A 72,089-nucleotide genomic window follows, 5' to 3' on the forward strand; every position below is an offset into this window, starting at 1 on the left:
TACTTACTTCCTCCTATGCTTAGATAGGCGACGGGTCCGAAGAGGTCCATATGCAGCAGCTCCAGGGGTCTTGATGTAGTCATCACGTTCTTGATGTGATGAGTACTTCCCACTTGTTTACCTGCTTGACAAGCTGCACAAGGTCTATCTTTTTCGAAATGCACATTTGTTAGTCCTAACACATGTTCTCCCTTTAGAAGTTTGTGAAGGTTCTTCATCCCCACATGTGCTAGACGGCGATGCCATAGTCAGCCCATGCTAGTCTTAGCAATTAAGCATGCATCTAGACCGGCCTCTTCCTTTGCAAAATCAACTAAATAGAGTTTGCCGTCTAGTACACCCTTAAAAGCTAATGAACCATCACTCCTTCTAAAGACAGACACATCTACATTTGTGAATAAGCAATTATATCCCATATTACATAATTGACTAACCGACAAAAGATTATAACCTAGCGACTCTACTAAAAATACATTGGAGATAGAGTGCTCATTTGAGATGGCAATCTTGCCTAAGCCTTTAACCTTGCCTTGATTCCCATCACCAAATATGATTGAATCTTGAGAATCTTTATTCTTGACGTAGGAGGTGAACATCTTCTTCTCCCCCGTCATGTGGTTTGTGCATCCGCTGTCGATAATCCAGCTTGATCCCCCGGATGCATAAACCTGCAAGGCAAATTAGGCTTGGGTTTTAGGTACCCAACTCTTGTTGGGTCCTACAAGGTTAGTGACAATAGTCTTAGGAACCCAAATGCAAGTTTTGTCTCCTTTGCATTTTGCCCCTAATTTCCTAGCAACCACTTTCTTATCCTTTCTACAAATAGCAAAGGAAGCATTGCAAGCATGATAAATTGTAGAAGGTTCATTACTTGTTTTCCTATGTACATGAACAACATTTCTTCTAGACATAACATTTTTCTTAGCCAAATTTCTATCATGCATAATGGAAGAACTTGAAGCAAACATGGCATTTGAATCATAAGCATTACAACTCCTATTATAATGAGCATTTCTAGAATATCTCTTATCACCATAAATGAAAGCATGATTCTTTTGACTACTATTAGTCATAGGAGCCTTCCCTTTCTCCTTGGCGGGAATGGGAGCCTTATGACTTGTTAAGTTCTTGGCTTCTCTCTTAAAGCCAAGCCCATCCTTAATTGAGGGGTGTCTACCAATGGTGTAGGCATCCCTTGCAAATTTTAGTTTATCAAATTCATTTTTGCTAGTTTTAAGTTGGGCATTAAGACTAGCCACTTCATCATTAAACTTTGCAATAGAAACTAGGTGTTCACTACAAGCATCAATATTAAGATCTTTACACCTATTGCAAATCACAACATGTTCTACCCAAGAGTTAGATCTATTTGCTACTTCTAGTTTAGCATTTAAATCATCATTAACACTTTTTAAACTAGAAATGGTCTCATGGCAAGTAGATAGTTCACAAGAAAGCATTTCATTCCTTTTAACTTCTAAAGCAAGAGATTTTTGTGCCTCTACAAATTTATCATGTTCTTCATACAAAAGATCCTCTTGCTTTTCTAACAATCTATTCTTATCATTCAAAGCATCAATCAACTCATTGATCTTATCAATCTTAGTTCTATCTAAGCCTTTGAATAAACTAGCATAGTCTACTTCATCATCGCTAGATTCGTCATCACTTGAAGAGGCATATGTAGTAGCATTTCGAGTACTTACCTTCTTCTCCTTTGCCATGAGGCAGGAGTGATGCTCGTTGGGGAAGAGAGACGATTTGTTGAAGGCGGTGGCGGCGAGTCCTTCGTCGTTGGAGTCGGACGAAGAGCAATCCGAATCCCACTCCTTTCCAAGGTGTGCCTCGCCTTTAGCCTTCTTGTAAACCTTCTTGTTCTCTCTTTTCCCATTCTTTCCTTGTTCCTGGTCACTATCATTATCGGGACAATTAGAAATAAAGTGACCAATCTTACCACACTTGAAGCAGGAGCGCTTTCCCTTCGTCTTGCTCTTTTTGGGATGCTCCTTGCGACCCTTTAGCGCCGTCTTGAAGCGCTTGATGATGAGGGCCATTTCTTCCTCATTGAGCCCCGCCGCCTCAACTTGTGCCACCTTGCTAGGTAGCGTCTCCTTGCTATTTGTCGCCTTGAGAGCAATGGCTTGAGGCTCATGAATTGGACCATTCAATGCCTCATCGACGTATCTTGCCTCCTTGATCATCATCCGCCCGCTTACGAACTTTCCAAGTATTTCTTCGGGCGACATCTTGGTGTACCTAGGATTTTCATGAATATTGTTTACAAGATGTGGATCAAGGACAGTGAAAGACCTTAGCATTAGGCGGACGACGTTGTGGTCCGTCCATCGCGTGCTTCCATAGCTCCTTATTTTGTTAACGAGGGTCTTGAGCCTATTGTATGTTTGGGTTGGCTCCTCCCCCCTGATCATTGCGAACCTTCCTAGTTCGCCTTCCACCAACTCCATCTTGGTGAGCATGGTGACGTCGTTCCCCTCATGTTAGATCTTGAGGGTGTCCCAAATCTGCTTGGCGTTGTCCAAGCCGCTCACCTTATGGTACTCATCCCTGCACAATGAGGCTAACAACACAGTAGTAGCTTGTGCTTTTTTATAAATTTGTTCATTGATGAACATGGGACTATCCGTACTATCAAAGTGCATTCCATTTTCTACTATCTCCCATATACTTGGATGGAGAGAGAACAAGTGGCTACGCATTTTGTGACTCCAAAATCCATAGTCCTCTCCATCAAAGTGAGGGGGTTTACCGAGGGGAATGGAAAGCAAATGAGCATTGGAATTTTGTGGAATACGAGAATAATCAAAGGAAAAGTTCGAGTTAACCGTCTTCTTTTTCTCGTAGTCGTTGTCGTCGTTGTCCTTTTGGGAAGAAGAGGACTCGTCGCTGTCGTTGTAGTAGACGATCTTCTTGATGCGCCTCTTCTTCTTCCCGTCCTTCTTCTTATGACTTTAGCCCGAGTCAGTAGGCTTGTCGTCTTTTGGCTCATTGATGAAGGACTCCTTCTCCTTGTCGTTGATCACTATCCCCTTTCCCTTAGGATCCATCCCTTCGGGCGATTAGTCCCTTTCTTGAAGAGAACGGCTCTGATACCAATTGAGAGTACCTAGAGGGGGGTGAATATGTGATCCTGTAAAAACTTGAAACTTAATGCCACAAAACTTGATTAGGAGTTAGCACAATAAAGCCAAGTGGCTAGAGAGGAGTTCTTGCAAAACACAATAACCACAAGGAGATCAACACAGAGAGGCACAGTGGTTTATCCCGTGGTTCGGCCAAGTCCAACACTTTCCTACTCCACGTTGTGGCGTCCCGACGGACGAGGGTTGCACTCAACCCCTCTCAAGCGGTCCAAAGACCCACTTTAATACCACGATGTTTTGCTTTGTTTCACTATATCCCGCTTGCGAGGAATCTCCACAACTTGGAGCCTCTCGCCCTTACAATTTGATTAACACAAAGAATCACGGAAGTAAGGATGGGATGAGCAACACACACAAGACACAAAATCAGAGCAACAATACGCACACAAGTCACAACTTGAGCTCTCAACACAACTCAAAGAGTTCTCTACTCAAATGGAGCTCTAATTGCTATCACAAAGAATCGAATGCGCGGAAATAAGGTCTTGGTGCTTAGGAATGCTCAAGGAATGCTTGGTGTACTCCTCCATGCGCCTATGGTCCCCTTTTATAGCCCCAAGGCAGCTAGGAGCCGTTGAGAGCATTCCAGGAAGGCAATTCTTGCCTTCTGTCGCCTGGCGCACCAGATAGTCCGGTGCACCACCGGACACTGTCCGGTGCGGATTTCTTTCCTGTTTTGGCGCAACCGACCGTTGGCGATTTGGAGTCGTTGGCGCACCGGACAGTCCGGTGCCCCCTTCTGACCGTTGGCTCGGCCACGCGTCACACGCGGATTCCTCGGTCGACCGTTGGTCCAGCTGACCGTTGGCTCACCGGACAGTCCGGTGCACCACCGGACACTGTCCGGTGAATTATAGTCGTACGCCGTCGATGAATTCCCGAGAGCGGCCTTTTCACCAGAGCTAGCCTAGCGCACCGGACACTGTCCGGTGCACCACCGGACAGTCCGGTGCACCCAGACTGAGCAGAGTCTTGGCTGCTCGTGCCAAGACTTATCCAAATGTATTTTCTCTGATTCTAGCACTTAGACAAACATGTTAGTACACAAAAACCAATGTACTAAGTCTAGAATCATACCTTTGTATTGATTTGTACTTTGTCCACCATTTGGCATAGTTTAACACTTAAGCACTTGTGTTGGACACTAAATCACCAAAATAATTAGAAATGGCCCAAGGGCACATTTCCCTTTCAGCGATGCCAGAGCCAGCCCATGTTAGTCTTAGCAATTAAGCAAGTGTCGAGTTCAGCTCTATCAAAATCTACTAGGTATAGCTGACCCTCTAGCACTCCCTTAAATGCTACTGAATCATCGCTTCTTCTAAAGACAGTAACAATTACATCCGTAAAAAGACAATTGTAGCCCATTTTACATAATTGCGAAACTGAAAGCAAGTTATAATCTAAAGAATCTACAAGAAAAACATTGGAAATGGAATGGTCAGGTGATATAGCAATTTTACCCAATCCTTTGACCAAACCTTGATTCCCATCCCTGAATGTGATAGCTTGTTGGGGATCTTGGTTTTTCTCATAGGAGGAGAACATCTTCTTCTCCCCTGTCATGTGGTTTGTGCACCCGCTATCGATGATCCAACTTGAGCCCCCAGATGCATAAACCTATAAAACAAGTTTAGTTCTTGATTTTAGGTACCCAAACGGTTTTGGGTCCTTTGACATAAGATACAAGAACTTTGGGTACCCAAACACAAGTCTTTGACCCTTGTGCTTGCCCCCAACATACTTGGCAACTACTTTGTCGGATTTGTTAGTTAAAACATAAGATGCATCAAAAGTTTTAAATGAAATGTTAGAATCATTTGATGCAATAGGAGTTTTCTTCTTAGGAAATTTTGCATGGGTTGATTGCCTAGAACTAGATGTCTCACCCTTATACATAAAAGCATGATTAGGGCCAGAGTGAGACTTCCTAGAGTGAATTCTCCTAATTTTGTGCTCGGGATAACCGGCAGGGTACAAAATATAACCCTCGTTATCCTGAGGCATGGGAGCCTTGCCCTTAACAAAGTTAGACAATCTTTTAGGAGGGGCATTAAGTTTGACATTGTCTCCCTTTTGGAAGCCAATGCCATCCTTGATGCCAGGTAGGGCTAGACAAAATGCTCGTGGCTCGCTGGCTCGCTCTTTTCATGGTCAGCTCGGATCGGCTCGTTTGAATTTTGTCACGAGCTGAGCTGACATCCTAGCTCGGTTCGTTAACGAGCCAGCTCGCGAGCTAAACGAGCTACCATATTCCAGTAAAACGAAACTATATACATATTATTTACAGAATAATTGATGAACATGTTATATATATGTGGGGTGTTTATGGCCTATGAATTAAACTAATGATTAATGAACTATGCCTATGTGTTAATTTGGTCTATGCAAATAAAATTATGGGTTAAACTGATGAACATATATGTGAATTGTGAATTAATGAGTGATGAATTGTGCTAATTTTGTGTTATATTGACGTGGTTTGTGAAACTGAGTATAATTACTATTTTCTATTGTTAAATTAGTTTGAAATTAACTAAAAAATAATTATTATATACATTTTATTTTTTTCTGCTCTGGCTCACGAGCTAAACGAGCCAGCTCGAGCTCGTAAACGAGCCGAGCCGAGCTGACTCTATGGCTCGTTACCTTAACGAGCCGAGCCGAGCTGGCTCGTTATCCACCCCTAATGCCAGGGCGTCTCCCACTATAAAGCATGCTTCTAGCAAATTTAAATTTTTCATTTTCTAAGTCATGCTCATTAATTTTGCCATTAAGTTGAGCTATGTGATCATTTTGTTTCTTAATTAAAGCTAGGTGATCATGAATAGCATCAACATTAATGTCTCTACATCTAGTGCAAATGGAAACATGCTCAACGGTAGATGTAGAGGGTTTGCAAGATTTTAGTTCAACAATCTTAGCATGTAAAATGTCATTTTCATTTCTAAGATTGGAAATGGTAACATTGCAAACATCTAAGTCTTTAGCCTTAGCAATTAATTTTTCATTCTCATTTCTAAGGCTAGCAAGAGAGACATTCAATTCTTCAATCTTAGCAAGTAAACTAACGTTATCATCTCTAAGATTGGGAATCGAATCATCACAAACATTTGAATCAACCTTAGCAATTAATTTAGCATTCTCATTTCTAAGGTTGGCAATAATATCATGGCACGGGCTTAGCTCACTAGATAATTTTTCACATTTTTCTACTTCTAGAGCATAAGCATTCTTAACCTTAACATGCTTCTTATTTTCCTTAATTAGGAAGTCCTCTTGAGTGTCCAAGAGTTCATCCTTCTCATGAATAGCACTAATTAATTCATTCAACTTTTCTTTTTGTTGCATGTTTAGGTTGGCAAAAAGGGTGCGCAAATTATCCTCCTCATCACTAGAGTTATCCTCATCACTGGAGGTTGCATATTTAGTGGAGGATTTTGATTTTACCTTCTTCCTTTTGCCGTCCTTTGCCATGAGGCACTTGTAGCCGACGTTGGGGAAGAGGAGTCCTTTGGTGACGGCGATGTTGGCGGCGTCCTCGTCGGAGGAGGAGTCGGTGGAGCTCTCATCGGAGTTCCACTCGCGGCACACATGGGCATCGCCGCCCCTCTTCTTGTGGTACCTCTTCTTTTCTCTCCTCTTGCCCTTCTTGTCATTATCCCTGTCACTGTCACTTGATAATGGACATTTCGCAATAAAATGACTGGGCTTACCACACTTGTAACACACTTTCTTGGAGCGGGATTTGTAGTCCTTCCCCCTCCTTTGCTTGAGGATTTGGCGGAAGCTCTTGATGATGAGCGCCATCTCCTCATTGTCGAGCTTGGAGGCGTCAATCGGGAGTCTACTTGATGTAGACTCTTCCTTCTTCTCCTCCGTCGCCTTGAATGCGACCGGTTGTGCTTCGGGCATGGAGGGACCATCTTGCTCGATGATCTTCTTTGAGCCTTTGATCATCAACTCAAAGCTCACAAATTTTCCTATTACTTCCTCGGGAGACATTAGTGTGTATCTAGGATCACCACGTATTAATTGAACTTGCGTAGGGTTAAGAAAAACGAGTGATCTAAGAATAACCTTGACCATTTCATGGTCATCCCATTTGGTGCTCCCGAGGTTGCGTACTTGGTTCACCAAGGTCTTTAGCCGGTTGTACATCTCTTGTGGCTCCTCCCCTTGGCGAAGCCTGAAGCGACCGAGCTCCCCCTCGATCGTCTCCCGCTTGGTGATTTTTGTCACCTCGTCTCCTTCGTGTGCGGTCTTGAGTACGTCCCAAATCTCCTTGGTGCTCTTCAATCCTTGCACCTTGTTATACTCCTCTCGACTTAGAGAGGTGAGGAGTATAGTGGTGGCTTGGGAGTTGAAGTGCACGATTTGGGCCACCTCGTCCTCATAATAATCTTCATCCCCTACGGATGGTACCTGTACACCAAACTCAACAACATCCCATATGCTTTTGTGGAGTGAGGTTAGGTGATATCTCATCATATCACTCCACCTAGAATAATCTTCACCGTCAAACGTAGGTGGTTTGCCTAATGGGACAAAAAGTATTGGAGTATGCTTAGGAATGCGAGGATAGCGTAGGGGGGTCTTACTATACTTCTTGCGCTCTTGGCGCTTAGAAGTGACGGACGTGGCGTCGGATCCGGATGTAGAGGGCGAGGAAGAGTCGGTCTCGTAGTAGACCACTTTCTTCATTTTCTTCTTCTTCTCGCCACTCTTGTGCGATCGAATGCGTGAAGGGGATCCATCCTTCTTGTTGTTGGCGGACTCCCTCGATGGAGCCTTCCCGTGGCTTGTAGCGGTCTTCTCACCGCCGATCACCATCTTCTTGGCGTGATCTCCCGACATCACTTCGAGCGGTTAAGCTCTTATGAAGCACCGACCTCTGATACCAATTGAAAGTCGCCTAGAGGGGGGGTGAATAGGGCGAACCAGAAATTTATAAACTTAGGCACAACTACAAGCCGGGTTAGCGTTAGAAATATGAACGAGTCCGGGAGAGAGGGTAAAAAACAAATCACACGCAAAAAGAGTGATACACAAGGATTTGTTTTACCGAGGTTCGGTTCTTGCAAACCTACTCCCCGTTGAGGTGGTCACAAAGACCGGGTCTCTTTCAACCCTTTCCCTCTCTCAAACGGTCACTTAGACCGAGTGAGCTTCTCTTTCTCAATCAAACGGGACACAAAGTCCCCTCAAGGACCACCACACAATTGGTATCTCTTGCCTCGGTTACAACTGAGTTGATCTCAAGAAAGAATGAGAAAAAGAAGCAATCCAAGCGCAAGAGCTCAAATGAACACAAGTCACTCTCTCACTAGTCACTATTTGATTTGGAATGAACTAAGGACTTGGGAGAGGGTTTGATCTCTTTTGTGTGTCTTGTATTGAATGTTATAGCTCTTGTAAGGTGTGGGAAGTCAGAAAACTTGGATGCAATGAATGGTGGGTGGTTGGGGGTATTTATAGCCCCAACCACCAAACTAGTCGTTTGGTGAAGGCTGCTGTCGCATGGCGTACCGGACAGTCCGGTGCGCCACCGGACACTGTCCGGTGCGCCTGCCACGTCACCTGACCGTTGGATTCCGACCGTTGGAGCTTCTGTCTTCTGGGCCACTGGACAGTCCGGTGGTGCACCGGACAGGCGCTGTTCAGTGTCTGGTGCGCCATCTGGCACTGCTCTGACTCTGGCGCGCACTATAGCGCATTTAATGCCTTCTGCAGACGACCGTTGGCGCGAAGTAGCCGTTGCTCTGCTGGCACACCGGATAGTCCGGTGCGCCATCGGACACTGTCCGGTGCTACACCGGACAACCCGGTGAATTATAGCGGAGCGGCGTCCAGAATTCCCGAAGGTGAGCAGTTTGGAGTTGGAGTCCCTGGTGCACCGGACACTGTCCGGTGGCACACCGGATAGTCCGGTGCGCCAGAACAGGGCACACTTCGGCTGACTTTAGCTCTTTATATTTGAATCCTTTCTCGGTCTTTTTATTGGTTTGTTGTGAACCTTTGGCACCTGTAGAACTCATAATCTAGAGCAAACTAGTTAGTCCAATTATTTGTGTTGGGCAATTCAACCACCAAAATCAATCAGGAAAAGGTGTAAGCCTATTTCCCTTTCAACTTTGATGGAGAGGATTCCTCATTTTGGAGTCATAAAATGCGTAGTCATCTATTTTCTCTCCATCCTAGCATTTGGGAAATCATGGAAAATGGAATGCACTTTGATAGTACGGATAATCCTGTGATGATTAATGAACAAATTCATAAGAATGCACAAGCTACCACTGTTTTGCTAGCATCTTTGTGCAGGGATGAATATAACAAGGTTAGCGGCTTGGACAACGCCAAGCAAATCTGGGATACCCTCAAGATCTCACATGAGGGAAATGATGCCACCATGATCACAAAGATGGAACTGGTGGAAGGCGAGCTAGGGAGGTTTGCCATGATCAGGGGAGAGGAGCCAACTCAAACATACAACAGGCTCAAGACCCTGGTCAACAAGATTAGGAGCTATGGAAGCACAAGATGGACGGACCACGACATCGTCTGACTAATGCTAAGGTCATTTACCGTAATTGACCCCCATCTTGTTAACCTTATTCGTGAGAATCCCAGGTACACCAAGATGACGTCCGAGGAGATTATTGGGAAGTTTGTGAGCGGGCGCATGATGGTGAAGGAGGCTCGATATGTGGATGATGCACTAAACGGTCCACTACCCGTCTAAGAGCCTCAACCTGTGGCACTTAAGGCTACTAGCAGCAGGGAGACGCTACCAAGCAAGATGGCACAAGTGGAGGCCGCAGTCCTGAACGAAGATGCGATGGCGCTTATCATCAAGCGCTTCAAGACCGCATTGAAAGGACGCAAGGAGTACCCCAACAAGAACAAAACAAGGGGAAAGCGCTCCTGCTTCAAATGCGGTAAGACTGGTCACTTTATTGCTCAATGTCTTGATAATGAGAATGACCAGGCACAAGAAAGACACGGCAAGAGTGAAAAGAAAAAGAACTACAAGAAGGCGAAGGGCGAGGCGCACCTTGGAAAGGAGTGGGACTCTGACTGCTCTTCATCAGACTCCAACGATGAGGGACTAGCCGCCTCAGCCTTTGACAAATCTTCACTCTTCCCCAACGAACGCCATACGTGTCTCATGGCCAAGGAAAAAAAGGTAAGTGTTCGAAATACCTCTAAGTATACTACTAGCGATGATGATTCTAGTGATGATGAAGTAGATTATACATATTTATTTAAGGGATTAGATAGAGCTAAAGTAGATGAAATCAATGAGTTGATTGATGCTCTAAATGAAAAGGATAGATTGTTAGAAAAGCAAGAGGACATTTTATATGAGGAGCATGATAAGTTTGTTAGTGTGCAAAAATCTCTTGCTTTAGAGATTAAAAGGAACGAAATGCTATCTTCTGAATTACCTGCTTGCCATGAAACTGTGTCTAGTTTAAAGAGTGTAAATAATGATTTAAATGCTAAGCTAGAGGAAGCAAATAAATCTAGTTCATGTGTAGAGCATGTTAGTATTTGTAATAGATGTAAGGATTTTGATGTTGATGCTTGTGATGAACACCTTATGTCTATTACCAAATTAAATGATGAGGTGGCAAGTCTTAATGCTCAACTTAAGACTTGCAAAATTAATTTTGATCAATTAAAATTTGCTAGGGATGCCTACACTGTGGGTAGACACCCCTCTATTAAGGATGGACTTGGTTTTCGAAAGAAAACCAAGAACTTAACAAGCCAAAAGGCTCCCGTTCTCAACAACGAGAAAGGGAAGGCTCTTATGGCTAGTAGTTCTCAAAAATGTCATGCTTACATTTATGATAGAAAATTTTCTAGAAATGCTCATTATAATAGAAGTTATGATACAATTAATTCGCATGCTATGTTTGCTTCTAGCTCTACTTTTGTGCATGGTAGAAGTAAGCCTAGGAAAAATCATGTTGTGCATCATGTGCCTAGGAGAGTATGTAATGAACCTTCTACTATTTATCATGCTTGCAATACTTCTTTTGCAATTTTTTTGTAAGAATGAAAAAGTAGTTGCTAGGAAGTTGGGATCCAAATACAAGGGAGATAAGACTTGTATTTGGATTCCAAAGGCTATTGTAACTAACCTTGTAGGACCCAAGAAGAGTTGGGTACCTAAAACCCAAGCATAAATTGTCTTGCAGGTTTATGCATCCGGGGGCTCAAGCTGGATTATCGATAGCGGATGCACAAACCATATGACGGGGGAGAAGAAGATGTTCACCTCCTATGTCAAGAACAAGGATTCCGAGGATACGATCATCTTTGGAGATGGGAACCAAGGCAAGGTCAAAGGCTTGGGCAAGATAGCCATCACCAACGAGCACTCCATTTCAAACGTATTTCTAGTAGAGTCGCTTGGTTACAACCTCCTGTCTGTAAGTCAATTGTGCCACATGGGCTACAATTGTTTGTTTACAAATGTTGATGTTTCTGTCTTTAGAAGGAGTGATGGTTCATTAGCGTTTAAGGGTGTATTAGACGACAAACTCTACCTAGTTGTTTTTTCGAAAGAGGAGGCCGATCTAGATGTGTGCTTAATAGCTAAGACTAGCATGGGCTGGCTGTGGCATCGTCGTCTAGCACATGTTGGGATGAAGAACCTTCATAAACTTCTAAAGGGAGAACATGTGTTAGGACTAACCAATGTCTGCTTCGAAAAAGATAGACCTTGTGCAGCTTGTCAGGCAGGAAAACAGGTGGGAAGCACTCATCACAGCAAGAATGTGATGACAACGTCAAGACCATTGGAGCTTCTCCACATGGACCTCTTCGGACGCGTCTCCTTGAAAGGGAAATGTGCCCTTGGGCCATTTCTAAGTATTTTGGTGATTTAGTGCCCAACACAGGTGTCTAATTGTAAAATTGTGGACAAAGTACAAATCAAGGATAAAGGTATGTTTCTCAGACTTAGTACATTGTTTTATGGACTAATGTATTGTGTCTAAGTGCTGGAAACAGAAAAAATCGAGTTGGAGAAGAGATGGCTCGAGCAGCCAAAGTCTGCCCAGTCTGGGTGCACCGGACTGTCCGGTGGTGCACCGGACAGTGTCCGGTGCGCCAGGCTGGCTCGGGCAAACAGGCTGCTCTCGGGACTTCAACGGCAGTGTACGGCTATAATTCACCGGATTGTCCGGTGGTGCACCGGACTGTCCGGTGAGTCGTTCACAAGCGAACTGGCCGCTCTCGGGAATCCACCGGCGACGTACGGCTATAATTCACCGGACTGTCCGGTGTGCACCGGACTGTCCGGTGAGCCAACGGTCGGCCGGGCCAACGGTCGGTCGCGCAATCTGCGCGGGACACGTGGCCGAGCCAACGGCTAGAAGAATGCACCGGACTGTCCGGTGTGCACCGGACATGTCCGGTGCGCCAACGGCTCTCAGCCTGCCAACGGTCGACTGCCTCGTTTATGGAAAGAAATCGGGCACCAGACAATGTCCGGTGTGCACCGGACTGTCCGGTGCGCCAGTCGACAGAAGGCAAGATCAGCCTTCCTAGAATGCTCTCAACGGCTCCTAGCTGCCTTGGGGCTATAAAAGGGACCCCTAGGCGCATGGAGGAGAACACCAAGCATCTCCTAAGCATTCCTAAGCACCAAGACATCGATTCCGCGCCTTTGATTCTTTGCAATAGCGATTAGAGCTCTAGTTGAGTGGTGAACTCATTGAGTTGTGTTGTGAGCTCTCGTTGCGACTTGTGTGCGTGGTGTTGCTGTGATTTCTTGTCTTGAGTGCGTTGCTAATCCCTCCCTTGCTCCGTGTTCTTTGTGAATTTCAAGTGTAAGGGCGAGAGGCTCCAAATTTGTGAAGATTCCTCGCAAACGGGATTGAGTAAAGCAAACAAAACACCATGGTATTCAAGTGGGTCTTTGGACCGCTTGAGAGGGGTTGATTGCAACCCTCGTCCGTTGGGACGCCACAACGTGGAGTAGGCAAGCGTTGGTCTTGGCCGAACCACGGGATAACCACTGTGCCATCTCTGTGATTGATCCTTGTTGGTTATTGTGTTTTGTTGAGGATTCCTTTTTAGCCACTTGGCAATTATTGTGCTAACGGTTAACCAAGTTTTGTGGCTTAAGTTTTTAAGTTTCACAGGATCACCTATTCACCCCCCTCTAGGTGCTCTCAATTGGTATCGGAGCCGTTCTCTTCACAAAGGGACTAACCGCCCGAAGAGATGGATCCTAAGGGGAAGGGAATCGTGATCAACGACAAAGAGAAGGAATCCTTCGTCAACGAGCCGAAGGACGACAAGCCTACCGACTCCGGCTCGGGCCATAGACAGAAAGAAGGGAAGAAGAAGAAGACGAGGCGCATCAAGGAGATCGTCTACTACGACGACAGCGATGAGTCTACTTCTTCCCAAAAGGACGACGACCACAACGACTACGAGAGAAGGAAACCGGTTAATTCGAACTTTTCTTTTGACTACTCTCGTATTTCGCAAAGTTCAAATTCACATTTGCTCTCCATTCCACTCGGCAAGCCTCCACACTTTGATGGGGAGGACTACGGATTTTGGAGCCACAAAATACGTAGTCACCTATTCTCTCTCCATCCTAGTATATGGGAGATTGTAGAGAGTGGAATGCACTTTGATAGTACGGATAGTCCTATGTTCATTAATGAGCAAATACATAAGAATGCACAAGCTACTACTGTTCTTCTAGCTTCTTTGTGCAGGGAGGAATACCACAAAGTGAGCGGCTTGGATAACGCCAAGCAAATATGGGACACCCTCAAGATTTCTCACGAGGGGAACGACGTCACCTTGCTCACTAAAATGGAGTTGGTGGAGGGCGAGCTTGGACGGTTCGCGATGATAAGAGGCGAGGAGCCAACCCAAACATACAACCGGCTCAAGACCCTTATCAACAAAATAAGGAGCTACGGAAGCACGCGATGGACGGACCACGACGTCGTCCGACTGATGCTAAGGTCCTTTACCGTTCTTGATCCTCATTTGGTGAATAATATTCGTGAGAATCCCAGGTACACCAAAATGTCGCCCGAAGAAGTCCTTGGAAAATTCGTGAGCGGGTGGATGATGATCAAGGAGGCGAGGTACGTGGACGACGCTTTGAATGGTCCGATCAACGAGCCGCAACCCCTTGCTCTCAAGGCAACAAGAAGCAAGGAGATGCTACCTAGCAAGGTGGCACAAATCGAGGCGGTCGGACTTAATGATGAAGAGATGGCCCTCATTATCAAAAGATTCAAGACGGCGCTGAAGGGTCGCAAGGGACAGCCAAGCAAGACCAAAGCCAAGGAGAAGCGCTCATGCTTCAAATGCGGTAAGCTTGGTCATTTTATTGCTAACTGTCCCGACAATGATAGTGATCAGGATCAAGGGAACAAGAGGGAGAAAAAGAAGAACCATAAGAAGGCAAAGGGCGAGGCTCATCTTGGCAAGGAGTGGGATTCAGACTGCTCCTCGTCCGACTCCGACAATGAAGGACTCGCCGCCGCCGCCTTCAACAAGTCCTCCCTCTTCCCCAACGAGCGTCACACATGCCTTATGGCAAGGGAGAAGAAGGTATGTACTCGAGACACTACTTATGCTTCTTCAAGTGAGGACAAATCTAGTGATGAGGATGAAATAGATTATTCATGTCTATTTAAGGGCCTAGATAGAACCAAGGTAGACAAAATTAATGAATTGATTGATGCCTTGAATGATAAGAATAGGCTTCTAGAAAAACAAGAAGATTTATTGTATGAAGAACATGACAAATTTATAGAAGCACAAAAATCTCATGCTTTAGAAGTCAAAAGAAATGAAATGCTTTCATGTGAATTATCTTCGTGCCATGAGACAATTTCTAGCTTAAGGAACATTAATGATGATTTGAATGCTAAGTTGAAAATAGTTAGTAAATCAACAACTTGTGTAGAAAATGTTATTATTTGCAATAGATGTAAAGATTTTGATATTGATGCTTGTAGTGAACACATAGCTTCTATTGCAAAGTTAAACGATGAATTGAATAGTCTTAATGCCCAACTTAAGACTAGCAAAAGTGATTTCAATAAACTAAAATTTGCAAGGGATGCCTACACGATTGGTAGACACCCCTCCATTAAGGATGGACTTGGCTTCAAGAGGGAAGCCAAGGACTTAACAAGCCATAAGGCTCCCATCTCCACCAAGGAGAAAGGGAAGGCCCCTATGGCAAGTAGCACTAAAAAGAACCATGCTTTTATGTACAACAATAGAAGACAGTCTCATAGGAGTTGCAATGCTTTTGATTCACATGACTCGTATGCTATGTTTGCTCCTAGTTCTTCCTATATGCATGGTAGAGATATGCCTAGGAAAAATGTTCATCATGTGCCTAGAAAAAATTTTGTTCATGCTTCTAGGAAAGTTATGAATGGTCCCTCTACAATTTATCATGCTTTGAATGCTTCCTTTGCTATTTGTAGAAAGGATAGGAAAATAGTGGCTAGGAAATTAGGGGCAAAATGCAAGGGTGATAAAACTTGCATTTGGGTCCCTAAGGAAATTGTGACTAACCTTGTAGGACCCAACAAGAGTTGGGTACCTAAGACCCAAGTCTAAATTTGCCTTGCAGGTTTATGCATCCGGGGGTTCAAGCTGGATTATCGACAGCGGATGCACAAACCATATGACGGGGGAGAAGAAGATGTTCACCTCCTACGTCAAGAATAAGGATTCCCAAGATTCAATCATATTTGGTGATGGGAACCAAGGCAAGGTGAAAGGTTTAGGCAAGATTGCAATATCAAATGAGCATTCTAACTCTAATGTGTTTTTAGTTGAGAGTCTTGGATATAATCTACTATCTGTTAGTCAATTATGTAATATGGGATATAATTGTTTATTTACAAATGTAGATGTGTCTGTCTTTAGAAGATGTGATGGTTCACTAGCTTTTAAGGGTGTACTAGACGGCAAACTTTACTTAGTTAATTTTGCAAAAGAAGAGGCCGGTCTAGATGCATGCTTAATAGCTAAGACTTGCATGGGCTGGTTGTGGCATCGCCGCTTAGCACATGTGGGGATGAAGAACCTCCACAAGCTTCTAAAGGGAGAACACGTGATAGGTCTAACCAATGTTCATTTCGAAAATGATAGACCTTGTGCAGCTTGTCAAGCAGGTAAACAAGTGGGAGGAGCACATCACAGCAAGAATATGATGACCACGTCAAGACCTCTAGAGCTGCTACATATGGACCTCTTCGGACCCGTCGCCTATCTGAGCATAGGAGGAAGTAAGTATGGTCTAGTTATTGTTGATGACTTTTCCCGCTTCACTTGGGTGTTCTTTTTGCAGGATAAGTCTGAAACCCAAGGGACCCTCAAGCGCTTCCTAAGGAGAGCTCAAAATGAGTTTGAGCTCAAGGTAAAGAAGATAAGGAGCGACAACGGGTCCGAATTCAAGAATCTTCAAGTGGAGGAGTTCCTTGAGGAGGAGGGGATCAAGCACGAGTTCTCCGCTCCCTACACACCTCAGCAAAATGGTGTGGTAGAGAGGAAGAACAGGACGCTCATAGATATGGCGAGGACTATGCTTGGAGAGTTCAAGACCCCCGAGTGCTTTTGGTCGGAAGCCGTGAACACGGCTTGCCACGCCATCAACAGGGTCTACCTTCACTGCCTCCTCAAGAAGACCTCATACGAGCTGCTAACTGGTAACAAACCCAATGTATCGTACTTTCGTGTATTTGGGAGTAAATGCTACATTCTAGTGAAGAAGGGTAGGAATTCAAAATTTGCTCCCAAAGCTGTAGAAGGGTTTTTATTAGGTTATGATTCAAATACAAAGGCGTATAGGGTCTTCAACAAATCATCGGGTTTGGTTGAAGTCTCTAGCGACGTTGTATTTGATGAGACTAATGGCTCTCCAAGAGAGCAAGTTGTTGATCTTGATGATGTAGATGAAGAAGACGTTCCAACGGCCGCGATACGCACCATGGCGATTGGAGATGTACGGCCTCAGGAACATTTGGAGCAAGATCAACCGTCTTCCTCAACTATGGTGCATCCCCCAACCCAAGATGACACACAGGTACCTCAAGTGGAGGCGCATGATCAAGGGGGAGCACATGATGTTCAAGTTGAGGAGGAAGATGCACCTCAGGCACCTCCAACCCAAGTTCGAGTAACGATCCAAAGGGATCATCCCGTCGACCAGATATTGGGTGATATTAGCAAGGGAGTAACTACTCGTTCAAGATTAGTTAATTTTTGTGAGCATTACTCTTTTGTCTCTTCTATTGAGCCTTTCAGGGTAGAAGAGGCCTTGCTAGATCCGGACTGGGTGTTGGCCATGCAGGAGGAACTCAACAACTTCAAGCGCAATGAAGTTTGGACACTGGTGCCTCGTCCCAAGCAAAATGTTGTGGGAACCAAGTGGGTGTTCCGCAACAAACAGGACGAGCACGGGGTGGTGACGAGGAACAAGGCTCGACTTGTGGCAAAAGGTTATGCCCAAGTCGCAGGTTTGGACTTTGAGGAGACGTTTGCTCCTGTGGCTAGGCTAGAATCAATTCGTATCTTGCTAGCATATGCCGCTCACCATTCTTTCAGGTTGTACCAAATGGATGTGAAGAGCGCTTTCCTCAATGGGCCGATCAAGGAGGAAGTGTACGTTGAGCAACCCCTGGCTTCGAGGATGAACGGTACCCCGACCACGTGTGTAAGCTCTCTAAGGCGCTCTATGGACTTAAGCATGCCCCAAGAGCATGGTATGAATGCCTTAGAGACTTTTTAATTGCTAATGCTTTCAAGGTTGGGAAAGCCGATCCAACTCTTTTTACTAAGACTTGTGATGGTGATCTTTTTGTATGCCAAATTTATGTTGATGACATAATATTTGGTTCTACTAACCAAAAGTCTTGTGAAGAGTTTAGCAGGGTGATGACGCGGAAATTCGAGATGTCGATGATGGGCGAGTTGAACTACTTCCTTGGGTTCCAAGTGAAGCAACTCAAGGACGGCACCTTCATCTCCCAAACGAATTACACGCAAGATTTGCTGAAGCGGTTTGGGATGAAGGACGCCAAGCCCGCAAAGACGCCGATGGGAACCGACGGACACACCGACCTCAACAAAGGTGGTAAGTCCGTTGATCAAAAAGCATACCGGTCCATGATAGGTTCATTGCTTTATTTATGTGCTAGTAGACCGGATATTATGCTTAGCGTATGCATGTGTGCTAGATTTCAATCCGATCCTAAGGAGTGTCACTTAGTGGCTGTGAAGCGAATTCTTAGATATTTAGTCGCTACGCCTTGCTTCGGGATCTGGTATCCAAAGGGGTCTAACTTTGACTTGATTGGGTACTCAGATTCCGACTATGCTGGATGTAAGGTCGATAGGAAGAGTACATCGGGGACGTGTCAATTCTTAGGAAGGTCCCTGGTGTCATGGAATTCTAAGAAACAAACTTCTGTTGCCCTATCCACCGCTGAGGCCGAGTACGTTGCCGCAGGACAGTGTTGTGCGCAACTACTTTGGATGAGGCAAACCCTCCGGGACTTTGGCTACAATCTGAGCAAAGTCCCACTCCTATGTGATAATGAGAGTGCTATCCGAATAGCGGAAAATCCTGTTGAGCACAGCCGCACAAAGCACATTGACATCTGGCATCACTTTTTGAGAGACCACCAGCAAAAGGGGGATATCGAAGTGTTTCATGTTAGCACCGAGAACCAGCTAGGCGATATCTTCACTAAGCCTTTAGATGAAAAGACCTTTTGCAGGCTGCGTAGTGAGCTCAATATCTTAGATTCGCGGAACTTGGATTGAAATGTAGCATACATGTGTTTATGCCTTTGATCATGTTCATTCTGCATTTTGTTGCTTATTGTGGTGCTCAAGTTGTACAAACACTCCCTGGACCTCACAAGTCCTGTTTGCAAGTATGCACATATTTAGGGGGAGTTGTGCTACAACTTGACCCTTTGAGACTAACCATGTACTTGAGTTTGGTTGTTTTAGTCTCCAAGGAAAATTGAAAGGGAAAAGGTGGACTTGGACCATGCAAGACTTCCACTGCACTCCGATGAAAAGAGTAACTTTTCCAAGTTCATCTTTATACTCTTATTGCCTTTGTGTTCTTATTTGAAGATCTTGGTGAGGCAATGGGGTTAAAGGGCCAAGATTAATCCCGTTTTGGTGCTTGATGCCAAAGGGGGAGAAAATAAAGGCCAAAGCAATAGATGGATCAGCTACCACTTGAGAAATTTTGGGATCAGCTACCACTTGAGAAATTTTGAAAATAGTAGATTAGAGCTTTTGGTTTGTCAAAACTCTTTTATTGTCTCTTATGTCAAAAGTTGGCCTCCTGTGGGGAGAAGTGTTGATTATGGGAAAAAGGGGGAGTTTTTGTAATCCTTGATCAAATTTCTTTGGAAAACCTCTCTTTATGTCTCTTCAAGTGGTTTTGACTTAGAGATAGGAATTTGAGTTTGATTTTCAAAAACAAACCAAGTGGTGGCATAGAGTGATCCATATATGTCAAATTTGAATCAAAATAAATTGAGTTCTCATTTGAAGTGATTTTGTACATGTTCTACTTGCTTTATGTTGTGTTGGCATAAATCACCAAAAAGGGGGAGATTGAAAGGGAAATGTGCCCTTGGGCCATTTCTAAGTATTTTGGTGATTTAGTGCCCAACACAGGTGTCTAATTGTAAAATGGTGGACAAAGTACAAATCAAGGATAAAGGTATGTTTCTCAGACTTAGTACATTGTTTTATGGACTAATGTATTGTGTCTAAGTGCTGGAAACAGAAAAAATCGAGTTGGAGAAGAGATGGCTCGAGCAGCCAAAGTCTGCCCAGTCTGGGTGCACCGGACAGTGTCCGGTGGTGCACCGGACAGTGTCCGGTGCGCCAGGCTGGCTCGGGCAAACAGGCTGCTCTCGGGACTTCAACGGCAGTGTACGGCTATAATTCACCGGACTGTCCGGTGGTGCACCGGACTGTCCGGTGAGTCGTTCACAAGCGAACTGGCCGCTCTCGGGAATCCACCGGCGACGTACGACTATAATTCACCGGACTGTCCGGTGTGCACCGGACTGTCTGGTGAGCCAACGGTCGGCCGGGCCAACGGTCGGTCGCGCAATCTGCGTGGGACACGTGGCCGAGCCAACGGCTAGAAGAATGCACCGGACTGTCCGGTGTGCACCGGACATGTCCGGTGCGCCAACGGCTCTCAGCCTGCCAACGGTCGACTGTCTCGTTTATGGAAAGAAATCGGGCACCGGACAATGTCCGGTGTGCACCGGACTGTCCGGTGCGCCAGTCGACAGAAGGCAAGATCAGCCTTCCTAGAATGCTCTCAACGGCTCCTAGCTGCCTTGGGGCTATAAAAGGGACCCCTAGGCGCATGGAGGAGAACACCAAGCATCTCCTAAGCATTCCTAAGCACCAAGACATCGATTCCGCGCCTTTGATTCTTTGCAATAGCGATTAGAGCTCTAGTTGAGTGGTGAACTCATTGAGTTGTGTTGTGAGCTCTCATTACGACTTGTGTGCGTGGTGTTGCTGTGATTTCTTGTCTTGAGTGCGTTGCTAATCCCTCCCTTGCTCTGTGTTCTTTGTGAATTTCAAGTGTAAGGGCGAGAGGCTCCAAATTTGTGAAGATTCCTCGCAAACGGGATTGAGTAAAGCAAACAAAACACCGTGGTATTCAAGTGGGTCTTTGGACCGCTTGAGAGGGGTTGATTGCAACCCTCGTCCGTTGGGACGCCACAACGTGGAGTAGGCAAGCGTTGGTCTTGGCCGAACCACGGGATAACCACTGTGCCATCTCTGTGATTGATCCTTGTTGGTTATTGTGTTTTGTTGAGGATTCCTTTTTAGCCACTTGGCAATTATTGTGCTAACAGTTAACCAAGTTTTGTGGCTTAAGTTTTTAAGTTTCACAGGATCACCTATTCACCCCCCCCCCCTCTAGGTGCTCTCACTCCTACCTTAGCATCGGGGGAAGTAAGTATGGTCTTGTAATTGTAGATGACTTTTCCCACTTCACTTGGGTGTTCTTTTTGCAGGATAAATCAGAAACCGAAGGGACCCTGAAGCGCTTTCTAAGGAGGGCTCAAAACGAATTTGAGCTCAAGGTGAAAAAGATAAAGAGCGACAACGGGTTCGAGTTCAAGAACTTACAAGTTGAGGAGTATCTTGAGGAGGAAGGTGTCAAGCATGAGTTCTCCGCTCCCTACACACCACAGCAAAATGGTGTGGTAGAGAGGAAGAACATGACACTTATCGACATGGCAAGGACGATGCTTGGAGAGTTAAAGACGCCCGAGCAGTTTTGGTCGGAAGCTGTGAACACAGCTTGCCATGCCATAAACCAGCTCTATCTACATCGTCTTCTCAAGAAGACCTCCTATGAACTCCTTATCGGTAACAAACCCAATGTCTCTTACTTTCGTGTATTTGGGAGCAAATGCTACATTTTGGTGAAGAAAGGTAGACATTCCAAATTTGCTCCCAAAGCTGTAGAAGGGTTTTTACTAGGGTATGACTCAAATACAAAGGCGTATAGTGTCTTCAACAAATCATCGGGTTTGGTTGAAGTCTCTAGCGACGTTGTATTTGAAGAGACTAATGGCTCTCCAAGAGAGCAAGTTGATCTTGATGATATAGATGAAGATGATGTTCCAACGACCGCAATACGCACAATGGCGATTGGAGATGTGCGACCACAGGAACAACAAGAGCAAGATCAACCTTCTTCCTCAACGATGGTGCATCCCCCAACTCAAGATGATGGACAGGTTCATCAAGAAGAGGCATGTGATCAAGGGGGAGCACAAGAAGAACAAGCTATGGAGGAAGAAGCACCACCACCGGCCCCTCCAACTCAAGTTCGAGCGATGATTCAAAGAAATCACCCCGTCGATCAGATTCTGGGTGACATAAGCAAGGGAGTAACTACTCGCTCAAGATTAGCTAATTTTTGTGAGCATTACTCGTTTGTCTCTTCTATTGAGCCTTTCAAGGTAGAAGAGGCCTTGCAAGATCCGGACTGGGTGTTGGCCATGCAGGAAGAGCTCAACAACTTCAAGAGGAATGAAGTTTGGAGCCTGGTGCCACGTCCAAAGAAAAACGTTGTGGGAACCAAGTGGGTGTTCCGCAACAAGCAAGATGAGCACGGAGTGGTGACAAGAAACAAGGCTCGACTTGTGGCAAAAGGTTATGCCCAAGTCGCAGGTTTGGATTTCGAGGAGACTTTTGCTCCTATGGCTAGGCTAGAGTCAATTAGAATATTATTAGCCTATGCCACTCACCACTCTTTCAGGTTGTTTCAAATGGATGTGAAGAGTGCCTTCCTTAATGGGCTAATAAAGGAGGAGGTGTACGTGGAACAACCCCCTGGCTTTGAGGATGACAGGTACCCCGACCATGTGTGTAAGCTCTCTAAGGCGCTCTATGGACTTAAGCAATCCCCAAGAGCATGGTATGAATGCCTTAGAGATTTCTTAATTGCTAATTTTTTCAAGGTTGGGAAAGCCGATCCCACTCTTTTCACTAAGACTTGTAATGGTGACCTTTTTGTGTGCCAAATTTATGTCGATGACATAATATTTGGTTCTACTAATCAAAAGTCTTGTGAGGAGTTTTGCAGGGTGATGACTCAGAAATTTGAGATGTCAATGATGGGCGAGTTGAACTACTTCCTTGGGTTCCAAGTGAAGCAACTCAAGGACGGCACCTTCATCTCCCAAACGAAGTACACTCAAGATCTTCTCAAGCGGTTTGGGATGAAGGACGTCAAGCCCGCAAAGACACCTATGGGAACCGACGGACATGTCGACCTCAACAAAGGAGGTAAGTCTGTTGATCAAAAGGCATACCGGTCTATGATAGGGTCGTTACTTTATTTATGTGCTAGTAGACCGGATATTATGCTTAGCGTATGCATGTGTGCTAGATATCAATCCGACCCAAGGGAATGTCACCTTGTGGCCTTTAAACAGATTCTTAGATATTTAGTTTCTACGCCTTGCTTCGGGATCTGGTATCCAAAGGGGTCTACCTTTGACTTAATTGGATATTCAGACTCCGATTATGCTGGATGCAAGGTTGATAGGAAGAGTACATCAGGGACGTGCCAATTCCTAGGAAGGTCCCTGGTGTCTTGGAGTTCAAAGAAACAAACCTCCGTTGCCCTATCCACCGCTGAGGCCGAGTATGTTGCCGCAGGACAGTGTTGCGCGCAACTACTTTGGATGAGGCAAACCCTCCGGGACTTTGGCTACAATCTGAGCAAAGTCCCACTCCTATGTGACAATGAGAGTGCAATCCGCATGGCGGATAATCCTGTTGAACACAGCCACACTAAGCACATAGACATCCGACATCACTTTCTGAGAGACCACCAGCAAAAGGGAGATATCGAGGTTTTTCATATTATCACCGAGAACCAGCTAGCTGATATCTTTACCAAGCCATTAGATGAGAAGACCTTTTGTAGGTTGCGTAGTGAGCTAAATGTCTTATATTCGCGTAACTTGGATTGATCTATAGCATACATGTGTTTTATGCCCTTGTCATGTTACCTATACATTTATGCAATTTGTTGCTTATTTATGGTGCTCAAGTTGTGCAAGGGATCCCCGGACCTCACAAGTCCATGTGAGAATGATGCACATATTTAGGGGGAGAAGTGCTACAACTTGACTCTTTGAGACTAACCTTTGTGTTTAAGTGTACTTGATGTAGTCTCAAAGGTGCATTGAAAGGGAAAGGTGAACTTGGACCATGCAAAGACTTCCACTGCACTCCGGTATTAGTGTACTCACCTCCAAGTTCATTCTTATGCTCTTATTGCCTTTTGCTCTTAATTGACAATTTTGTTGAGGCAATGGGGTTAAAGGGCCACAAATGATCCCGTTTTAGTGCTTAATGCCAAAGGGGGAGAAATTAAGGCCAAAGCAAATGTATTAGCTACCACTTGAGAATTTTGAAAATAAAAGAGTTAGAATTTTTGGTTTGCCAAAATACTCTTATTGCAAACTTTGGTCTCTTGTGGGGAGAATTTATGATTATGGGAAAAGGGGGAGTTTTTGGATCTTGTTCAATTTCATTTTTGGAATATCTCTCTTTATGACCAAACAAGTGAGTTTGACTTAGAGATAGGAAAATGAATTTGATTTGTAAAAACAAACCAAGTGGTGGCAAAGAATGATCCAAATATGCCAAATTAGAATAAAAAACAATTTGGTCTTCAATTTGAATCGATGTTGCATGGTTTGCATTGCTTTTTAATGTGTTGGCATAAATCACCAAAAAGGGGGAGATTGAAAGGGAAATGTGCCCTTAGGCCATTTCTATATTGTTTTGGTGATTAAGTGTCCAACACATAGTGAGTGAGATATTATGTGCCAAACAAGCAAAAAGTGCAAATCATGTGACAAGGTACGTTTCTAGACTTAGTACATTGTTTTGAGTACTAACATATTGTGTCTAAGTGCTAGAAACAGGAAAAGAAAGAAATGCAAAAGACTTGGCTTGGTACAGCCAAAGTCCAGCTTGGCTTGGCACATCGGACAGTGTCCAGTGCGCCAGGCCAAGCTCCGGTGAACAGGCCACTCTAGGGAAAAATCGGCGGCGTACGGCTATAATTCACCAGACTGTCCGGTGGTGCACCGGACTGTCCGGTGAGCCAACGGCCGCCAGCGCAACGGTCGGCCGCGCAATCCGTGGGCGATGTGTGGCCAGCGCCAATGGTCGGCAGGGGGCACCGGACAGTGTCCGGTGCGCCAACTGCCACGAATCTGCAACGGTCGTCTGTGCGAAAATAGGAAGGAGATCGCGCACCGGACATGAACAGTGGCTGTCCGGTGGTGCACCGGACTGTCCGGTGCGCCACCCGACAGAAGGCAAGGATAGCCTTCCTTGTTGGCCTCCAACGGCTCGTAGCTGCCTTGAGGCTATAAAAGGGACCCTTAGGTGCATGGAGGAGTTACCCAAGCATTCAAGAAACATTCTAAGCCTCCAAGACTCCAACTTCGCGGATTTGACTCTTTGAGATAGTGACTTGAGCTCCATTTAAGTTGTAAACTCTGTGGGTTGTGTTTTGAGCTCAAGTTGTGACTTGTGTGCGTGATTGTGCTGTGATTTGAGTCTTGAGTGTGTTGCTCTCCCCTCCCTTACTTTCGTGCTTCTTTTGTGATCATCACTGCAAGGGCGAGAGGCTCCAAGTTGTGGAGATTCCTCGCAAATGGGAGAAAGTCAAAGAAAGGAAAAATCGTGGTATTCAAGTTGATCATTGGATCACTTGAAAGGGGTTGAGTGCAACCCTCGTCCATTGGGACACCACAACGTGGAAGTAGGCAAGTATTACTTGGCCGAACCACGGGATAAAAATCATGTGTCTCTTGTGTGCTTTACCTTTGAGTATCTGTGTTCAAGAACTCGCTTCAAGCACTTAGCCGTTCTAACTTCCATAATCAAGTTTTGTGGCTATTAGTGTTGAATTTTACAAGATCACCTATTCACCCCCCTCTAGGTGCTCTCAGTCGGCTACAGCTTCAACTGGTGGCACAACCCGGGGACGGTCGAGGCGGCACGTCAGGAACTCCCCTCCCCGGAACCAGCGCCACAATCGTCAACATGAGGACACGTGTGGAGTATCTGCGCTTACTCCGCGTCTCAGGGCCATCCAGTGGCCCCCAAACTTCAAGGTCTCCAACGTCGACAAATACGAGCCTAAGCAGGACCCGGGAGGCTGGTTGGCCATCTATACAACCGCTGCTCGGGCCGCTGGGGCAACTTAAGACGTAATGACTGCGTACTTGCCCATCGTCCTTGGGCAGGATGCACTACAATGGCTACGACACCTACCACGACACTGCATCGACAATTGGAGCGACTTCAGTCGGCGCTTCATCACCAACTTTCAGTCCCTCTCTGACAAGCCGCCGCATCCATGGGACCTCAAATCCATCAGGCGCTGGGGGAACGAAACACTTCGATTGTACCTCAAGAGGTTTCAGACAATGAGAAATCGCATCCTCGAGGTCACTGAGGCAACAGTGATTGAGGATTTCTATCGGGGATCTAATGACTCAGCCTTCGTCCGAGTCATACTGCAGAAGGCGCCGACCACCTCCGAGCAGCTGTTTCGGGAGGCGGACCTCTACATCACCAACGACGAACGGACTCAAGACCTCATCGGGGGAGCGAAGCCTGCTCCATCTACACCACGGCGCGACGCGAACCAGCAACCCGACAAGCGTTGGGAGAAGAGGCCTCGTGAAGAGGTCCACGCCGTCGGACCACCCGTCTCTCGTGCCCGAGGTGCACCCCGCGGAAGCGAGCGGACACTGGACGACATCCTCGATGCCCAGTGTCCCTATCACAAGGATATGCGCCACACCTTGCGGAACTGAAGAGACTTCAAGCATTCCGTCGGGAATGGCCGACCATTCCAGCCTCTACCACCTCCCCCACCACGAGGAGGGCCTAGCGAGCCCGGCAACCTCAGCAACAGGAAGGGGGAGGTGGTGGAGCGTTCTCGCGCGTCGACGGGGAGGTCAACGTCATCTTCGGAGGGCACGGGTCACAAGAGAACAAAAGGCAACAGAAGCTTAATGACCGATAGATACTAGTGGCAACCACCAATGCCCTTGCCCCCTATCGGTGGTCAGAATACCCAATCACCTTTACCCGAGCGGATCAATGGCTCAACTTTGATCATCCAGGCAAGTACCCGCTCCTCGTCGATCTGGTGATCCGAGAGAGCAGGGTAAAGAAAGTATTAGTAGACGGGGGAAGCAGCATCAACGTCACCTTCCCCCGGACGCTCTTAGGCTTGGGGGTTCCACTCAAATAACTCCACGAGTCAGACACCCCTTTCTTCGGCATTGTGCCGACCGAAGGAGAATACCCGCTCGGACACATCTACATGATTGTTACCTTTGGAACTCCGGAAAACTACAGAACCGAGTTCGTTGGTCCACAACTCGGGACATATCATCAGAGTGGGGCTGAAGCAGCCCGATATACGCAGCGAAGCAAATCAGCGGTCCAACAACCACAGGCAAGGTTGGGAACAGTCGTAACTCTTACTCGATCTCCTTTTTCTGAAAAACAACAAATAAGCAAGGGTGAGTACAAACGTACTCAGCGGCCCACCTTCACCCGCGGAATGGAGAAATCAGATATAATGCATGGAATATGTGGAGCTCAGAATATTTGTAGAAACAGCAATATTTTATGCAGGGTTGTTTTGAAAAACATTTTGTATTTTGCAAAGCGCATCCTCTCCAAAAGGAGCAAGAAGTTTTTCAATTTAGAACAAAATCCCCTGGACTAAACCATCCAGGTATCTCAGCAGTTTCCCACTGGTTTTCATTTTCAAAAACAGCTACTGGACTTCCCGTCCACCATAGCTCACGGCTCAACCGTCGGACCTTTTAAAAACCACTTTTCTCAAACGCACCTTTTTTTTGAAAACAAAATATTAATTGCCATACCATACCAGACTCGTCCATTCCTGTGGACACAGACTATTCGAATAGGTTTGAAACTCTGCGCAGAGGGGTACACTTTACCCACTAGTCCGATTTCTGTGATCTCACCGTCGTGAGACCCGAATGCCGAATCTCTTTCTTTCCTCGCACGTTCTAACCTTAACGGTTATACCGGAAGGAGTCAGGCCACCGCCATGTCCAAACCGGACAAAACATTCCCCCTCCTTATCCTCCCGGTGCTCCCTAGCCTTCATAACCCTGGGGTTGGACCGTACGAGTTTAGATTGAGTGACTGCCCACACAGTCTCGAGTGGTTGTACTTATCATGAGTACAGGTAGTGAAGGATGATAAATCGGTCCTTATGTGAGGGGACAATCCTTCTGCTCACACCTAAACCAGCTGAGCCATCACCTTAGGCCCTTTCCTAAACCAGGGAGTCCCTGATCATCCCTACTCAAAGGTGATAAGGGTGAAAACCCTTCATCATACACATTTTGAAAGGTATTTTCTTTTGAAAACTCACACCTTTCCTCAAATCATTTGTAACAAATATATTAGGGATTGATTGCGGCAAGCGGCTGGGTGGCTATAATAACTTGTCTCAAAATCATATCATGCATAAAATAACAGGCTGAGGGTTGTGGTTGAAAAACATAGGTAATTTATGCATTAAAGGGATCCAGTGAGCTTGCCGTGCTTATCCGGCGAAGGGGGAAGAGGAGCTCGCGGAACTGGCTTCTAGCTCCACTGCCTGGCGTAGACTTGCAGATCTGGCCTCCACGAGATGGCACGAACGCTCCGATAACTATGCAACATGAACAAGCAAACATACAAACCAACAAGTATACCAACAAATATTTAGTATAGTGGTCAGAATAGCAATATATGGATGGGTAGAGTCGTGAGTAGAATCTATGTCATGTGGTGTTGAGATTCTGCTGGTGGTGGAGCGAAGGTGCTTACCAGGAGGGTGGACTGGAGACGAAGCGACACTATGCGTGTAGCCGGCAGAGCGGAGTAACTGAGTGGGTGGGGTGTTTGCCTTGGCTGAGGGTGTTGAGTGTGTGGAGTGGGAGAGGGTAGCTGGGTGTATTTATAGTTGGGTGTATGTGGTGTAGCACAATGAAGTTCACTGTTGGTGAGAATAGTGACGAATGAATCGTCTGACTTAATATGAACAGGAGAGTTATAGGCAGAATATGGGACAAGAGTATTTTGGGAGTTTTCTGGAATATGAACCATGCTTAAGGGATGACATGGTTGGATAGGGAATAGTTTGACAAGAATTTTAGAAACAAGAATGACTGAAATCTGAGTTTGGATGGAGGAGTTTTGGATTTTATAATCACAGGGAGAAAAAGAAAAGAAAAGGAAAGGAATATTCTTGGAATATTCTAGAATTTGAATATTTAGAGATATTTGGAAAAACAAAAATACAAATGTATTTTTGAGCGGGGTGCGAGGAATTATTTTTGGGCTTTTCTTGGGCAGAGGTTTATGTTGGTGGAAACTGTTCCTACCTACTGTGTCACATCAGATAGCAGTGAGGCGGGACCCAAATAGCTGGAATGTTGTGGTATTCTGGTCCGAGTGGGCTGTGGTATCTTGGGACAGGTTTTATAGGATTGAAGACGTATCCCTACAAACATGGTTCGCCTTTCTTTTTGGAAGTCTGGCTTGAAAGAATCCTAAAGTTAAGCGTGCTCAACTTGGAGAAATCTAGGATGGGTGACCAGATAGGAAGTTCCCTACTGGAATGAAAATCAGTCACCGGAGTTCGTATGACTGGAATATGGGTCTGGCTGGTCTTAGGTGGACTGGACAGCACGATGGATGAGTAGTTGAAATTTGGGGTGATCGGATGATCGATGAATAGTAACGGTGAATAGTAATGGTGAATAGTTCGTATGAACGAACGATGAACGGTAAATAGTGACAATAAACGAACGATGAATAGGAACTATAAACGAACGACGAACGATCGAATGATCGAACGAACGAACGATCGGAATTTCGGCAGCATAACGGCAGGAAAAAGATTATTTGGACGAACGAACGGACGAACGATCGGACGATCGGACGAACGAACCATGAACGATCGGACGAACGATCGAACGATCGGACGAACGAACGAACAAACTAAGAACAGGGGGACGAACGATCGAAGAACGACTGAACGATCCTTGTGCTAGTGGGTGCTTGTGTAGGAGGTGGGGTGGGAGTGGGCGTGTGGGGGGGAGGGAATTGCCATGAAATGGCTTGGGGTGGGATGAGAGGAGGCCCTTGCCCCTCTATTTATAGCCATGGTGGGGGGATTAGGGGGAGGGATGAGAGGATTAGTGGGAGGATGAGAGGATTAGTGGGAGATTAGCATGGATTTGTCTTATATGAGTGTAATTAGCTTGTAGAGCTCACCGTATGACACCGGAGGCATACGTATACGTATGAGCATGAGGAAAGTTATGAAGAAAATATTTGTAGGGACTTGAAAAATGATTTTGAAGGTATTTCTTAGGAAGAAAATACTTGGAGAATTATCGGTTGAGTATTTGGGCAGTATTTCTGAAAAGAATTTGAAGGGGATCATTGGGGAAATATTTGTAGGATATTTTGAGGAGGATTTTGGAGAGAATATAGACCACTATTGTTGGGGACTTGTTCTCAAATGCTATGAATTAAGAACAAGGCAACATAAAATATTAAATATTAATGTCCTTCGTCCGCGGAAGCATTATATCCCCAAGGATTTAATGAGCTTCGGACGAAGGCCATAAACAAAATATCACGAAGGTCATACCTTCGTGATCAGACTTGAAAAACAATATGAAGTAAAATGTAAAACATAAGGCATTATAGAAAGACATGCTGAAAATGAATAACAATATTCACATATATTTGATTATGTCAACCTAATTATTGAAACATAATATTTAGGTACATTTATACCTTCGTCTTAGCAGAAAGCAATAATTCCAGCGTAATGTGCCAGTGATTACAGGATTGCGTGAACAGTTCAGAGGTACTGTTCACCTATTTATAGACACAGGGCGTAGCCTGTGAGGAATTACAATTATGTCCCTCATAAGGGATTACAACGGTGACTCAAACATTTATGGACTAAAAGGTCATTCTACTTTTATGTCGGTTTGTAAATTCCGAAGCTTCATGAAGAGGAACCTTCGGTCATCTCATACGAACAGCTTCAGCCGAAAACTGCTTCTTCCTACAAGACCTTCGGCGACAAAGCATAGTCCCAACAGTAGCCCCTTTCGCGGTGCTAGATCGTTTTTCGTAACGAGCTTGATCCGTGAAAAAAGTCTCCTAAGCTTTAGGAAGCCGAAGGCCCAAAAAACACCTTCCCTGAGCTCGTTGTCGAGAAACGATTCAATTTCCCAGCGCATAGCGGTCCCACCTTGCAGAGTTACTGTTTGGTCTCTGCGGTCCACCGTGCAGCGAGTGCAAGCGGCTGTCCGCCTGGTGTAAAAATCCTGGCGCTTCGCCTTCTTACCTGCAGTACTATATAAACAGACGAGTAGGTGTGAAGTTACCACAGCATTCATTGCTATTTGCACTGTTTTGCTGCCAAAATTTTTAACCATAGCCGAAGCTTGACTCTCGGAATCGAACGAAGCTCCAGCTTGAAGCCTGCTTCGTCAGAAGAAAAAACTTCGGAAGAAGAAGTATTTAATTCCCACAAATTCAGAATTAAATGGCCAGAGTGCGTTCTACCGCTAGGGTTGAGCGTGAGGGAGGCGAAGCTGAAGGTTTGGAGACTATTCCCATCTCCGAAGCGATGCAACGATCCGGGCTGGTAACTTCGGAAAAAATCCCCAGTGCTGATGCAGAACAAGCAGAACAAACAACTGCCGAAGCAGAAGAAGAAAACATTGAGGAAACTGATCCCGAAGATGATTATCGTATTGCCATGCCAAGTAAACCCAGCCACTTGGACTTCGGAAAGTCTACTGTTTCAAAGGCTGATCTCTCCAAGATGGTAAAGTCGGGTTATTTCAGTGAAAGTCAGAAGAAGCTACTACGCTTCGGGGGGGGGAAGAAACTACCCCAAAGCCGGAGAAGGATGAAATAGTCATTTTCAAGAGCTTTCTAAAGGCTGGATTAAGATTCCCCCTACATGGGATTATTGCAGAGGTACTGAAGAGGTTTGGTATCTACTTTCATCAGTTGACTCCTAACGCTATCGTTAGGCTTAGTGTTTACATCTGGGCCCTCCGAAGCCAAGCGGTGGAGCCGTTTGCGGACAACTTTTGTCGAGTTCACGAGCTGCACTATCAGACGAAGGCTAGAAAAGATGGATTGCATGACAATTTTGGTTGCTATAATTTTGCTTATCAGAAAACCACAAAGTTCCCTGTAATCAGCTACCGAAGCAAATGGGCAGCAGGCTGGAAGTCGGAGTGGTTCTATGTCAAGGTTGATGACGACAAGGAGAAGCTTGTGCAAAGTCCTCTTGAACTAATCTTCGGAGAAACCCGACCTCGTTGCAACATGACACCAGAAGGTCCAACCCAACAAGCGTTGGATGAATTCAGAATTATTGCAGAACATATCAGTACAAGAGACCTGGTTCAGGAGTTTTTGGCTTTCAGAGTTTTTCCTAGTTTAAAAGAATGGGAAATGCCGAAGCTAGAGGGGGAGAAGAAAGAAGGGGAACTTGTGCGGTTACCTTACTATTACAAGTTTAAGAAATACTTTAAAACACCTTGCCAAGAGTGGTTGGAAACAATTGAAATAATGTGCAATGAAATACTTGGCAATTACTCCAAAAAAGAAGATCAGTTGATGACTGCGGCCTTCGGCACCCGTCCGAAGCGAAGACTGAATCGAGTGCTGGACGCCTTGGGTTTTGAATACCCTGACTACGAAAATCTGAATAAAGGTGTCGGAGGCCGGAAAAGGAAAAGGATAACCGAAGCCTTAAATGAAGATGAGAAAGAACCATCAAAGAAGAAAATTCCGAAGAAGAGGAAAGTGTCTTCTCCGAAGCAAAAAGTATCCGACGAAGAAGAAACTCCCGCATCACACTCTGCCACTGACGTGGAGGAAATTTTGAAGGTAATGACAGAATCCCTGCCTGCGAAGCTAAGTCCATTGGGGCCTCAACTGACAAAGTTTTTTCAGAAGGAAAAGGAGCCCGAAAAAACGAAGAAAACGACTAAAGCAAAGAGACAAAGAATCATCGCTGTGACAGAGGTCATTGACAAGACACCACCGAGAGCTTCACCTGAGAAGATACCGGCGGCTGAGGAAATAACAAATATTGAAATCACACCTTCGGAGGTCGCGGCTGCCGAAGCTACCTCAATTGAAGATTTGAACTTGGAAAGCACAATCGAACACATCGACAAAATGCTGCTAGACATGGCCACAGAAGAAGTTACTACTGCCGCCGAAGAGGCCATGGCCGCAGTGTCGGGGAAAGAAAAGGAAATTGCTGACGAAGCTTCAGAGGACGAGGCCTTCATGTTTCAAAATTTAGTTGGAGAAAAATTGTCAAAAACCGAAATAGAAGAGCTTAAAGAGTATGCCAAATCTTGCGGATATAAACCAGGAGCACTCCTCTTCGGAGGTATTGATGATGAAAAATTAGACTGTATCCGGGATCAAACTGGAGCTAAGGTTATCGGTACTCTGTCAAAGAGTATCGGCTTTCCGAAGCTAGAAACGGACATTAGCCGCTACCGACGACAACATATCGTTGGTAGTTTATTTTATTCCAATTTCAAGGTGAACTACTTTTCCCTTGACTTTTATTGTTTTTAATAATGAAGACATGTCTAACGAAGGTTGTTTTCGTGCAGAGTATGCTGTTGAGCAAAGCTTTGAAAATGCAGCAAGATCTGGAAGACAAGAAACACGAGGTTATAATTGAAAATTTAGAAGGCAAAATAAAAGAGCAATCAGCTACTATTGAAAAGAAGAACTTCGAGCTTCAAGCAACCGAAGGCTTATTGGCGGAAGCCGAAGCTAAAATAACAGAACTGAACACGAAGCTTCTCTGCCAATCTGAACAGTTTGAACAAGAAAAGCAAAAACTTAATGCAAAACTTGAAGCCGAAGTCCAACAAAATTCAGATTTGAAAAAACTATTGGCGGGCCTTCAAGACAAATGTTTGGAATTTAGCAACAAATGTATTCAACGACTGAGAAAACTTTTCCACTCAGTTGGAGCTAGCAGTGAGAAATTCACCCCGTCAGCTGAAGATTTACCAAAGACCTTCGAACATATTGAGGGTGAAATTGATGAGCTTGACGAAGTTATAGCCGGGCACGGTGACTTCTGCGCCTGGGTAGCTTCTCGGGGCACTGCTGCAGCTTTCCTAAAAGCTGGCTGCGATCATGGAAAAATTGTCAATAGGCCCAATTTCACTTTATCACCATCAATTCTAGATGACATCCCTGATCTCGCCCGAAGCATTTCTAATAGATTTGTAAAGATGATATGGACAAAAGGCGGGCGAGAAAAGGCTGGAGACGAAGCTCGGAGTCATCTTGAACCAGTAAGAAATCATACCTTGTGCTTACCTCTTCCTTCAAGCTCGATTTTGACTTACAACAACTTAATTCATGTAGGATGACGAAGCCGAGGCCGATGGTTAAAGAGAATGACGCCGAAGCTGAGGTCCCTTGAAGATTAAATAGGAGTAGACTGTAGACAGACTCAAGAAACTTTTGAGATAACTTTTGTAAATGTGACTAAACTTGTCTTTAATGATTTCTGTTCATACCTTGTAATATGCTCTTACCCTTCCATTAATGTATGAGAGGTGCTTTGATGTGGACGAAATTATCTTTTTGAACCGAAAGCGAAAAAACACCTTCCCTTCTTTTCGTACACAGCGAAGCATAAAAAACAACATTTCCCTTTCTTCCGAAGCTCTTCTTTTCGTACACGAAGAAGTACAAAAGACAGTTTTTTCTTTCTGCCGAAGCAACCACTTATGCTATGATGATGGTTATCCTACATATGCCTGGATGAATGTTTATGAATGCAAATGTTATGATGTAATGTGATGTGCAAACGAATGTCCAAACACATATCTGAAGCCATAATCACAGCCATTATTTCCTTAGAAACAAACACATATCAGCGCTAACTTTTCGCTGTAAGCTCTGCATTCCCTTAGGAACGACTTTGGAGCTTCTTCGCCTTTTACTTTCGGCGGAATCAGCGTTGACTTTTCGCTGTAAGCTCTGCATTCCCTTAGGAACGACTTTGGAGCTTCTTCGCCTTTTACTTTCGGCGGAATCAGCGTTGACTTTTCGCTGTAAGCTCTGCATTCCCTTAGGAACGACTTTGGAGCTTCTTCGCCTTTTACTTTTCGACACTCGATGGTGCGTTCTCAGCTTTTGCATTTACATCCTTGGGGGATTTTGCTCTTATAGAACTAAAAAAGGAAATTACATATGATGGCCCCATTAAAAACCTTTCTCCCCCTTCAGAAAGGAAAAGGGTGCCATGAAAGAAAAAATATAAAAAATTACATCAAGTTACACATAATATCGCCGAAGCTCATCCGCATTCCAAGATCTAGGAATGTCGTTGTCGTCCATATCCTTCAATCTGTATGAACCGGGTCTTGACGAAGATGCTACCAAAAAAGGTCCCTCCCATTTCAACTGCAACTTGCCCACTGTATCTGGGTTAGCCACTCGCCGAAGCACCAAATGTCCTGGCTCAATATTCTTTAGCCGAACCTTTCTATCATGCCATTTGATTGTTTCGGCTTGATACTTATTGATGTTCTCCACAGCTTGAAGCCTGATCCCTTCTATAGCATCTTTTTCCACAGAATAAACAGCTTCAGAATCTGATTCTGCCGAAGCTACTACTCTTATTGATCTAGTTTTGGCTTCCTCCGGAGTTATTGCTTCGTCACCAAACAATAGTTTGAATGGAGTAAAGCCTGTTGACCTTGATATTGTTGTGTTGTGGCTCCATACCACTTTGATTAATTGATCTGGCCACTTTCCCCTGGGTTGATTGAAGATTAACTTCATTATTCCTGTTATTATAATGCCATTGGCTCTTTCAACGAGTCCATTTGACTCCGGATGCCTGACTGATGCAAAATGGATCTTCATACCAATTTGATCACAGAAATCTCTGAAAGCTTCGGAGTCGAACTGTGTTCCATTATCTATAGTGATGGCCTTTGGAACCCCGAAACGACAAACAATATTCTGCCAGAAAAACTTTTGAATGGTGGCCGAAGTTATTGTGGCTAAAGGCTTTGCCTCAATCCATTTAGAAAAATATTCCACAGCCACTACAACATATCTTAAGTTCCCTTGGGCCGGTGGTAACGGACCTAACAAGTCAAGGCCCCACCTTTGCAATGGCCAGATGGGTTGTATGAGCTGGGTTAAGGACGAAGGTTGTTTTTGATCTCTTGCACATTTCTGACAACCTTCGCACTTTTGAACTAATTCCGCTGCATCCGAAGCTGCCTTCGGCCAATAAAACCCTTGGCGGAAAACTTTTCCAAGTAACGGCCTAGATCCAATGTGAGATCCACACATGCCTGCATGTATTTCTTTCATCAATTCTATGCCTTCGGTTCTAGATAAACACTTGAGTAGTGGAGCACAAACTCCATGCTTGTACAACTCCCCTTCTATCATGACATATGGACGAGCTCTTGCCTCTATCCTCCTGTTATAAGTTTCGTCATCTGAAAGGAATTTACCCTGAAGGTAAGAGATGATCTCAGTTCTCCAGTCTTCGCTATAAACAGGAGATATATTGAGGACTGCTCTTTCAAGAAGTTCCACTGAAGGTGCTTTTATTGTTTCGAAGAACACATCCGAAGGTAAGGGCTGCCCCTGTGCTGCTGACTTAGCTAGCAAATCAGCATGCTCATTTTGTCCTCGAGGGATATTTTTGACAGAAAATCCTTCGAAGGAAGCTTCGACTTTTCGGACCGTGTCTAGATATTTTTCAAGCTTCGGATCTTTAGCCTTGCAACTCTTGTCGATATGACCCGAAACAACCTGGGAATCAGTTTTAAGAATGGCCCTTCTGATTCCCATTGCTTTTAACTTCTGAAGACCCAAAAGCAGGGCTTCGTACTCAGTAATATTGTTTGTACAACTAAAATCGAGTCTTGCCGCATAACAAGTTTTAACTTTGGATGGTGAGACCAACACAGCGGCTGCTCCTGCTCCGAAGGTTCCCCAAGACCCATCGCAAAACACTGTCCATACTTCGGCATCTTTATTTGTTTCTTCATCCTGAGCCCCTGGCGTCCAATCGGCGATAAAATCTGCCAACGCTTGAGACTGGATCGAAGATCTATGCACATAATCAATGCAAAATTCATTGAGCTCTGCAGCCCATTTTCCAATCCGCCCAGTAGCTTCTCTATTTCTCATAATATCCTTCAACGGCTGCGAAGAAGGAACAACAATATTGTATGCTTGAAAGTAATGCCGAAGCTTCCTGGATGCCATCAAAACAGCATATAACACCTTCTCCAATTCTGTATAGTTTTTCTTTGGTATACTAAGAACTTCAGATACAAAATACACTGGGACCTGCTTCTTGACTTGGCCATCAAGCTTCTCCTGAACAAGTGCTGCACTTACCGCTGAGTGCGAAGCTGCCACATATAATAACAAAGGAGCCCCTGGCGTTGGTGGAGTTAATGTTGTTAAATCTATCAAATATTGCTTCAGTTCCTCGAAGGCTTTTTGTTGGCTTGGTCCCCATTGAAAGACTTTGGCTGATTTCAGCACTTCGAAGAATGGTAAATTTCTTTCTGCTGATCTAGATATAAATCTATTAAGAGATGTCAGCCTCCCTATCAATCTTTGGGCCCCCTTTTTGTAGTTGGTGGCTCCATTCGAAGTATAGCTTCAATTTTACTTGGATTAGCTTCAATTCCCTTTGTTGAAACCAAGCATCCAAGAAATTTCCCCTTCTTTACTCCGAAGACACATTTTTCTGGATTCAACTTTAGGCCAGCTTGTCTAAAACTGGCGAAGGTCTCCTGCAAATCAGCAATGTGATTTTCCTGTTTCGTGCTTTTTACAATGATGTCATCAACATAAGTTAGCACATTTCTGCCTATCTGAGACTGGAGAACCTTCGCAGTCATTCTGCTGAAACTTCCTCCAGCGTTCTTGAGCCCCTCAGGCATCCGAAGGTAACAATATGTTCCACTAGGGGTTATGAAACTGGTCTTTGGCTCATCCTCCTTCTTCATCCAAATTTGATGATAGCCTGAATAACAATCGAGAAGACTCATAAGCTCTGACGAAGCTGCTGCATCAACTAAGGAGTCTATCCTTGGCAAAGGGAATTCGTCCTTCGGACAGGCCTTGTTGAGATCTGTAAAATCGATACACATTCGCCATTTGCCATTGGCCTTTTTTACCATAACAGTGTTAGCTAGCCATTCTGGGTACTTTACTTCTCTGATAACTCCTGCACTGAGGAGTCTTTTGACTTCATTACGAGCACCTTCGGCCTTGTCATCAGACATTTTCCGAAGCCTCTGCTTTCTAGGTCTGAAGGATGGGTCAACATTGAGCGAGTGTTCAATAACATCCCTGTTAACTCCGCAAAGATCATTGGCTGACCATGCAAAAACATCTTTGTTGTTGAACAAAAACCTTATCAAGGTTTTCTCCTGTTCTTCGGATAATTGAGAGCCCAACAGCACCCTCTGCTCTGCTATGTCCTCACATAAGAGCATGGGCTTCGGCTGATCTGCTGAAGCTGCTTTCTCCCTTCTGAATTTGTACTGTTCACACGCTTCAGCTCCATCTATGTTATGGATTGCTTTTGAGTCAGTCCAGTTTCCCTCAGCCCTTCTGGCAGCTTCCTGACTCCCATGAATAGCAATGGGTCCCTGATCCGAAGGTATCTTCATGCAAAGGTAAGCAGGATGAAGAATTGCTTCGAAAGCATTGAGGGTGCCACGACCAATAATTGCATTGTAAGGGTATTCCATGTCAACAATGTCAAACACAACTTGCTCAGTTCTGGTGTTGTTGATGAATCTGAAGGTCACTGGCATGGTGATCTTGCCCAGTGCTACAATCTGTCTTCCTCCGAAGCCACAGAGAGGGTGTGTAGCATCATGAATCTTATCTTCTGGCTCTTGCATTTGCCTGAAGGCCTTAGCAAATATGATATCAGCTGCACTGCCTGTATCAACCAAGACATTATGGACCAGAAACCCTTTGATAACGCAAGAAATAACCATAGCATCGTTATGAGGAAAATCCTTGAGCTGAAGGTCCTCCTGGGAGAAGGTGATTGGTATGTGGGACCACCTTGACTTGATGAAGGGTCCCTGCACTCCAACATGTTGTACCCTTCTCTGCGCCTCTTTCTTTTGCTTTTTGTTGGCTGGTTCTGAGCACGAACCACCTGTTATCGGGAGCACCAGCTTCGGAGCCGAAGCAGCTCCAGCTCGATCATTGAACGAAGCCATCAGCTCAAAAAAGTGGAAGTGAGTTCACCGGAGGTGGGCGCCAATGTTGGGGACTTGTTCTCAAATGCTATGAATTAAGAATAAGGCAACATAAAATATTAAATATTAATGTCCTTCGTCCGCGGAAGCATTATATCCCCAAGGATTTAATGAGCTTCGGACGAAGGCCATAAACAAAATATCACGAAGGTCATACCTTCGTGATCAGACTTGAAAAACAATATGAAGTAAAATGTAAAACATAAGGCATTATAGAAAGACATGCTGAAAATGAATAACAATATTCACATATATTTGATTATGTAAACCTAAATATTGAAACATAATATTTAGGTACATTTATACCTTCGTCTTAGCAGAAAGCAATAATTCCAGCGTAATGTGCCAGTGATTACAGGATTGCGTGAACAGTTCAGAGGTACTGTTCACCTATTTATAGACACAGGGCGTAGCCTGTGAGGAATTACAATTATGTCCCTCATAAGGGATTACAATGGTGACTCAAACATTTATGGACTAAAAGGTCATTCTACTTTTATGTCGGTTTGTAAATTCCGAAGCTTCATGAAGAGGAACCTTCGGTCATCTCATACGAACAGCTTCAGCCAAAAACTGCTTCTTCCTACAAGACCTTCGGCGACGAAGCATAGTCCCAACAACTATATTTTATTTGTTGATATCAACTTGCAAACAAACATTTTGAAATGAAATTTGAAATTCATTTTGAATTTAGAGCGAGTTTGAGAAAATTTCAAGATTTGAATTTTTGGGATGCTACAACGTCCCTTGGTCACACCCATTATGGGGACGGCCATGAATTTTCAATAGATTTTCTGAACAAGTCACATCCATACAGTATACATAATGAATGTATTGAGACAGAAGGAAGATATCGATAGAGATCAAAGGAAAGCCAAATATAGCTACTGAACTGTAAGTCTAGTTAGCAGAAGCATTGAAGCACAAAGCGAAGTGAAGACCAGCCAAGAGCCATCTACCAGACGTCCAATCTGTCGCCGATCAAATAAATTTCAAACCTAACAAGGCATGGGCAGACCACGTGGTTTGAATTCGCAAAAGCAGGAGATGAAGATAAAATGCTGATTTCTAAAGCATGAGATGAAGATAAAATGCTGATTTCTAAAGCATGAGACGAAGATAAAGTGCTGATTTCTAAAGCATGAGACGAAGATAAAATGTTGATCCCTAAAGCATAAGATGAAGATCTTTGAGTGGATTATTTTCAACAATCCACTCAAAGCTCGGGGGCTACACCCATTGGGTGCACCTCCGGTGCGTCCAATAAATCCTTAACTCCAAAAGACAGAATGCTGATCTCTAAAGCATGAGCTGACGACAAAGCACCAATTTCTGAGGCATAAGATGAAGATCGTTGAATGTACCAAAGGAGGGCAATAGAAGATTGTTTTTTACTGAGTCACTCAGAGTTCAGAAGCAACGTTCAACAGGTGCACATTCAAAGCGTCCATCACTAAAATGAAAATCAAAATCGCAAGCTAGACCTAGAATCTTTAGGTCGATTATTTCAAAATCAACTCAAAGATTGGGGGCTTGTGGGGGACAGATATCCCCCGGGTCCACTAGAAGGCTAGAAGGCCTTGCGAAAGGCTTTGGGCCTGTTGTCTCGCAAGGCCGTCCCTTCATGGGCCAGGGGAGAACTGCTGGCAGAATGGGCCGATGCAGGGAATAAGCGGACGCGGGCCCAGGCGGCTCGTGGGATCTAAGCGTTATCCACAGCTCTAATCTGATTCTCTCGCGCGACACCCTTGGACGTCGGAACCAAATAAAGATAAGTCGGCATGATTATTGGAAGATAAGTTCAGTCGGTTCACTATTACTTATGAATACATCATTATCATACACGCATGTAATGCCCCACGGTCGAAGGTGCTCCTGAGGTTGCGCACTTGGTTGACCATTATTTTGAGCCGGTTGTACATCGCTTGTGGCTCCTCTCCTTTGTTGAGGACGAATCGACCGAGCTCTCCCTCGATCGTCTTGCGCTTAGTGATTTTGGTCACCTAGTCCCCTTCATGCGCCGTTTTGAGGACATCCCAAATTTCTTTGGCATTTTTCAACCCTTGCACCTTATTATACTCCTCTCGATACAAGGAGGCGATGAGTATAGAAGTTGCTTAGTAATTAAAATGCATTATTTGGGTGGCCTCATCACAGTCGACTTAAAATTGTTGTATATGAACTTATCCACCTGACAAATGATCAACTGGGTAAACTAGTTAGTCCATAAGGTTTGTGATGATCGTCAAATACCAAAATCGATTATAGGAAATGTTGAGGCCATTTCCCTTTCAAACACCCACAATGAAATGCATATGACAGATTAAGTTTAGTTCCATAAGTTAATCGTGCGAGAGTCTTGAGTCGCTCTTGACCGTGAGCACGACTGATATACCAGTTTTACACTCTGCAGAGGTTGTGCCCTTTACCCACAAGTCGTGTTACCCATTTGCCAAGGGACCGCGACTTCCCATTCATCTCTGCCGAGGAGACGAGGCAGGGTAGCACTACGAGGCGTTTACAAAGTTCCACTAGCTTCAGAAAACCCGCTACGGTTTCTGAGAAGGGCATATAGGAATCCCTCGTCTAAAAAAGTCATCGCAACATGATCGACCCGAGAACCTCCATATACCACAACTCCTCTACCGCCCTTGCCCCTTTCGGGTAAGGTAGTCATCCATTAGCTTTCCTAATTAGTCAGTCAAGGGCGTCCCATTCGACCATTGTGGTAGCACGATTATCTCAAGTTAAGCTCCATGTTCCAATTAAAACAATGATCTTGTCATGAACAATAATTAAAACAACAACATAACTGGAACATGATCATAACTCAAATGTAACATTAATCCCAATACCTGGTAAAGCAATAGCAAGTATACCCAATAGTTCATTTGTCTGCAAGGGGTGGGGTAAACAAAACTAGGGAAATCTATTAGGTCCCATCAAATTAACCTGATCATGTCACGGTGATTAACAAAGAACATTATTAGGTAAAGAAGAGTGATCAAGGGCATAACTTGCCTTAGCCTTGAAACTCCAGGTACCTCACCAAGTTGGTCTTCAGATTTCTGGTGACCTCACTTCTATTCGTAGCAATACATACAAATAGTCAGGAAGTACATAAAAATAACATTACACCAAACATAAGAACAAATAGCGTAAGAATACTATATGCACTGCTACGAGAATGTAGGTTCGAGAACCACTAAAATCGGAGTTACGGTTAAGGAGTTATAATTTTCTGAAGATTTAGGAGTTAGACATAAAACAAATTAGGAGCATGATTTCAACCATATGTTTTATAACAAAATAAAGTTATTAGATGATGAACAATATTAATATGAGTTTAATGCAACTGGAATGGATCAAAAAGAAGTTAAAATGAATTACTTATAAATTAATCAAGATTCTAGAATCATTTCTATACTAGAAATCATTTTCTATATTAATTTATTCGATTTACTTACTCTCTGGGTCGTGGTTATCATTCCAGGAAGTCCAGGGTTACTTTGGCTAAAAACAGGACCTATATTAAAGGTTTTATCACTGCCACCAGACTGCGGGTTGATTACATAGAAGCATAAGGGCTCTTTTGCAAATTACCGAGGCCGAAGGGGTATGGGATGTTTCTGGCCGCGTGATCTGAGATGGAGGGCCCAGATTACATCGGAACGACATCGAACCGGTATGCACGCTAAGTCGTTGGATTTAAGATCCAGGGTCCATGTTTTAAATAATCGTGATCAGATCACCACCGCACATCAGCCATCCCGCGGTCGATGATGCACCCCAAATCGGTGCGCGCCCCGCAATCTCAACCGTCCTTAATAGAATCAACGGCTCCAAGCCATCTCCTTCATCCCGCAGGCTGGCCACGCTGGCACGTTCGCCGGAGATGGCTGAGATGGCGCCCCAACCCATAATCCCGGTTGTCCGCGTGCGTAATATGAAGAGTAGGCTGAGGCAAAGCGGGGAAGTACACCCTTACCGGTGGTTAGGGCGATGGCGGGGTTCTCCCTGGGGAGGTGCGGATCCGGGGGGTTTGGCCTTACTCCGATGAGCAATCCTCGAGTACCAGCGCGCCGCCACACACATGGTGTCTATTTTATATATGAAGTCAAATTGAAAGTGTACTTTAGAACTCCAGTATAAAATGTAAACAAATTTTATTTATTGTTTATTTATTGATTTATGCAAATACTTTTAAACATACACACCACAATATTTATTTTAGAAAATTTATTTACAAGGTGTGGTATGATAATCTACCATTTTAGAGAATGTCTCCAAATATATTATTCAAAGGAATAACTTAAATCATATGAAGCCCTTTTTCATTAAGACATTTTATTGTAACTACATTTATTTTTAGGAGAGGTGAGAAAATTCTTAATAAAAGACACTTGGATTCAAAATCTTTATATTATTTTATTAAGTATCTAGGATAGAATTTTGAGGTGTTACACCAAACCGCTAGTCACATCCGTTGTCGCGTGGTCGTCCACAATCGTCGTTGCGCCCTCGTCCGTCCACCACCACACCGCACTCTAAAATTGATATTTTATCATTTTAAAATTTATCTCTTTGTTACTATGTCATCTACTTCTATAACTTGTGGGACTATCTGTATATGATTTATGAGTCCGATAGCAAGTTGAGGAGCCACAAATAATATTGGCAAAATTGCAAATAGCTCCCCGCAACAAGCCCAGTGATGTTGACAGAAAAGCCCATCGCGTTGTGTCAGTCACCAAACCAGACCAAACATAATACGATGCTGCGGCGCCTTGTCGGCGGAGCCGCCGCCGTGCGTTCGCCGCTGCCGCCGCCGTTCTGTCGGCTGCTTCACAACGGCGGCGGAGGTGGTGGGTGTAGCTCGGGGGAGCCGGAGAGCGTGGCGTACCGCATGTCGATGCTGCGGCGCCCCTCTACCGTCAGCAAGAAGGGGCTCACCTGGAACTGGTGCAGCCTCATCGGTCGCCTCGCCGCACCGGTGAGGCCGATCGACACTAGCTTTCTTGAAGTCCCCAGGGCGTACACCTTCCTCTCCGTCACCCTCTCGTCGCCCGCGCCCTCTTCGAGCTCGTCCAACATAAAGTTGAGTCCCTCGCTCCGGATCCCCCTCAGCCAATCCTTGTGTTATTTCCTCTCTCACTTTCTGCAGAGTTATTTGTTCTCTCCTAGTAAGGGCTTTCCTAGTAAGGGCTTGTTAGGTTATTCCCATCCCATAGGGATTGAGAGAGATTTTGGCTTGACAAGGATTTAAACCCGCCCAATCTGCTCCCATCCACTGATCCACATGGATTGTAATTAAAACGAACAGACCCTAATTGGGTGCATTCTCATAGCCTTCTTTTTATATATATCATGTGGGACGTCATGTTTCGATTGTGTGCCGCATATATAGTTTCATCATTATGTAGAGTTAATATACTTCGATTAAAATATTTTTGTCTTGTGTAAAATTTGGTGCCTTAAGCCCTATGAGAAACAAAGGGCATACAACCACAAGAACAATTGAGCACAGTTCTAACAGAATCAGTAGGGACTTTCTGTGATGCGATTCACTCCATTCTGGTAACATCCCATCTTCCATGCTTCAGTGGAGCAAACATTTAGCTGAAGGTCCGCCATGTTTATAGTTGTATAAAGTACTTTGGTGCATCATGAATAGCTTGGGGCGAATTTCGCACCAAACAAAATCGAAGTCGTACTTCCAAATTTGGAAGCCTTATGTTTGACTAAGACTGAACCTTCTCATGCTTAGTGTGCAAGAAAAGTCAATGTACCATTCAAATAGAGAATTGAATCCATCAAGCAAACTAGGCAGTAGGCACTATTTGCCACAAAGTAGCTTAAGAAGCAACTCATTTTCATGATACCCAGGAACAAATCAGGAGCTCCACAATGCATGCCTGATTTAATAATACTTCTTTTAATTTTATTTTTCCTACTACCATGTTAAACTGTTATTATTATTTGGACTGATTTACTGAATGAAAATTAGGTTGTATCACTATAATTACAGCATGAAGGACTTGAGCTAGGTGATCTAACGATATATTTATTTGCATGTTTTTGTTCAAGTAACTTTATTGTGATTTTGGCTAAATGAAACTGGGGTTATATCATTATGCTTACAATATGAAGAACTTGAACAGTGTGACATTGCAGCTGAATGGTGAGCTGGCAAATGTTGGCCTAAAGCATCTGAAGCATGATGACCTCGTTTATGTATCTGGTCATCTGGGCTCTTATCATAAAGTCAGTCCAAGTGGTGAACGGCACATTGTCTATAAGGTCTGATAGCTGTAACTATTTGTTATTTTCTTTACCATTCTGAATATACTCCCTCCGCCCCAAAATATTAATCGTTTTAGTCTTTGATTTTATGTCTATGTTCAAATGGATGATGATGAATCTGGATACATATATAAAACAAATACATTAATTATTGAATGAATCAACTAAAAAGATAAAACGAATTTTATTTTAGGACGGAGGGAGTATTATATATGCTTGTCTGTTAAAAACCAACTGTACAACTAGTGGCTCTATATTAGTACCACCTACCCACGTGTTGTATGTCAGTAGATATTGTGTTTTGTAAATTGTCATATACATATATTACTGATGCACCCTTGATAGTTTGATGAGATGTGGACATGTTATCATATATACATCTAGTACCGATGCAGCCATTGATCAGACATGAACATGTGTCCATATAAATTTCTGTTGTGCAGCCTTTGGTCAGAATTCACATAATATAGGTCCTATTGCTTACTCATATTTTCATCATAATACGATCATATAAATTCATCTATTCAATGTCTTGGCACCTCAACATTGTGGACAGGTAATATTTTTTGGATGGTAATAAACTGAAATATGTGCATGATGTTTACCTGTTCCATGTTGCTTTGTGATATTAGTTTTCTTAGTGTGTGTGTTTTTTCAGTGCACTATCTCTTCCCTACATTTTTAATTGGGCACCCACCATTTTACAGATTTATGTCAGAGAGCTGAATTATGTTGTTGATCAAAATAAGAAGCCTCAGAATGATGCAGACTCAACAAGTCCACCATCAATGACATCTGTCACCCGTAAGTTTTGCCCAATTTAATTCTCCAATTTTGATATTGAAGCTACTAGTCTCTGATCAGTCCCTTTTGTTTACATTGTCAGTTCAAATGCTAAAAGAGAATGAATGTATAGGCAGGCTTCGCTTGTGGCAGGTCTTCTTTGCGAACCCATATGAGTGGTGGGACAACCGACGATCCAAACCATGGGCCAACTACCCTGATTTCAAGCACAAGGACACTCGTGAGAAAATATGGCTTCGTCCAGATGACCCTCCTTGGGTACGAAAGCAGCTTGAATTATATGACCTGGAAGTAGCAGAGAATGGCCATAGGTGTAAAAGTCGACTGTCAAAAAAACAAAATTGGAAAACCCAAGATTTTGACTACTTTGATGATGAAGAAGTACAGCATTTAGCGGAAGCATGAATAGGACGCATGGCATTGTCTGCCAAGAATGAAGAAATTCACCAGGCCATTTGGGTGGTTTGGGGGTGGGGGCGGCTGTTTCTTTGCTCAGGGATCGTACTCAATTGTATCGATGTATGTTTGGTAGGATGTGGATATGTTGAGTCTTCTAGTTTGTAATTTTATTTATGCGTATTTTGAGATGCAAGTGTGAGGGAACCTCGACAGTCGACATATTAGCGAGGCCCTATCAATTAACATGCCTCGAAGTTTGCTAAGTGATACTTGGGCCTGTTTGGTTCAACTTTTTTCTGACCAGCTTTTCTGAAAATCTGGCTGTGTAGAGAATCTGGTTGTGTAGAGAATCTGAGTATCATTAGAATTATGTGCGGAGAAAGATAAAGGTGTCCATAGGACTCGGGATCTAAAAAGTGACGAATTCCTATTATTGCAATGACTCAATCGATTATATGTTTATGTTGATTTTGAATGATTTTTACCGAAACGAATTTTATAAAAGCTGACTGAAAAGTTAAGCGTTTGGTAGTCCGCAGCAGATTTTGGTGGTCAGAAGCTCCAAAAAGCTGAAACAAACAGGGTCACTGTCAACTCACAGAAGCCCTGTATGTATTCTTAGAATTGCTCTCAGTTTTTGTCTCTCATGAATATGTTTTACAGCACTAAGAGTGTGTTTGGTTTGAGCAATGAAGTGATCTATCTTATTTTCACTCCTCACTTTTTTATTTGGTTTGTGAATAGAATGAGTTAATCTATCACCACCACATTTCTCATAGACTAATAATTAGTATAAACATAAGAAGTGGATTGATTTCACCAAAATTTATGGGATGAACTTATAATACATCACCTCATGAAATATAGGGTAGCTCCACAAACCAAATACACTATAAATAACCATATCCAGTCTAGCTGGAAACAAGATCCTGGGTGGGATAACATGTGTGCGAGATCTCTGATCAGCAAGCTTTAGCATTTCAGGATGAAACTGAAGTCAGAACCCTATTCTGAGCTCTTGGGGACTGTTCTCCCATTTCATTTATCTGTGATCAGCAATCTGTTCTCAGGATTTCCCCCCTTTTTTTACGGAGTCAAAGAACTTTACAATGCAAGAATAGTAAAGTAAAACTGAGACACTGAGGCAGCTGTGCAGACCTTTTTCACGGCGACATGATTTTGTTGCAGGCCTTCAAGGTCTACCGGTGCAGTTTCACTGCTCCAGTGTCCAACAACCTAGGGTCTGTTCGATTCGTTTAGTCCTTTTAAGTATTTACTCCCTCCGTTTGTTTTTATTTGTCGCTGGATAGTGCAAAATTACACTATCCAGCGACAAATAAAAAGAAACGGAGGGAGTAGTTTCTATCCTGTTTGGTTCTAAGGATAGAAATTTTCAATACTTATTAATTTACTTATAAGAAGATTAAAATATTCTTTACCATTTTTCTGCCACTACCTCCTCCCGCGGCAACAGAAATAAATGAAGAGCAACCGGTGGGATCAATATAATTTAGTCCATTTTAGTCACCTCTTAAGAGATTAGGGACTAAATCAGTTTTTATCCCTTATTTAGTCCCACATTTTGACAATTTAAAGACTACATGGAACTAAAATATAGGGACTAATCTAATCTTTAGTCCATGGAACCAAATAGGGCCTTAGGTAAGGTAAGGCTCCTCAGCCAGCCATGTTTATAGTGGTGGACCTCCATTGGAATTTGAAGCAATTCCTGCTTTCCAAACATGATTATTTGATAATAACAGGCAACAAGTACAAGTGCCCCTCATAAACGCATAACTTCCTAGAAATTGTGTGGTCTTTGGGTTGCTCACATTAGTATCATTGGATTTATCATTAAAAAAATGCATCTTGTAGTTTAACGATCTTTTACTACTGTTACCATGCAGAGAGTAGTGGTTAAACCTGTCCACTTGAGACCTGTCAATGTCGAAGACATCATACAGTTACTAGCAGAGTATAAAAGAACGCTTACACAGTGAAAACCTGCATTCTACTTACACAGTGAAGGAAAGAAAACATAATTCTGCTCTGCTGGTATTGCCTGTAGAGCCAATACAAGAACAAAGCAATAATTGTATCAGCATGAACAAAATGGTATGACCATACGATCATAGGTTGTAATATGTTTTCTGGGCTTTGTATTGTCCGAGGATTGCTACTTTTCGCCAAAAAAGGTGAATGAAAAACTAGAGGATTGCTGGATCTTTGTATCTCTTGAAAAGATCCTCAATGCCGTCAAGAACTTCCTGTGGTAGAGGCCGTGGAGTGCTGGTAAACGCGTCGATGTTCTCCTTCACCTGCTCCATGGTGGTCGCTCCAATGATGGAGCTAGCGGTGAATGGACGATCACGCACGAAGCCAAGGGCAAGCTGGACTGGAGTTAGCCCGTGCTTCTTGGCAAGCTTAACGTACTCTAATGTCGCTTCCTGCCATAAAAAAAAGTTAAACCAAAGTAAAGCAAGATGCATACGAACACGCAAGTTCCAGAGTCAGGGCAAAAACAAACTTGTTAGAGTATATATATCGTACTTTAGCCAAAGAGTCATTGTAGCGTGCCATGTATCCAGGGAAGAGATTTAGCCTGCTCTTTGAGATGTCAGCGTTAGCGTCAAGATACTTCCCAGTGAGAACCCCACCAGCCAACGGGGAGTATGCAAGCAGTCCAACGTTGCAGTTATTCGGGTGGCAAACTTCAACAAGATCAACTGTGATGAAACAAAATATGGTTAAAAGCCAGCTGTTGGCCGCATTGGTATAGACGAGAGTTGGAGTGAGAATCATATTGTACGAAAGGAATAGAGCAAAAATATGCTACCAAACAAATCACTGTCCAATAGCACAAAATCCGTATTTCTCTATATTTCAGCAACACTTCATAAGGGCTTGTTTGGGACAAAGGGTAATGGAGGGGATTGAGGGGGCTATAATCCCTCACTATTCAAAATTAAGTAGTAGGGGATTCTAGCCCCCTCAATCCACTCCATTACCTTTGATCCCAAACAAACCCTAAGGCTTGTTAGAGAGGAAGGGATTGAAGGGGCTAAAATCCCCGTACTATTCAATCCCCTTGCTCCCAAACATGCTCATAATAAGAAAAACGACACTACCCCCACCTAGCAGCATAATTTTGTCGGCAGTTTATACTCCAGTTTATATTAATTACACTGTCACCCATTAGTACAAACCTTCATTTCCCTTTTCAGCAATACCTCATATGAAGAAATTACGGGGAAACTCATGAAAGATGTTAGCTAGAAAAAAAATGAATATCGGCGATTTAATATTTGTTTGTTAACAGGCAACTGGCCTTCCTAATTGTATGAAAAAACAAAGGGAAATCTCAATAGTTCTGGTACATTTCAGAAACAAGGGCATTGCTGAGAGAGTTCCTATGGAAGAAATGAGTGGACTGAAGCAATGTTTTCACCTTCAAAGCGGCATCTCACAAGTAGACTGTAACTGTTCTGGATGCTCACGATCTTTGGAAGGCCTTGAGCCTTTGCAGCATGTACAAACTCCATTACTCCGTATGAGGTCTCGTTTGAAACACCGATATAGCGAACCTAAAACAGAGATAACATTAGACAATGATTGACAACTCGATAATCTGAAGAGCTGTCAGCACTGAGACAAAAGTTTTAACTACTCTATTAACTTATACAAGAGTTGCATGCTTGATAAGCTACTTGTTTTCCGTTAAAAAAACTTACATGGCTGTTACCAGATGCATATTATGTAACATATTTCAAAACAGATAGTACCGGCACATGTTGTGATGTGGCATGGGCGATGAGGAGTATGCAGAGAGGACAGCAGCAGTTGAGACTGGGAAGAGGATTGGAGAGGGTAGCACGGAAGTTGCTGGTCGTGGGGATCGATGATGGCAGCCGAATACAACTCCTAATAGATTGATCCTTGTAAATGGAATCCAATATCCCAATCTAATTGCAACTCAGAAAGTAAACATAAAACATATGACAGCCAGGCCCGATTCTTTAAATCCATTATTTCCTTAACCTGGCACATTGGAATCTTCACAGACCAGGCAGAGAGCCGGACCCGAACATGGTAGTCGATGCCCTCGAGTTGGTCTCTGATACCAAATTGATGGGGCGTGGGCGACGAGGAGTACGCAGAGAAGAGGACGGCAGTAGTTGAGACATGGGAAGAGGATCGGACAGGGTAGCAAGGAAGCGGCTAGTCGTCGGGAGCGATTGTGGCAGCGTTAGAACTTGTCGACGCCACCGTCGAAGGGAACCCCATGCCCGTGCGGGAGGTTCATTTCCTTCTTCGATAGGATTACAATCCAAACTAAGTGCCCCTTTAGGACTTGTTCGTTTATGAGTGGATTAAGGGTTTATTCAGTTGCAAAGAGATTGAAGGGGATCAAAGGTGATTGAATCCCTTCCTAGTCAATTTTAACTAGGAAGGGATTTAATCCACTCCAATCCCTTCCAAAACAAACAAGGCCTTAACTAGTCAGAATTGAATAGAACAGGATTTAATCCTCCTCAATCCCCTTTGATCCAGACGCAACCGAACAAGGCCTAAAAGGGATTAGAGGGGAATAAATCACTTCCTAGTCAAAATTGAATAGAAGAGGATTTAATCCCCTCCAATCCCTGTGCAACCGACCAAGGCCTTATAGGTTAGGAGCACTCTCCTATTAAGGGCAAAAACTAATGTGCAAGAAGATCTTATGTGCAAGCATGTAAGTGAACCTTCTGATTCGTTAAATCATGATCCAACCGTATATCACATTTAACACTTAAACCCTTCTACCACCGGCTTATGTAAATTTATGAAAAAACCTAACAAACCATAGTTATATCTACAATTGAATCATGATCTAATGGAACAGAAGGCTCGTTTACACGCTTGCATATAAAACCTGATTGTACAGTAGTCGTTGTCCCTATTAAGTTAGCCTTGCACGCATGCTTGTTCACGGCCGGCTGCTAACCCACTAGGGATGGCAATAAGGAATTCCCCGCCGAGGAATAGCTCCACATCCCCGTCCCCGCGACAAAAAAAAATTTCGCGGGGATCCCCCGAACGCTTGAGGGGGACATTCCGACGGGGATCCCCGTTCCCGCTTAAATTATAATTAGGGTGTACTTCCTTTGTTATTAATGTAAATTATTATCACTTATACACATTGACAGATGCAATAAACCATTATAGGTACATCAAAATTAACACATTTGTACCATGAGTGATCTCTCATGAGTGATCTCTTGACAAGATAATTATTTATTTTTATCATTAACTATTACACGAAAAACATCGCCACGTGCAAGTTTAACGGATCATCGCGGGTAACGTGGATGGGGAATGCTTCCCAGTCCCACAAAGGAGAACATCTACAACATGTTGTAACTTGTAAATTGCATCCACATCAATAATTCAGGGGAAGGGAGAAAAAGGTCTTGGTGGGACAAGGACCGTAGCCAAGCACAGAGCAGGGGGCGCACATGGGTGGTGGAGCCACCACCTAGCCACCCTATGCGGCCAGCCAGGCTCGTCGCAAAAAAAATCAATTTAAAATTTTCTCCGTATCTAAGAACAACACTATGATTTGCTAGCTAAATATTTTTGCAGAATGACGATTGTTGGGCTCCTAAAAACTTTTGGCTCTGCTACCGGTGAAGGCTGCTGATGCAATGGAAGAGGGGAAGTCCCTATAAACCCAACGCAGAAGGGAAAATTCTCTAACGTTGTTTGACCATGATAACTCCATGTATATAGAGGGGAAAGACCTGACACCTAATTCGACTCCTAATAGACAGATTCTTGTAAATAGAATCCAATATTCCAATCTAATTGCAACTCAGAAATTAAACATAAAACCTATGACAACCGGGCCCGATTCTTTAAATCAATTATTTCCTTAACCTGCCACATTGGATTTTTTCCTTTCTTATGTTGGTATCCTACTGACCATGATAGTAACTATACAATGTTCATGCTTTCCCATGCCATGAAAAATGTTTATGTGTTACTACTTTGCTTGTATAAGAATATCAATCATAGAAATCTCACCTTTCCTTCGTCAACTAACTCCTGTAAAGCCTTCAATTGTTCTTCAAAAGGGATGCTTGGCCTCCATTTGGTCGGATTATAACTAAACTCACCAAATAGTGCCACATACCTATCTGGCCTGCAGACATAAAGAATAACTTTGGAACCAAGAATGCTTATTTGATTCAGTTGAATTGCAAATAGGTATCTATCAATCTAACAGAAAAAAAACTCCGATTCAAACTAATTTACATGGCCAGATAAAGAACACATAAAACTGCACTCAAAGAAAGCTGGTGTCAAAGGCAAAGAAAAAAGAAATGGCTACTTCAAATTGACCGAGCGGGAGAAATAAACTGAACTGAAATAGTGAAATGTACTTGGTTAAATATCTCACATATTCTAACCTATATTTTACAAGGAACACAAACAGAAGTCCAAGAAGAGTTCAGTTAATATATTCATTTGTATTTTATCTCTATTACTCAGCAATATGAGAACATGCTGAACCTTATGTGAAGCATAGAATAGAAAAAGACACCTTCAGCCTCCAGACCTGAGTCCTCAGACCTGATTTTACATTATACAAGGCATATTGACTTTCCTGATCAATACATTCATCAGTTTCCTTAAAAAAATTGGCATAATTCTGTACGAGGGGGGAAAATCCATACTGGTGTCTAATGAAATGTTTCTATGTATGTTGGTAAAAGACTGACAACAGAAAAGTGAACCTAAATATTGTTTTTGTCAAGCATATAACTATACAAGTGGAACAATCTGACACTGACCAGTGTATCTGAAGCAAATCAATGTAATCTGTAGACAAGCGTTTAAGACTCTTTTCAATACTTTCTTTGATATTGGCAGCATCAACACGAACCACTTTTGCATTGTCTCGAAGAAATGTAGACCGCTCTGAATAACCGGCAACTTTGGTGGCCAAAATTATCTAAAATCCAAAGGAAAAAAACAAGACACATCTTACAGTCAGACATTAAACATAACATCACATAGTGTGAAACTTGGGGATTGTGCATTAAAAGAACTGATAGGTAGCACGGTGTTATTACTTATTACTAAAAGTTATGCTTCTAAACTCTGGCACCAATTTGAAGGACGAAAGCAAGTGTATTGTGTAAGAATCGTTGTTAGTACAGAAATAAAAATTTAACAATCCATTTAGGTTACCTTGTCTCGTGGTTTTGATTGCATCCACCTGCCAATATAAAGATCAGTTCTCCCTTGAGTTTCCTTGTTCATTGGAACTGGGTACTAAAGGCCAAAAGGGAAAATGGAGAAGTATATCCGATCACTTGAAAATACAGAGAGAGGGATAGTTAATAAAAGTAAGGAAGGAATCTTGTACTGACAATTTCCGCTGTGTCTAGGATATTGACACCTTGATCGAAAGAATAAGCGATAATGTCATGTGCTTCCTTCTCCGTGTTTTGCTCGCCAAAAGTCATCTGGAAAGAAAAGGATTCACCTTGAGATGGAGAAAACATTACTTGCAGCAAGAGGGTTTGAACTCTGAAGCTCCAGAATCATACACACCGTTCCAAGAGTGACCTCACTGATGAGGAGGTCTGAGTCCCCCAGCTTCTGGTACTGCAGCTGTGCTTGTGCCACTGCCCGGACTTGGCTGCGCACGTGTCTCTTGTGCAGTCTTTGAGGACGACGAGCATGAGGCGCCCATAAGGTAGTGCCATGCGACGGAGGTGAGGTTACGGCGAACGATGGCATGGCCATCTGTTGCATACTGGTGAAATAAATTCCTGCTTGCACATCCCAGCATCAGGTAAAATTTTGCGTCACAAAGTTCAGTATGCCTCCAGAAACAAGAATCCTAAACAACATTCCCCGAAGAAGCCTGGCCACTACCTCTAACATCGTATATTTAGTTTAAATGAACAAATCATTTCCTGTAGTTAAATTTAGGCAATGCCGACAATATGAGCAGTAGGCCTAAACCAATAGCCCCTGTCAGCAAAAGTTGAACCCCCTGTCAGCCAACCAATAGCCAGTGGAGGATTCGTGCCATATTTGCCACCACAAAGGGGGGAAAACAATGTCGCTAAAACTGAATGTGCAGTTCTCTAACTGGACCGAGAAGGGAACTCCGGATGAATTGCAGAATAAAAGAAAGGTTGGATTGAGTCGACTGGCGCCTATCTTTTTCAGAAACAAGAGGAAACGGAGGAGTAGAACAGTACCCGTTTCCCGGCCTCCCGCCGAACCCAATCCGTGGCTCACCGGCGAGCCGAAGAAACGCAGTTAGCGAGCTCAGAAATGGAATGCTATAGAGTAGGGGAGGCGAGTGGAGGAGACGCCGGGCGCGGCGATGGAAATTCCTGGTGATGAATGAAGCCGACGAGGCGGATGAAGTGGCCTGCCAACCCGCCACGGGGAACGCAAAAGATGAAGTCGGCAGCGGCGCTGATGCCTTATGGGTGGGTGGTGGATATGCGAAGAGCCCAACGGCCAACGCTCGTGAATGCCAGTTAAGGCCCAGGTTGGGTATCGAGTTATCGACATATGTGGAGACTGGTTGTTCACCCGTGTGAGAACGAAAACAAAACACACGGGGTTATTTAAGCTGTTAGTTAATTTTAGATTAAAAATAATAAAATAGAGTTTAACCCTAATTCGATCTAATCCTTAAATTTTATAGTGTAAAATTTATACCTCATTAACACGCCTAGACCCACTAAAACATGTAGAGAATTTTTAAATATCTATAGCAACCCACCTAACATATGCGCGAGAGGCTCTGTCCTAAGATAGTGTCAGACTTGTCCTTTGTTTTCACATTCCGCTCGAATGCTCTCAATTTTTAACCAATGAAAAGTGGGTGTCACCACCTGCTTCCTTCAAAAGAAATCACCTCCACACTTCTAACCTCCACTATTCTAACCTTCAAAATAAATTGCACCTAAACTTAACACTATTAAAATCAACGATTCAGATCGTTAGATAACCTCATCTTTCTTACTCAAATCCAATGAATACTATTTTTTGAATCATCCACCATATCTTATCCCTCTTTGCGATCCCGCCGCCCCTAGCCTTCCCCTTCTCCCGGTCGTCGCCGCCATCGATCTCTCATCTTCTCTCTTCAAGATCGTAACTATTAGTGTGGCTATATATTAGTTGTAAATAAACATTGAAGACCTATTCGCAAACAGAGGAAGTGGGTTGGACGAGGCCTTTGCACGCCCAGTGCCATATCTTAGCCACCTAGGCAGCTGCAACCTGCATACCACGGGTGAGGCCGTATCTAGCTACCCAAAAGGCCCTGTATAAATCCTTGTTTGACCGACCTTTGCCAACACCTCATCCTTTCCGCTTTTGTATAACATGAACGCAACTGTATGATCATCGTAGACTGCAATATCTTTTCCGGGTTTTTGTATTGTTTGAAGATTGTTGTTTTGTCATCGAATTAGTGAATAAACATCTAGAGGATTGCTAGTGTCTGTCCGTTTGTGTACCTCTTAAAAAGATCATCAATGGCGTCAAGAACTTGTGGTGGTAGAGGCCGTGGAGCGGCTAGTAAAAGCATCCATGTTCTCCTTTGCCTTGCTTGGTTATTTCAATTTCATATGAATTGAAGTGTATTGGGATGAATTTTGACTTGCTATGGATTAAAATCAATTGAATATCATCCAATCCATATGTATTATTGTTTAAACGAATAAGCCCTTAAATGATCCATTGTGGTTTCCCCAATGGTGGAGCTAGTTGTGAATGGACCGACCACACACAAACTAGAGGATGGCTGGTGGCGGTGGAAGGAAGATGTGGAGCGATGATGATGTTAAGGTTGTCTCGTATCTTTTATCTAACATTATTTTTAACTTTACTTTGTGGATAATATAGTTTATAGCGTATAATAGTATTTTGCACTACCATATATATAGTCCACTAGAAGTGTTGACGGTTAGGAGTGTCTTCAGGATTTCCAGTATAAGATGTCTTTTTAAGTATTGGAAAATAAAAAAGGATGGAATAATATAGCGATACTGTTTTTCACAAGATTAACATTTAAGTACTACTAGATGAGTGCCCGTGCGTTGCGATGGAGTCAACATATAAGGATAAAATACATTGAGAAGCATTAACATGTTTGGATTCAACATAACCTTTTAGCAAGTGGTTTTCATGCAATTAATGTAGTATTGTATCAAAACTAATGACAAAGCATGTTTCTAAATATATCAATCAAAACAAATTAATGCTCCAACAAAGTATACACAATTCAAGTGGCCATTTAATTTTCATCTTTAAGAAAATAAGATCAGAGTCAGATCTAAAATTTATCAATACGATAACAGCAAAGCAAACAACATCAAGGGTTAATATAAAAAAGTACTGAAACCTGGGTCAAACAAGAATCCAACTATTGCAGACAAAACTAATTAGGAACTGCAAATATTAGAGATAAAATAGAGTGGAATGTGTTGAAAGGAGAAAATACAAGGAAAAATGGGTTGTACTACAGTACTCTCGATAAAGTGTTGAGAAAATGGTGTAGCATCCACAATCAAGCAGCTAGAGATCACTTCATCAGCCTTTCAATGAGGTGTGAGGCACACAAATCCTTGCAGTATAACATACAAACGACTTTAGTGAGCTCTGTTATGATAACACAAATTATTGTTCTACGTAGAATACTATCAAAGCAAAGCTAGTATAGAGTTAGTAACATATATGGCACTATATGTGGAAGAAAACACCATATCGAGTACTTGATGTGTTGATGCCATTTTTCGCTGGCAGGAACTCATTCACTGTAACCTCCCTATTTTCGTTCTTTTTATCTATCAACACGGCAGAAACATAACGACATGTACAAATTTGCTAATAAGAATTGACATAGAATCATTTCTATACGTACATAAAAATTATCAGATATAATAACTGCTTATCCAAAAATGTAAAACATACTATGAAACGGTAATACCAAAGGATGCTGCACTTACACAGCTACAATGACCTTTGTCTTCCCAAATTTTGCATAGGCAAACCCTGATGCAGTAGTAGTTGGTCATGTCTGCATAACTGCAAGACACATTGTAAATTATCAACAAATTATATGATCTATCAATGAACATTGCAAGTTTCAACTCCACATAACAATAGGTAGTATCATTTAAATCAAGGTTAAGATGTACATTGGCATGCAAGCACTGCTACACTTGACAGAATGACACAGTAAAGAGACATGGAACCTAAGCAGTAGACGACACAATAAACTGAGTAACTCTCACGCATCACGCATAACGTTGAACACCATAAGCATGGTGCTGGCTAGAGCAGGCGAAAGGCAAACAACCAAAACTCTAAACAGAGCATGTAGATAGAGGACGTGGGGGAGGGTGTAGTTACCCGATGAGGAACTGCTTGCGCGTGGCGACTCGCCCTCTTCCTCTTCTGCGCGTGTCAACTGAAAGTCGCCTAGAGGGGGGGTGAATAGGGCGAAACTGAAATTCTCAAAAATAATCACAACTACAAGCCGGGTTAGCGTTAGAAATATAATCGAGTCCGCGAGAGAGGACGGAAAACAAATCGCAGGTGAATAAGAGGTGTGACACGCGGATTTGTTTTACCGAGGTTCGGTTCTCTCAAACCTACTCCCCGTTGAGGAGGCCACAAAGGTCGGGTCTCTTTCAACCCTTCCCTCTATCAAACGGTCCCTCGGACCGAGTGAGCTTCTCCTTCTCAAATCACTTGGGAAACAAACTTCCCGCAAGGACCACCACACGATTGGTGTCTCTTGCCTCAATTACAAGTGAGTGTTTGATCACAAGAAAGAATCAAGAAAGAAGAAAGCAATCCAAGCGCAAGAGCTCGAAAGAACACAAGCAAATCTCTCTCTCTAATCACTAGGGCGTTGTGTGGAATTTGGAGAGGATTTGATCTCTTTGGTGTGTCTAGAATTGAATGCTAGAGCTCTTGTAAGTAGTTGAGAAGTGGAAAACTTGGATGACTTGAATGTGGGGTGGTTGGGGGTATTTATAGCCCCAACCACCAAACTAGCCGTTTTGGTGAGGCTGTCTGTACGATGGCGCACCGGACAGTCCGGTGCACACCGGACATGTCCGGTGCGACAGCCACGTCACCAAAGCCGTTGGGTTCCGACCGTTGGAGCTCTGACTTCTGGGCCCGCCTAGATGTCCGGTGGCGCACCGGACATGCACTGTAGATTGTCCGGTGCGCCAGCATGGGCGTGCCTGACGCCTGCGCGCTCTGGCGCGCATTTAATGCGTCGCAGGTAGCCGTTGGCGCCGAAATAGTCGTTGCCCCGCTGTTACACCAGACAGTCCGGTGAATTTTAGCGGAGCGGCTGTAGTGAATTCCCGAGGCTGGCGAGTTCCTGAGGCCTCTCTTCCTTGGAGCACCGGACATGTCCGGTGTACACCGGACAGTCCGGTGAATTATAGCGGAGTCGCCTCTGGAATTTCCCGAAGGTGACGAGTTTGAGTTCGGGGTCCTCTGGTGCACCGGACATGTCCGGTGGCACACCGGACAGTCCGGTGCGCCAGACCAGAGGTGCCTTCGGTTGTCCCTTTGCTCTTTGGTTGAATCCAATACTTTGTCTTTTCATTGGCTAAGTGTGAACCTTTAGCACCTGTATAACTTATGCACTAGAACAAACTAGTTAGTCCAAATATTTGTGTTGGGCAATTCAACCACCAAAATTAATTAGGGACTAGGTGTAAGCCTAATTCCCTTTCAATCTCCCCCTTTTTGGTGATTGATGCCAACACAAAACAAAGCAAATATAAAAGTTCATAATTGAACTAATTTGCATAATGTAAGTGCAAAGGTTGCTTGGAAATGAGCCAATAAATGTTACTTACAAGATATGCATGGATTGTTTCTTTATTTTTGACTTATTGGACCACATTTGCACCACATGTTTTGTTTTTGCAAATTCTTTTGTAAATTCTTTTCAAAGTCCTCAAAGGTGAATAAATAGGATTTTGAGAAGTATTTTCAAGATTTGAAATTTTCTCCTTTTGATTGAGATGCTTTTCCTTTGACTAAACAAAACTCCCCCTCAAATAAATTCTCCTCTTAGTGTTCAAGAGGGTTTTAAGATATCTATTTTGAAAGTACTACTTTCTCCCCCTATTGAACACAATGAAATACCAATTTGAAATATACCAATTGAAAATCATTAATTTTAAAATTAGGGTGGTGGTGCGGTCCTTTTGCTTTAGGCTCATACTTTCTCCCCCTTTGGCATGAATCGCCAAAAACGGATACTTTGAGTGAGATATAAGCCCTTCGAAGTACTTTCTCCTCCTTTGGTCATAAAATAAATGAGTGAAGATTATACCAAAGTTGGAGAGATGCTTGGAGTGATGGCGAAGGATGAGTAGTAGAGTGGAGTGGAAGCCTTTGTCTTCGCCGAAGACTCCAATTCCCTTTCAATATACCTATGACTTGGTTTGAAATACACTTGAAAACACATTAGTCATAGCATATATAAAAGAGATATGATCAAATGTATACTTGTGTGCTATGTGTGCAAATTAGCAAGAGAAGTTCCTAGAATCAAGAATATTGAGCTCATGTCTAAGTTTGGTAAAAGTTTGTTCATCAAGAGGCTTGGTAAAGATATCGGCTAATTGATCTTTAGTGTTAATGTAAGAAATCTCGATATCCCCCTTTTGTTGGTGATCCCGAAGAAAATGATACCAAATGACTATGTGTTTAGTGCGGCTATGCTCAACGGGATTATCCGCCATGCGGATTGCACTCTCATTATCACATAGAAGAGGAACTTTGGTTAGTTTGTAACCGTAGTCCCGCAGGGTTTGCCTCATCCAAAGCAATTGCGCGCAACAGTGGCCTGCGGCAATATACTCGGCTTCGGCGGTAGAAAGAGCAACCGAATTTTGCTTCTTTGAAGCCCAAGACACCAAGGATCTTCCCAAGAACTGGCAAGTCCCCGATGTGCTCTTCCTATTAATCTTACACCCCGCCCAATCGGCATCCGAATAACCAATCAAATCAAATGTGGATCCCCGAGGGTACCAAAGCCCAAACTTAGGAGTATAAGCCAAATATCTCAAGATTCGTTTTACGGCCGTAAGGTGTGATTCCTTAGGGTCGGCTTGGAATCTTGCACACATGCAAACGGAAAGCATAATGTCCGGTCGAGATGCACATAAATAGAGCAATGAACCAATCATCGACCGGTATACCTTTTGATCGACGGATTTACCTCCCGTGTCGAGGTCAAGATGCCCATTGGTTCCCATGGGTGTCTTGATGGGCTTGGCATCCTTCATTCCAAACTTGGTTAGAATGTCTTGAGTGTACTTCGTTTAGCAAATGAAGGTGCCCTCTTGGAGTTGCTTCACTTGAAATCCTAAGAAATACTTCAACTCCCCCATCATAGACATCTCGAATTTTTGTGTCATGATCCTACTAAATTCTTCACATGTAGATTCGTTAGTAGACCCAAATATAATATCATCAACATAAATTTGGCATACGAACAAATCATTGTCAAGAGTTTTAGTGAATAAAGTAGGATCGGCCTTGCCGACTTTGAAGCCATTAGCAATAAGGAAATCTCTAAGGCATTCATACCATGCTCTTGGGGCTTGCTTGAGCCCATAAAGCGCCTTAGAGAGCCTATAAACATGGTTAGGGTACTCACTGTCTTCAAAGCCGGGAGGTTGATCAACATAGACCTCCTCCTTGATCGGTCCGTTGAGGAAGGCACTCTTCACGTCCATTTGGTAGAGCTTGAAGCCATGGTAAGTAGCATAGGCCAATAATATACGAATTGACTCAAGCCTAGCTACGGGTGCATAGGTTTCACCAAAATCCAAACCTTCGACTTGTGAATACCCCTTGGCCACGAGTCGAGCTTTGTTCCTTGTCACCACACCATGCTCGTCTTGTTTGTTGCGGAAGACCCACTTGGTTCCTACAACATTTTGGTTAGGACGTGGAACCAAATGCCATACCTCGTTCCTCGTGAAATTGTTGAGCTCCTCTTACATTGCCATCACCCAATCCGAATCTTGTAGTGCTTCCTCTACCCTGTGTGGCTCAATAGAGGAAACAAAAGAGTAATGCTCACAAAAATGGGCAACTCGAGATCGAGTGGTTACCCCCTTATGAATGTCGCCGAGGATGGTGTCGACGGGGTGATCTCGTTGGATTGCTTGGTGAACTCTTGGGTGTGGCGGCCTTGGTTCTTTATCCTCCTTGTCTTGATCATTTGCATCTCCCCCTTGATCATTGCCGTCATCTTGAGGAGGCTCATCATTTTGTTCTACCTCTTTATCAACTTGAGCCTCGTCCTTATTTTGGGTTGGTGGAGATGCTTGCGTGGAGGAGGATGGTTGATCTTGTGCATGTGGAGGCTCTTCGTATTCCTTAGGACACACATCCCCAATGGACATGTTCCTTAGCGCTATGCATGGAGCCTGTTCTTCACCTATCTCATCAAGATCAACTTGCTCTACTTGAGAGCCGTTAGTCTCATCAAACACAATGTCACAAGAAACTTCAACAAGTCCTGAGGACTTGTTAAAGACTCTATATGCCCTTGTGTTTGAGTCATATCCTAGTAAAAAGCCTTCTACAGTTTTAGGAGCAAATTTAGATTTTCTACCTCTTTTGACAAGAATAAAACATTTGCTACCAAAAACTCTAAAATATGAAATATTGGGCTTTTTACCGGTTAGGAGTTCATAGGATGTCTTCTTGAGGATTCGGTGTAGATATAATCGGTTGATGGCGTAGCAAGCGGTGTTGACCGCCTCGGCCCAAAACCGATCCGGTGTCTTGTACTCATCAAGCATGGTTCTTGCCATGTCCAATAGAGTTCGATTTTTCCTCTCCACTACACCATTTTGTTGTGGGGGTGTAGGGAGAAGAGAACTCATGCTTGATGCCTTCCTCCTCAAGGAAGCCTTCAATTTGAGAGTTCTTGAACTCCGTCCCGTTGTCGCTTCTTATTTTCTTGATCCTTAAGCCGAACTCATTTTGAGCCCGTCTTAAGAATCCCTTTAAGGTCTCTTGGGTATGAGATTTTTCCTGCAAAAAGAACACCCAAGTGAAGCGAGAATAATCATCCACAATAACCAGACAGTACCTACTCCCGCCGATGCTTATGTAAGCGATCGGGCCGAATAGGTCCATGTGAAGGAGCTCCAGTGGCCTGTCACTTGTCATGATGTTCTTGTGTGGATGATGAGTGCCAACTTGCTTCCCGGCTTGGCATGCGCTACAAATCATGTCTTTCTCAAAATGAGCATTTGTTAGTCCTAAAATGTGATCTCCCTTTAGAAGCTTATGAAGATTCTTCATTCCAACATGGGCTAGTCGGCGGTGCCAGAGCCAACCCAAGTTAGTCTTAGCAATTAAGCAAGTGTCGAGTTCAGCTCTATCAAAATCTACCAAGTATAGCTGACCCTCTAACACTCCCTTAAATGCTATTGAATCATCACTTCTTCTAAAGACAGTAACACCTACATCAGTAAATAGACAGTTGTAGCCCATTTGACATAACTAGGATACGGAAAGCAAATTGTAATCTAAAGAATCTACAAGAAAAACATTGGAAATAGTATGGTCAGGTGATATAGCAATTTTACCCAATCCTTTGACCAAACCTTGATTTCCATCCCCGAATGTGATAGCTCGTTGGGGATCTTGGTTTTTCTCATATGAGGAGAACATCTTCTTCTCCCCTGTCATGTGGTTTGTGCACCCGCTGTCGAGTATCCAACTTGAGCCCCCGGATGCATAAACCTACAAAACAATTTTAGTTCTTGACTTTAGGTACCCAAACGGTTTTGGGTCCTTTGGCATTAGAAACAAGAACTTTGGGTACCCAAACACAAGTCTTGGAGCTCTTGTGTTTGCCCCCAACAAACTTGGCAACTACCTTGCCGGATTTGTTAGTCAAAACATAAGATGCATCAAAAGTCTTAAATGAAATGCTATGATCATTTGATGCAATAGGAGTTTTCTTTCTAGGCAACTTGGCACGGGTTGGTTGCCTAGAGCTAGATGTCTCACCCTTATACATAAAAGCATAGTTAGGGCCAGAGTGAGACTTCCTAGACTGAGTTCTCCTAATTTTGCTCTCAGGATAGCCGGCAGGGTATAAAATGTAACCCTCGTTATCCTGAGGCATGGGAGCCTTGCCCTTAACAAAGTTAGACAAGTTCTTAGGAGGGGCATAAAGTTTGACATTGTCTCCCCTTTGGAAGCCAATGCCATCCTTGATGCCAGGGCGTCTCCCATTATAGAGCATACTTCTGGCAAATTTAAACTTTTCATTTTCTAAATTATGTTCGGCAATTTTAGCATCTAATTTTGCTATATGATCATTTTGTTGTTTAATTAATACCATGTGATCATGAATAGCATTGATATCAACATCTCTACATCTAGTACAAATAGAAACATGCTCAACATTAGATGTAGAGGGTTTGGAAGATTTTAGTTCTACAACCTTAGCATGCAACATATCATTCTTAGTTCTAAGGTCAGAAATAGTAGTATTGCAAGCATCAAAATCCTTAGCCTTAGCAATCAAATTTTCATTTTCTAATCTAAGGCTAGCAAGAGAATCATTCAATTCCTTAATCTTAGCAAGCAAATCATCATTATCATTTCTAAGATTGGGAATTGAAGTATCACAAACATGAGAATCAACCTTAGCAATTAATCTAGCATTTTCATTTCTAAGGTTGTCAATAGTCTCACGGCAGGTACTTAGCTCACTAGACAATTTTTCACATTTTTCAACTTGTAGAGCATAAGCATTTTTGACCTTAACATGCTTTTTGTTTTCCTTAATAAGGAAGTCCACTTGAGAGTCCAAGAGATCATCCTTCTCATGAATAGCACTAATCAATTCATTTAATTTTTCTATTTGTTGCATGTTTAGGTCGGCAAAAAGGGTACGCAAATTATTTTCCTCATCACTAGTATTATCATCACTAGAGGATTCATATTTAGTGGAGGATTTAGATTTAACCTTCTTCCTTTTGCCGTCCTTTGCCATGAGGCACTTGTGGCCGACGTTGGGGAAGAGGAGTCCCTTGGTGACGGTGATAGTCGCCTAGAGGGGGGGTGAATAGGGCGAAACTGAAATTCTCAAAAATAATCACAACTACAAGTCGGGTTAGCGTTAGAAATATAATCGAGTGTGTGAAAGAGGGCGCAAAACAAATCGCAAGCGAATAATGAAGTGAGACACGCGGATTTGTTTTACCGAGGTTCGGTTCTCTCAAACCTAGTCCCCGTTGAGGAGGCCACAAAGGCCGGGTCTCTTTCAACCCTTCCCTCTCTCAAACGGTCCCTTGGACCGAGTGAGCTTCTCTTCTCAAATTACTTGGGAATCAAACTTCCCGCAAGGGCCACCACACGATTGGTGCCTCTTGCCTCAATTACAAGTGAGTGTTTGATCACAAGAAAGAATGCGAAAGAAAAGAAGCGATCCAAGCGCAAGAGCTCAAATGAACACTACAAGTCACTCTCTCTAATCACTAATTCTTTGTGTGGAGTTGGGAGAGGATTTGATCTCTTTTGGTGTGCTTTGCAATGAATGCTAGCTCTTGTATAGTGGTTGGAAGCTGGAAAACTTGGATGCAATGAATGTGGGGGTGGTTGGGGTATTTATAGCCCCAACCACCAAACTTGACCGTTGGTGGAGGCTGTCTGTTCGATGGCGCACCGGACAGTCCGGTGCACACCAGACATGTCCGGTGCCCCCGCCACGTCATCACTGCCGTTGGATTCTGACCGTTGGAGCTTCTGACTTGTGGGCCCGCCTGGCTGTCCGGTGCACACCGGACATCTCCTGTTCATTGTCCGGTGCGCCAGTATGGGCGCGCCTGACTTCTGCGCGCGCACAGCGCGCATTAAATGCGCCGCAGAGAGCCGTTGGCGCTGAAATAGCCGTTGCTCCGTGGTTGCACCGGACAGTCCGGTGTACACCGGACAGTCCGGTGAATTATAGCGGAGCGGCTACTGCGCGTTCCCGAGGCTGGCGAGTTCCGGAGGCCGCGCTTCCTTGGAGCACCGGACAGTCCGGTGAATTATAGCGCGCCGGTCTGAAAACTTCCCGAAGGAGGCGAGTTCGAGTTGGAGTCCTCTAGTGCACCAGACACTGTCCGGTGGTGCACCGGACAGTCCGGTGCCCCCAGACCAGAGGTGCCTTCGGTTGCCTCTTTGCTCCTTTGTTGAATCCAAAACTTGATCTTTTTATTGGCTGAGTGTGAACCTTTTACACCTGTATAAACTATACACTTGTGCAAACTAGTTAGTTCAATTATTTGTGTTGGGCAATTCAACCACCAAAATTAATTAGGGACTAGGTGTAAGCCTAATTCCCTTTCAATCTCCCCCTTTTTGGTGATTGATGCCAACACAAACCAAAGCAAATATAGAAGTGCATAATTGAACTAGTTTGCATAATGTAAGTGCAAAGGTTGCTTGGAATTGAGCCAATACTTACAGGATATGCATGGATTGTTTCTTTCTTATTTAACATTTTGGACCACGCTTGCACCACATGTTTTGTTTTTGCAAACCCTTTTGTAAATCCTTTTCAAAGTTCTTTTGCAAATAGTCAAAGGTAAATAAATAAGATTTTGAGAAGCATTTTTAAGATTTGAAATTTTCTCCCCCTGTTTCAAATGCTTTTCCTTTGACTTAAACAAAACTCCCCCTAAATGAGATCCTCCTCTTAGAGTTCAAGAGGGTTTTGATATATCAATTTTTTGAAACCTGCTTTCTCCCCCTTTAGAATACAATAAGATACCAAATGAAAATACTTTTTGAAAAACTAGGTTTTTGAAATTGGTGGTGGTGCGGTCCTTTTGCTTTGGGCTCTTACTTTCTCCCCCTTTGGCATGAATCGCCAAAAACGGAATCATTAGAGCCCTACGAAGTACTTTCTCCTCCTTTGGTCATAAGACAAATGAGTGAAGATTATACCAAAGTTGGAGAGATGCTTGGAGTGACGTCGAAGAATGAGTAGTGGAGTGGAGTGGAAGCCTTTTGTCTTCGCCGAAGACTCCAATTTCCTTTCAATATACCTATGACTTGGTTTGAAATACACTTGAAAACACATTAGTCATAGCATATATAAAAGAGATATGATCAAAGGTATACTTGTGTGCTATGTGTGCAAATTAGCAAAAGAAATTCCTAGAATCAAGAATATTGAGTTCATGCCTAAGTCTGGTAAAAGATTGTTCATCAAGTGGCTTGGTAAAAATATCGGCTAATTGATCTTTAGTGTTAATATATGAAATCTCGATATCCCCCTTTTGTTGGTGATCCCTAAGAAAATGATACCGAATGGCTATGTGCTTAGTGCGGCTATGCTCGACGGGATTGTCGGCCATTTTGATTGCACTCTCATTATCACATAGCAAAGGGACTTTGGTTAATTTGTAACCGTAGTCTCGCAGGGTTTGCCTCATCCAAAGCAATTGCGCGCAACAATGACATGCGGCAATATACTCGGCTTCAGCGGTAGAAAGAGCGACCGAATTTTGCTTCTTTGAAGCCCAAGACACCAAAGATCTTCCCAAGAACTGGCAAGTCCCCGATGTGCTCTTCCTATTAATCTTACACCCCGCCCAATCGGCATCCGAATAACCAATCAAATCAAATATGGATCCCCGAGGGTATCAAAGCCCAAACTTAGGTGTATAAGCCAAATATCTCAAGATTCGTTTTACGGCCGTAAGGTGAGCTTCCTTAGGGTCGGCTTGAAATCTTGCACACATGCATACAGAAAGCATGATATCCGGTCGAGATGCACATAAATAGAGTAAAGAACCTATCATCGACCGGTATACCTTTTGATCCACGGACTTACCTCCCGTGTCGAGGTCGAGATGCCCATTAGTACCCATGGGTGTCTTGATGGGTTTGGCGTCCTTCATTCCAAATTTGGTTAGAATGTCTTGAGTATACTTCGTTTGGCTAATGAAGGTGCCTTCTTGGAGTTGCTTGACTTGGAATCCTAGAAAATACTTCAACTCCCCCATCATAGACATCTCGAATTTCTGTGTCATAATCCTACTAAACTCTTCACATGTAGACTCGTTAGTAGACCCAAATATAATATCATCAACATAAATTTGGCATACGAACAAGTCATTTTCAAGAGTTTTAGTAAAGAGTGTAGGATCGGCCTTTCCGACTTTGAAGCCATTAGCAATAAGGAAATCTCTAAGGCATTCATACCATGCTCTTGGGGCTTGCTTTAGCCCATAAAGCGCCTTAGAGAGCCTATAGACATGGTTAGGATACTCACTATCTTCAAAGCCGGGAGGTTGCTCAACATAGACCTCTTCCTTGATTGGTCCATTGAGGAAGGCACTTTTAACGTCCATTTGATAAAGCTTAAAGCCATGGTAAGTAGCATAGGCTAATAATATGCGAATTGACTCAAGCCTAGCTACGGGTGCATAGGTTTCACCGAAATCCAAACCTTCGACTTGGGAGTATCCCTTGGCCACAAGTCGGGCTTTGTTCCTTGTCACCACACCATGCTCATCTTGCTTGTTGCGGAAGACCCATTTGGTTCCTACAACATTTTGGTTAGGACGTGGAACTAAATGCCATACCTCATTCCTCGTGAAGTTGTTGAGCTCCTCTTGCATTGCCACCACCCAATCCGAATCTTGTAGTGCTTCCTCTACCTTGTGTGGCTCAATAGAGGAAACAAACGAGTAATGTTCACAAAAATGTGCAACACGAGATCTAGTGGTTACCCCCTTATGAATATCGCCGAGGATGGTGTCGACGGGGTGATCTCGTTGGATTGCTTGGTGGACTCTTGGGTGTGGCGGCCTTTGTTCTTCTTCCTCCTTGTCTTGATCATTTGCATCTCCCCCTTGATCTATGCCGTCATCTTGAGGTGGCTCATTTGCTTGATCTTCTATTTCATCAACTTGAGCTTCATCCTCATTTTGAGTTGGTGGAGATGCTTGCGTGGAGGAGGACGGTTGATCTTGTGTATTTGGAGGCTTTTCGGATTCCTTAGGACACACATCCCCAATGGACATGTTCCTTAGCGCGATGCATGGAGCCTCTACAATACCTATCTCATCAAGATCAACTTGCTCTACTTGAGAGCCGTTAGTTTCATCAAACACAACGTCACATGAGACTTCAACTAGTCCAGTGGACTTGTTAAAGACCCTATATGCCCTTGTGTTTGAGTCATAACCAAGTAAAAAGCCTTCTACAGTCTTAGGAGCAAGTTTAGATTTTCTACCTCTTTTAATAAGAATAAAGCATTTGCTACCAAAGACTCTAAAATATGAAATGTTAGGCTTTTTACCAGTTAGGAGTTCATAGGATGTCTTCTTGAGGATTCGGTGTAGATATAACCGGTTGATGGCGTAGCAGGCGGTGTTGACCGCTTCAGCCCAAAACCGATCAGAAGTCTTGTATTCATCAAGCATGGTCCTTGCCATGTCCAATAGAGTTCGATTCTTCCTCTCCACTACACCATTTTGTTGAGGTGTGTAGGGAGAAGAGAACTCATGCTTGATGCCCTCCTCCTCAAGGAAGCCTTCAATTTGAGAGTTCTTGAACTCCGTCCTGTTGTCGCTTCTTATTTTCTTGATCCTTAAGTCGAACTCATTTTGAGCCCGTCTCAAGAATCCCTTTAAGGTCTCTTGGGTTTGAGATTTTTCCTGTAAAAAGAATACCCAAGTGAAGCGAGAATAATCATCCACAATAACTAGACAGTACTTACTCCCGCCGATGCTTATGTAAGCGATCGGGCCGAATAGGTCCATGTGTAGGAGTTCCAGTGGCCTGTCACTAGTCATGATGTTCTTGTGTGGATGATGAGTGCCAACTTGCTTCCCGGCTTGGCATGCGCTACAAATCCTGTCTTTCTTAAAATAAACATTGGTTAGTCCTAAAATGTGTTCTCCCTTTAGAAGCTTATGAAGATTCTTCATTCCAACATGGGCTAGTCGGCGGTGCCAGAGCCAACCCAAGTTAGTCTTAGCAACCAAGCAAGTGTCGAGTTCAGCTCTATCAAAATCTACCAAGTATAGCTGACCCTCTAACACTCCCTTAAATGCTATTGAATCATCACTTCTTCTAAAGACAGTGACACCTACATCAGTGAATAGACAGTTGTAGCCCATTTGACATAATTGGGATACGGAAAGCAAATTGTAATCTAAAGAGTCTACAAGAAAAACATTTGAAATAGTATGGTCAGGTGATATAGCAATTTTACCCAAGCCTTTGACCAAACCTTGATTTCCATCCCCGAATGTGATAGCTCGTTGGGGATCTTGATTTTTCTCATATGAGGAGAACATCTTTTTCTCCCCTGTCATGTGGTTTGTGCACCCGCTGTAGAGTATCCAACTTGAGCCCCCAGATGCATAAACCTACAAAACAATTTTAGTTCTTGACTTTAGGTACCCAAACGGTTTTGGGTCCTTTGGCATTAGAAACAAGAACTTTGGGTACCCAAACACAAGTCTTGGAGCCCTTGTGTTTGCCCCCAACAAACTTGGCAACTACTTTGCCGGATTTGTTAGTAAGCACATAAGATGCATCAAAAGTCTTAAATGAAATGTCATGATCATTTGATGCATTAGGAGTTTTCTTACTAGGCAACTTAGCATGGGTTGGTTGCCTAGAGCTAGATGTCTCACCCTTATACATAAAAGCATGGTTAGGGCCAGAGTGAGACTTCCTAGAATGAACTTTCTTAATTTTGCTCTCGGAATAACCGGCAGGGTACAAAATGTAACCCTCGTTATCCTGAGGCATGGGAGCCTTGCCCTTAACAAAGTTAGACAAGTTTTTAGGAGGGGCATTAAGTTTGACATTGTCTCCCCTTTGGAAGCCAATGCCATCCTTGATGCCAGGGCGTCTCCCATTATAGAGCATACTTCTAGCAAATTTAAACTTTTCATTTTCTAAGTTATGCTCGGCAATTTTAGCATCTAATATTGCTATATGATCATTTTGTTGTTTAATCAAAGTCATGTGATCATGAATAGCATTAATATCAACATCTCTACATCTAGTACAAATGGAAACATGCTCAACACTAGATGTAGAGGGTTTGCATGAATTAAGTTCAACGATCTTAGCACGCAATATATCATTATTATCTCTAAGATCGGAAATTGTAACATTGCAAACATCTAGTTCTTTAGCCTTAGCAATTAAATTTTCATTTTCTACTCTAAGGCTAGCAAGAGAAATGTTTAATTCTTCAATCTTAGCAAGCAAATCATTATTATCATTTCTAAGATTGGGAATTGAAACATTACAAACATGAGAATCAACCTTAGCATTTAATCTAGCATTTTCATTTCTAAGGTTGTCTATAGTCTCATGGCAAGTGCTTAGTTCACTAGACAATTTTTCATATTTTTCAACTTGTTGAGCATAAGCATTTTTAACCTTAACATGCTTTTTATTTTCCTTGATTAGAAAGTCCTCTTGGGAGTCCAAGAGATCATCCTTCTCATGGATGGCACTAATTAATTCATTTAATTTTTCCTTTTGTTGCATGTTAAGATCGGCAAAAAGGGTACGCAAATTATTCTCCTCATCACTAGCATCATCATCACTAGAGGATTCATATTTAGTGGAGGATTTAGATTTAACCTTCTTCCTTTTGCCGTCCTTTGCCATGAGGCACTTGTGGCCGACGTTGGGGAAGAGAAGTCCCTTGGTGACGGCGATGTTGGCGGCGTCTTCGTCGGAGGAGGAGTCAGTGGAGCTCTCGTCCGAGTCCTACTCCCGGCAAACATGGGCATCGCCGCCCTTCTTCTTGTAGTACCTCTTCTTTTCTCTCCTCTTTCCCTTCTTGTCGTCGCCCCTGTCACTGTCACTAGATATAGGACATTTTGCAATGAAATGACCGGGCTTACCACACTTGTAGCAAACTTTCTTGGAACGGGATTTGTAATCCTTCCCCTTCCGTTGCTTGAGGATTTGGCGAAAGCTTTTGATGATTAAAGCCATCTCCTCATTGTCGAGCTTGGATGCGTCAATTGGTTGTCTACTTGGTGTAGACTCCTTCTCCTCCGTCGCCTTGAATGCCACCGGTTGTGCTTCGGACGTGGAGGGTTCATCAAGCTCGTTGATCTTCTTTGATCCCTTGATCATACATTCAAAGCTCACAAAATTCCCAATAACTTCCTCGGGGGTCATTTGAGTATATCTAGGATTACCACGAATTAATTGAACTTGAGTGGGGTTAAGGAAAATGAGAGATCTTAGAATAACCTTAACCACCTCGTGGTCGTCCCATTTCTTGCTCACAAGGTTGCGCACTTGGTTCACCAAGGTT

General features: G+C 43.5%; 2 protein-coding genes across 3 annotated transcripts; one reads left to right on the plus strand and one right to left on the minus strand.

Moving 5' to 3' along the window:
• The first annotated feature begins 43,911 nt into the window (after positions 1 to 43,911).
• Positions 43,912 to 46,993, plus strand: LOC100276246 (uncharacterized). Of its 2 annotated transcripts, none has more exons than XM_035965581.1 (4): positions 43,912 to 44,284; positions 45,349 to 45,487; positions 46,198 to 46,294; positions 46,427 to 46,993. In XM_035965581.1, the coding sequence occupies exons 1-4, from the start codon at positions 43,962 to 43,964 to the stop codon at positions 46,447 to 46,449; spliced, it is 582 nt and encodes a 193-aa protein (XP_035821474.1). In that variant the 5' UTR covers positions 43,912 to 43,961; the 3' UTR covers positions 46,450 to 46,993. The 2 variants fall into 2 exon arrangements, with proteins under 2 accessions (XP_035821474.1, NP_001143553.2); NM_001150081.2 differs by having other exon boundaries at positions 43,937 to 44,284; positions 46,377 to 46,982.
• Positions 46,994 to 48,686: 1,693 nt separating this feature from the next.
• Positions 48,687 to 55,231, minus strand: LOC100274225 (putative oxidoreductase, aldo/keto reductase family protein). Its single transcript, NM_001148596.1, has 9 exons — positions 54,952 to 55,231; positions 54,293 to 54,513; positions 54,109 to 54,204; positions 53,927 to 54,010; positions 53,527 to 53,687; positions 52,757 to 52,874; positions 50,142 to 50,277; positions 49,244 to 49,419; positions 48,687 to 49,140 (listed from the first exon to the last, which is right to left on the minus strand). Exons 2-9 carry the CDS (start codon positions 54,494 to 54,496, stop codon positions 48,901 to 48,903), a joined length of 1,215 nt encoding a protein of 404 aa, NP_001142068.1. The 5' UTR covers positions 54,497 to 54,513; positions 54,952 to 55,231; the 3' UTR covers positions 48,687 to 48,900.
• Between the last annotated feature and the right edge of the window lie 16,858 nt (positions 55,232 to 72,089).

The sequence above is a fragment of the Zea mays genome, chromosome 1 (assembly GCF_902167145.1).
Source record: "Zea mays cultivar B73 chromosome 1, Zm-B73-REFERENCE-NAM-5.0, whole genome shotgun sequence".
NCBI lineage: Eukaryota > Viridiplantae > Streptophyta > Magnoliopsida > Poales > Poaceae > Zea > Zea mays.

Coding starts and splice junctions, on each gene's coding strand:
- LOC100276246 (NM_001150081.2), top strand. CDS start 43,962: ATGCTGCGGCGCCTTGTCGGCGGAGCCGCCGCCGTGCGTTCGCCGCTG. Junction 45,488..46,197: donor AACGGCACATTGTCTATAAG/GTCTGATAGCTG, acceptor ACCATTTTACAG/ATTTATGTCAGAGAGCTGAA. Junction 46,295..46,376: donor ATCAATGACATCTGTCACCC/GTAAGTTTTGCC, acceptor TTACATTGTCAG/TTCAAATGCTAAAAGAGAAT.
- LOC100274225 (NM_001148596.1), bottom strand. CDS start 54,496: ATGCAACAGATGGCCATGCCATCGTTCGCCGTAACCTCACCTCCGTCG. Junction 53,688..53,926: donor AATCAAAACCACGAGACAAG/GTAACCTAAATG, acceptor TTTGGATTTTAG/ATAATTTTGGCCACCAAAGT. Junction 49,420..50,141: donor TGTGAGATGCCGCTTTGAAG/GTGAAAACATTG, acceptor GTTTCATCACAG/TTGATCTTGTTGAAGTTTGC.